We start from the raw sequence: 51,503 nt of genomic DNA, 5'->3' as shown, positions 1-51,503 counted from the left end.
CTCTTTTCTGAGGTAAATTTACAAGAAATTCACTGCCCTAAGCTGATATCTGCCTGGAGTGTGCAATATGTAAACAAAGTGAGAAATTTGATGTATTGATTCATTCACAATTCCTTGTGATGAGGCAGTGAAAAGTCTTTGCAACATTAGCTCTTCTTTTTATTTAGATTATATCTCTTTTTACATTCAAGACCTCTTGTTTGCCTATGCAGGGCTCCCTTCTCCCATATTGTTTTAGGGCATAAAGTTACTGTGTTCTTGATATGGAAGTGAAAATGATTGACAGGTTTATTTAAAAGCTGGGAGACCACCTGCAAAGTTTACTTCCTTAGAATATTGAAAGCATTGTTTTCCAAAATTAAAACATCTGGCTTTGACTTGGATTGTTGGTTGATTGATTGAGTGAGTGAGTGAGTGAGTGATCATTCATTCATTCATTCATTCATTCATTCATTCATTCATTCATTCATTCATTCATTCATTCATTCGTATTATTTTCTATTGGCTGAAACACTTCTGTCCTTATTGATTCTTACATATAACCAAACCTTTTCGGGTCTGCTTCAACCTCTCTTCACACAGCTGCCAAGATTGCTGGCATCTACAATGACTCTGAGCCGCCACGCAAAACCATGCGCCGTGGAGTGCTGATGACTCTTCTCCAGCAGAGCGCCATGACTCTCCCATTGTGGATTGGGAAGCCTGGAGAAAAGTAATTTCTGGGAAGGTGTGGTGGGTTCTGAGCACCTGAAGTTACTCTTTAGCCATGGATTAGACCCTTTTGTCTGGTTTCTTATGCAGGCCGCCTCCCCTTTGTGGTGCCATCCCTGCCTCTAGTGATTATGTGGCCAAACCAGGCGATAAAGTGGCAGCTCGTGTCAAAGCTGTTGATGGGGATGAGCAGTGGATCTTGGCTGAGGCTGTGAGCTACAATCATGCCACCAACAAGTGAGTATATGTGAGACTATGATAGTGGCATTGAGAGTCTTCACATTGTTTTTTACTTTAATAGATAGCGGTTTTATGTTAATAGATAGTGTTTTGCTAATTAAGAACATTGGTTGTTTGTCTTGGAAACAGTCATTCTGAAGTATGTACATATGGTAGGTGAGGGCCAGCTTGGTCTAATAATTAAGGTGCTGGACTAGGAGTTTCACACCTGCCTTGAGCACAGAATCCACCTTAGACCATCATCGTCTCTGCTCAGAAAAAGGCAGTGGCAAACTACTTCCAAAAACATTGCTGAATGAGCTTGCACATATACCGTATTTTTTCGGACTATAAGATGCACCAGAGTGTAAGATGCACCATGATTTTGAAGAGGTAATTTTTTTTAAAAAAATGTGCACTCTGCAGGTCTCCCAAACCCTTTGTAAGTTTCATTTTTTGCAACAAAAAAAGGGAAGGGGTTATGCAGAGCTTTGGGAGGCTTGTAGAGTGCTGGATTTCAGGAGGCCAAAAATGCTGTATTCAATGTATAAGAAGCACCCAGATTTTCACCCTCTTTTTTGGGGGGAAAAGGTATGTCTTATACTCCAAAAAATATGGTAGTTTAGATTGACGTTAGATTGTTGTATAGTGTTTATGTGTCTATTCCAAACCAGTCTGTCCTGAAAGAGAATAAATTTGGCAATACTACAGTATGTGTGGATGTGTGCATACATGTGTATATGGATACTTGATTTCCTTATTGATAGGCCCCAGTTTATGCGAGTTGAAAGAAAAGTTTCCAGTTCCATCTCCTTGAGTCCAGGTTCTCCATAGGGTTGAGTCTTTTGAGTCCATTACTCTTCACCTTGATGATTCACGACTGCTGTGCCAAGTCTGATATGAATCATATTGTGAAATATGTGGATCGTAGGTCTTATCTGGGGTGACATTGCAGATTCTTATAGGGAGGAGGTGAAGGCTTTGGTGGACAGGTGCAATAAAATAACCTGGTTTTGAATGTTAACAAAACACAGGAGATCATTGTTGATTTTAGAAAGAGCCGGCATAGTCATACTCCACTTTGTTTCAAGGCTACAGCTGTGGAGGTGGTTCAGCAGTATCTGGGGACTGAACAATTTGACTTGGTATCTTCATACATTGTCTTTAGTGAAGTATGCAAATGAGTGTCTACATTTCACGCATCGGATGAGGAGAGCACATCTTTCTCCTCCTGTCCCTGTCACTTTTTATAGAGACTGAGAGTGTTTTAACAAACTGCATCACTGTTTGGTTTGGTGGCCACAGTGCCTCAGCTAGAAAGTCCATACAGAGAGTGGTAAGGATAGCTGAGAAGATTATAGGAAGCTCGCTTCCCATTATTCAGGATACTTCTTATAAGCACTATGGGCTTAAAGCATTGTTAGAGACCCCACACACCCACTTCACAGTCTGTTTGTGTGGCTTCCTTCTGGCAGGAGGTTTCGAAGTATCTATAGCAGGGTAAGATTCTGTAACAGCTTTGTTCTTATGCCATCTGTCTTGTAAACTCGCAAGATTCGTGGTTTTTTTTGCCATATATATGTATATTTCTGAACTGGACCGTGATGTTTCTTTGCATCATATATGTGTGTGAATGTGAATGTGGGTATTTGCATAGTGGTTATCTCTTGAGAGTTGAATGGAACAAAATTTCATTTTAATGAATGCTGATTAGTTTACATTTAAAGTGACATTTTTTTAAAAAATTCTATGTGCTTCATGCCTGTTGAGCCTAAACTACTACATGAATTGGTGCAAGGGTCCAAAAGAGATTCTGGTCTGAGAAGTCGGAAATGTGTTGCATTAATTTTGAAGAAATGGCAGAACCATCTTTTTTTAAAAAGACCTTCATAGATTTACTAGTGTGTAGATTTTTACATCATCCCAGATCTTTTCTTCTTAAGTCTTCAACTGCCACCATTTGTCTTTCAACTTCCGCCGCTTTCCCAAGTTGAAATGGAACGATCCTAAGACAGGATGAGACTGGCAGAGGGCAGGAAAGAGAAAATAAGTTGGTTGACAGTTTAAAATCATTGGTTTTCTGGGATCCTTTTCATCAGGGCCTCCAATTTTCCTAATTTAAATGTTACTGACAGGCTCTAGATTTAGGTTCCAAAGGTTTTTTTGTTTCTTGTAATGAGGGGAGTGGCTAGCTAGTCCTGCTTAGTCATAACTTTTGGTCTATCAGTCATATCTCCCCATGCTAATGAAAGCTGCCGATTCTTATGTGCTAAATTCATGATGGTGAACCTATGGCACGTGTGCCACAGGTGGCACTGGAGGCCTCTCTGCTGACACACAAGCCCCAGTTGAGCTCTACCAAGCATGCACCGCTGGCCAACTGGTTTTCAGGTCTCTGCAAAACACTATACAAGCCATCAATATACATCCTCAGGAACAGGAAGTGCCTCACCGAAGCCGATAGAGGTAAATCCTAGAGAGGCTGGAAGTGCGTCACTGAACAATGCAGATGAATGCTAGAGAGGAATAAACCCGCATATAAGGCTGGCATAACTCCGGTAATAGCATAGCATAGGCATACACGGGGGGGAGTGAGTGAGAGGGGGTGCGTCCCCCCACACCCTTCTTGGTCCCAGGAGGCTTCAGGGAGGCTTGCTAGACCCAAAATAGAGTGCAGGGATGGCCGCATATGCATGCATAGGGGGAGGTGCAGGACACACACACACACATATTGTATTATGGGTGTGGGCACGTTATATGCGCTGTTGTGTGCGTGCACGTGCTTTTGGCACGCGAGGACAAAAAAGTTAGCCATCACTGCTAAATCATTTTAATGTTAAAGAAGTCAGTATTAAACCATTCTGCAGGTTATGCCTACTTCGAGGAAGGTCTCTTTCCTTTCATTGCAGTACCAGAAATGGCTGCAGAGCTTCATTGATACGCATGCTAAAATTTACAAAAATAATAGACAAGATTTTGTGCGGGTAATTGTTATTATTGGTTATCTTTCTAGTGTGCACTAACCACATTTTTTTTATGGCAGGTTGCAAAGTTTTACTAGCATGCTTTAACTTCTCATTCTAATCTGAACAACTAAATGAACCAAAGGAAGGCGGGTTTTGACCTTTTAACTATCCCATGGATGTGTTGCACGATAATTGATTACTTTTTCTCTGGGTGCCTTCCATTTGGATTTCTTCAAACTCTCATTCAACATTTTCTCTTCTTCAGATATGAGGTGGATGACATTGATGAAGAAGGAAAAGAGTAAGTGATTATAGGGATTATTAAAGGCAGAGGTGTGCCCCAGGCCCTAGAAACTTTGAAAAAGATTTCCAAAGTACTTCTCAAAATTTCTAATGTGATTAGGGGGAGAATTAAATATATGTCATTAGTACACGCATATTCACTTTATTTAACCTTAATTATATTTATAATTAAATGAAAGGTATGTATATTTTATTTATTTAATTTATATAGGCACCTATCTCAATTAGTAACTGGGCAGCCTACATCATAAAAATATTAAACAATGAAGCATAAATATATATGGTTGTCAAGTAAAACTATGCAATAGATATTAATATAACCAAAAAATGGGGCCCTTAACACACTTGGGGACCAGGCCCTAGCACATAACCAGGTCTCTGTGGCCTTGTGAAAGTCCAGCAGGGTTGGGGGTCATCCTGAACTTTGATGGGTGAAGAGAAAGTTGCATATTTTGGCCTTGAGTGTTCCCCAGTCTGCTTTCTGAAATTCACATGTGTTCCTCAGCCTCTCCCCCCTACATATTTTGGCCCTGAATTATGGGGCTTTTGTGAGAAGTCTCTCATCTTGACTTCTGCTTTTCCACAGGCGTCATACCCTGAGCCGACGTCGCATCATCCCTCTGCCTCAGTGGAAGGCCAATCCTGAAACAGACCCCGAGGCCTTGTTCCAGAAGGACCAGTTGGTCCTGGCCTTGTACCCACAAACCACCTGCTTCTACCGAGCCCTTATTCACGCTCCACCTCAACGGGTAAGGAAGAGACCATAGGAGTTTTCCTCAGTAAATGGTCCAAACTGTAATATTCTCCAGCTGGAGGTAGAATGGCTCATGCAGGTCCACCTGAGGGGATAACTGACCTGTCCTTCTGTCTGACTAGAAGGCAGAATTGAGTGCTGGTCTAAGGAATCTCTTGGTCTGGCCTGTAGCTCTTTCTCCTGAGCTGTTCTCTAGGTAATAATTACAGAGTAACTCTGTTGTACTAATAGAACAGTGGTCCCCAAACCCCCGGTCCGTCACCTGGTGACAGGCCACATCCCATTTAGAACCAGACCGCAGAAGGGGTGGGCAAGTGTGTGCGCATGTGTGCCCATGCAGAAAGCTGCATTTATGAAAGCAGCACACATGCATAAAACCATCCCTTCTCCCACCACCACTACTGCCTCTGCTGGTCCACCAAGCAAGAAAGTTTGGGGAATCTTGTAATAGAGCATCAAACCACAGGTTGCTAGTATTTCATCAATGTGGAAGCTTGCAAGATAATTTAGTTTCCCTGGAGTAATATGTCAAGACTTTGGTGGTTTAGATAGAACCAGGTGTGGATGGAGCAGGAGCTTTAAAAACGCAACAGAAAACAATCAACATTATTTACCAATGTTTAATTGTAATCTAATAGCAGAGAAAGAATGAGAGAAGCAGCCTGACAACTACAGATCATCAGTCAGGACTTCTATCCCATTCTCTAGTTTGCTTGGTTAGAGGAGAGCAGAACAGAACAGAATAACAGAATTGGAAGGGACCTTGGAGGTCTTCTAGTCCAACTCCCTAGTCTGGCAGGAAACTATACCATTTCACACAGATAGTTATGCAGTCTCTTCTTAAAAACTTCCAGTGTTGGAGCATTCACAATTTCTGGAGGCAGGTTGTTCCACTGATAAGTTGTTCTAACTGTCAGGAAATTTCTCCTTAGTTCTAGGTTGCTTCTCTTCTTGATTAGTTTCCATCCATTGCTTCTTGTCCTGCCTTCAGGTGCTTTGGAGAATAGCTTCACCCCCTGTTCTTTGTGGCAACCCCTTGTCTTTCCTCCAAACTACCTCTGAAATTTCTTTACAGAAAATTGCTCTGAATGTATTTGTTCTCTCACCACCTCATTTTGCCAAATCCAAAATCCTTGATGGTTTTTTCAGCACTGGAATTTCACTTGATCAGTATTACATTGCTTTGCCCCTTGGCTTTCGTATTCCTGGTTTAGCAGGAATATCCATCTCTGTCTTAAATTAGAAGTGCAAATAGAAGGGAAATAGATTTGAAAATCAAGCTCTCTAAGAAAAAAAAGAAACTAAATCACAATTAGCTAAGGAGCAACAATGGGAGATGTTGCATTCTGGATTGACAATTATTTTAAATCTGTTGAGACATAATGGCAAAGTAGCTAGGTTGCTAGTGTGTGGAAGGAAAAATATATTAAATCTGAATGCAGAGGCATATAATTGGAGTTGCTGCTTCATTGTTATGCATTACATATTTTATGATAATTAAGAAATTTGTGGTATATGCTGAGAGGGAGGGAGGGAGAGAGAAAGAGAGAACGAGAGAGAAGATCTTTCCCCAAAACAAGCCATACTTGATTTTTACATGTGTGCCCAATATAAGCCCTACTCCCCAAAATAAGCCCTAGTTAAGAAGTTAAGACCCTGCCCACTTGGGTTACACATGGTTGCATGGAATGGGGTGAGATGCATGAGTAAAAATCAAGTGGGGATGGGGAGGTGTTGAGCTGCTTACCTTCAGACAGTTGCAACCAAGCCTCGTACACCCTGACACCTGCCTCACCTTGCCGGCCCACTTCTGTGCCCACTTGTTTCCACTTGCGTGCATTGCCCCCCAGCCTCTGTTTCAACATCAGAGGCCTTCTGGCATGATCTCTGCAACCAAAAAACAAACTCCGGATTGATGCCTCTGAAGGCCTTTGACATCTAAATGGAGGCCAGGGGGCACTGCATGCGTCAATCCGCAGCTCGTTACTCGGCTATAAAGGCCTTGCCTGAAGGCCTCTGACGGTGATGTGCGAGAGCAGCGGCAAGTGGCCACACAAAAAGTGGTCGGGCTCCTGCTGGGCGGGGCTGTCAGTGGTGCCTCTGTGAGGTGAGACAGTGGAAGACGTCCCCCCAAAATAAGACCTGGTGCCTCTTTTGGAGGCAAAAAAAATTATAAGACCGGTCTTATTTTCGGGGAAATACAGGAGAGGGAAGGGGAGGGAGAGAGAGAAAGAGAGAGAGATCGAGATCAAAGAGGTAGATTAAAAGTTCAAAGAAATATTTTTCCATCAACAATTGGCAAATGACTGTTATGAAGCCATGTGTGAGTGCAAGTTCTTTGTAGCCCTGGATACATGAAAGCAGGAACCTCTGAAAATTTCCCCAATCCATTCATAATTGTGGTCTAAGTAAGCTTCTGTTTAGTAAGGATGAGGTAAGGAGAAGCATGAGAAGAAAAAGAAGCTGCTTAATAACCCAGTGGAATGGCCATCCCGTTGTAGGAGATAACTAAATCCATTCTTTTTCTTGGCCTCAGCCCCAAGATGACTACTCGGTCCTCTTTGAAGATACCAGCTATGCAGATGGCTACTCTCCCCCACTCAATGTAGCTCAGCGCTACGTTGTGGCTTGCAAAGAAACAAAGAAGAAGTGACGTCGTCCTGCAGCTGCAACTTGGTGAGGAACTATCCCAGTCAACTTCTGCAGAGGGACAGTGAATGAAGCAGGAAGCAACAGAAACCCAACAAGAGCAGGAGTCTAATTTATTAACCTAAGAAGATTGCATTCCAACACAACACAGGTGGAGAAATAGCTATATGATTACTTCCAAAAGTTAACTACTATGGCAGGAGTGGATAGTTGCTTTGGAAGTGGCCAACTATGATTCTTTGAGTAAAGAACAGACAATTGTTTGCTATTTGTCAGTTTTCATTAATTGGATTTTTAAACTTTTCCCCCTTTGCAGCTGTTTTGTTTTATTTAGGCTGCCTTTTTGTCTTGCCTCAAATTAATGAAGTTTTGCGTACTTTAGATCCCCTCCCTCCCCCCATTAAGAAGATTGCAAAATCTCCTGCCTTGGAGAAAAGATTTGGAATTAAATCCAGCAATTGAAACACAAGAACTTGACCTAAATTTGTGAATTTCTAAAGGAAAGTAGGAGGGGGTTGGGGAAGTTTTTTTTAATTTATTTTGGGGTGAAAGGGACAACTAGGACTCCTGGTCAGCTATGGAAGATAATTTTACTAATTGTTAATTGTTGCAATTTCCTATTTTATTCATTTCACCACTTGAAAAAAAAACCTAAATCATAAGGGTGTTGTTATTCTGATGTGACTAGAATTCCAATAGAATCTTTTTTTCAAGGATTGGAACAAAACCAGGGGTGGTGACTTGAAACTAGCCTCAAAAGAACAGATTGCATAATTTTATTTATTGCATAAATTATAACATTTAAACTACACAAGAATAAAAATACAAAATGCAAAGTAGAAAAGAAATAACCACTAATGAAAAACATGTTATGAAGAAGAAAAATTCACAATGCATTTGATAATAATTGCTGCCTGCAATAGAAATTATGCGATCAATAGTTTTCTGAAGTATACCAAAGCAGTGTATATCTATATAACATTTTAAAGAAGTTATTGGTAAGTATAAAAACCAGATAATGGTGCCTCTCAGTCTCTAGAATTTTTAGTGGGAAGAATTATGGAGCTAGAAATTATATTTCCAGAAATAGGAACATTATAAAATTTGATTTTTCTTCTTTTCTGAAAGTTTTTGTAGAACACTTAACTGATGTAACACCATTTTCCATCTAATGAGACTCAGTTTGCATCCTAAAAATGTTTTCTTACTGCTACTGATAATAGTACCTAACACAGACCAGATATTTTGTGTTATAAAACATTTTGGTCCAATAAAAAATATCCCAGAGATGTTTTTAAAAAGATAACTCAACTTTCTTAGTGTTTTTTCCCCTTTGGAAATGTTTCACTTTTCATCCAAGAAATTTCTTCAATTCTTCAAAACTGAAGAAGCTTCTTGGATGAGAAGCAAAATGTTTTCAGGGGAAAAAAACCCAAGAAAATCCAGTTGTATTTAAAAGCACCTTTGGGTCAGTCACGACTTGGATGATTAAGAATCTCCATAAATATTTTTGCCCAAGAAAAATATTTATAAATTTAGGAGGAAATTGGGAAAAGGACAGCATTGTTTCTTTTTAAAGAGAGGTGTTTATGCAAATATTCAGAAATGAATTCTATTTGGTGTCAGCTAGAAATGGCTACTTTTACGCACCAAATTTTTGAAGTGATTTTTTTTTCTTTAAGAACAGAAACAATAGCTGTTGTGCAAATGTTTTATGTGGCCCTTTGTTGATGAGGAAATTGGGGGGAAATGCATGACACAATGTTGCTCAACAAATCAAGCTTGAACTCAGAACAAACAAAATCTTGCCAAATAAACCTAGGCCTGCTCCCATCTGTCAGTTTTCTTCTGTTTCAGGAGGTTGTGAAAGGATAGGAATGATTTGGAGGGAAGAAGTGACCCAAGGTTGCTGCCCTGAATAAAATTAATCAATAGACCTCCAGGTTGAAAAACTACTGCTGTTACTGTATTGCTGACTTGGGACTTTTCTCTTGATATTACATACCAACAGTTTACTGCCTACAATTTTATATGGTTATATGGCAGTGGTTAGAATGCAGTACTACCGGCTACTGGTAAAATGAGGACCCAGATTGTTGGGGGCAATAGGCTGACTCTGTAAACTGCTTAGAAGGGGCTGTAAAAATACTATGAAGGGGTATATAACTCTTAAGTGCTGCTGCTTTCCTTTGAAAACTATTTTACTTCCTCCCCATTGCTTGATTTCACAATGAATGTTCTCTTATTTCCCATTGTGTATTTAAGCTCTGTGCCTTTCTGCTGGGGTGAACTTTATCCAGTGGCCTCTTAAACTCATTAAAGCCCATGAAATCTTTTATATGGTTTGTTGATTAACTCAATGAATTATATTACAAAGATTTGGGCAGGGACTTTCCCACAGGCTCACGAAACATTTGCTAAGCGTCAGGTTGTCATCCCGCTGTCTAATCATTTTGCCTTGTGTGCAGCAATGGTTATTACGATTGGACAGAGGGGAAGAAGATGTTCTACCTCAGAAGTGTGAGGTATTATATTTAGCAATTTGAAATGTAGGGCAAAGATAAGAAGAAAGATTCATCGCTTGAAAGCATTATCTCTGAGAAGTATTTTTAGTGAAGATTGCAAGCTGTCCTGAGTTGGAAAGAGTCAACAGCATATACATTTAAATAATAATTACTAGTACTGCTAGTATTACTCCCTCTGTTTATATTAACCTGTCAGTGACAGTCAGCTCAGCTTTTTAAAAGTATTTCTTTGCATCGGCTAGCATTTAATTGACATATTGTCAGGTAAGATACTGATATGAAAATGAAACTTCTGATTCCTGGATTGTCTCCTACATGCAAATTGATGCAGAAACTGCCTACTTTTCTTCCTTGCTACATAAGTTTGTTTGCATGATGCCCCTCCCTCCTTTTCTTTTTCTTACAGAGGTCTTTTTTCAGTGTCTTTTTCAATTCCTCACATTAGGCAAAATGAATTGATTACTTTGAGCAGTTGGAGAAGCTCCGTGTCACGATCTCAAGTTTTTCCTTTGAAGCTCTCTTTCATTGGAGGGCAAAGCTCTGTGGGTTACATGTCTTCTTCAGGATACTTAAGCTACAGGAAGTCCTCACTTAATGACTGGCTGCTTAGTGACCATTTGAAATCTCCCCCCCCCCCCCCGTTGTTTCCCCAAAAGGTACTTAATGACAGTTTTGATATTCTAATAGCCACACAGCAACCACATGATCACATTTTGGACACTTGGCCAATGGTTCTATTTACAGCCATTTGCAATATGCTGTGGTCATGTGACCATGATTTTTGGCAGTTTTGTCAATTCTGGTTTCTGGCAAAAAAAAAATCCCGCTGAATGGATAAAATTCATTCGCTTAATGATCACTCTGCTTATTCAACAACTGCCATGTTTGCTTAACAAGGGCCGCAAACGGATTTGCTTAACAACCACCATATTCGTTTAACAATTTCCACATTCACTTAATGACCACCACAAAAATGATAATAAAATCAGGCACAATATAACGGTGGTCCACTTAACAACTGGAACAATGTACGGCCATAATTCCAGATTCAATTACAGTCATAAGCCAAGGACTATTTGTAGTCCTTGTTGCTGTTAAGAGAAAGGATGACAATAGGATGATTCCAGTGGCGTGCAATCAGGGGAGGCAGAGCCTCACCACTGTCATCATGAAAAGAAAAAAAATGTAAAAGGAAAAAGGCTGAGGTAGTTGCTGACAGAGTCATAGTGGATGACTCTGCTTAGTGCTTAACTGTTTAAAAAAGCCTCTAAAAATGTGCCCTCTACAGGAGGAGGCGGGAGAACCACGTGCCTCATTTAGTCTGACTTTATGATCACTCGAGCAGAGTTAAGCAAGGGTTAAAAGCCGAAAAATTCCTTATGTAGATGAGGCACATGGTTTTTTTGCCTCCTCCTGTAGAGGGCGTTTTTTAAGAGGCTTTTTTAAATAGTTAAGCAGAGTCATCCATTGGGGACTCTGGCAGCAGCTAACCCAGCCTGACCTCAGCAGCTCTTGCCTTTTTCCTTTTATATTTTTACATTTTCATGATGCAGACAAGAGCAGAGTTGAAATCCTCTGTGATTGTGAAACAGCTGGAAAAGGTATGTGGGTTGGAGGGAGGGGGAGGAATTCAAAATTAATGTAATTTGTAAGTAATTTGTGTGTGTGTGTGTGTGTGCGTGTGTTTGTTTCTTCACTCAGAGGGAAGGGGGTAGGAGAGGCAGGGAGGACAGCCCACCAGCTTTCTTTCTCTGTGCCGGGGCAGCCCGCCAGCAGAGGCGGGTCTTTTACCCACCTCTGCTGGCAGGCGGGCACTTTCTTTCTTTCTAGAAAATGGCTTGTTTGAGAAGAGAGGGGCAGTCCGCCAGCTTTCTTTCTCTGTGTCGGGGCAGCCCGCCAGCAGAGGCGGGTCTTTTACCTGCCTCTGCTGGAGGGCTGGCACTTTCTTTCTAGAAAGCGGCTTTTTGCCACCCTGCCGCTATGTCCGACATAGAGGCGGGACACCTCTATGTTGGACATAGCGGCAGGGCGGCCAAAAGCTGCTTTCTTTCTTTTTGCCTCACCAGCTATAAACCTCACCGCACGTCACTGGATGATTCTGACCAGTATTGTCAGAATTAGAACTTCTGGTTCTAATGGTTGACTTCTGAATGGCTTCAAGATGTCATCTTTGTAAAATGGCTTGATATGAACCTGCTTCTCTGTAATTTCTTTTAACATGATTTTCTTGCTCTGGTGAGTACAACAGCCACGGCATAGAACTCAGCTGGGCAAGGTGGGTGGGTGGAATGAGCCAGAAAGTTAATTATAAATGGAAAGAATAGCGAAGGGACGGTTAGGCGGGCCAAGCAGTCATCACAACTACCAGTTCTCCTGAACTGGTTTGACCAGGCAGCAGCCCACCACTGGTCATAAGTCACTTTTTTTAGTGCTGTTGTAACTTTTAAACAGTCACTAAATGAACCGTTGTAAGTTGAGGACTTCCTATACTTAGAAAAGTTCTTCAATAATTAATTTCTATCTTTAAATGAACCTGGTACGGGAAAAGAGGCCTTTATTCAAATTTTAGTTTGTTTGACCGAGGCTGAAACGATGTTATGACATATTAATGATGTTTTAAAAGGTGTAATCAGAGCATCTACTTTTCCTGTTTTGAAGAAAAAGCACCTGGGACTCCAAATCCTATCAAAAGCTTTCCACCCCCCTTTTCCATTTGTTCCTAAAAAACAGGCGTGCCAAGAGCAGCTCTGCCGAGGGCTGTACAATTCTACACTTGCTTTTCATTCCTTCCCAAATAAGTACTTTAAGCATACTTTTAAGAATTGAACCACAAAGTGAAATTTGATCCTTGCAAAGAGAAGTTGGAGCCTGTTCCAAAGCTTCTGGCTTAATATAGCTGGCTCCTCTTTCAATTTGCAATTTGGATTTGGACTCCAATCTGGCTCTGGGCCATTTCTGTGGTTGAATTTGCAATGGGAAGATTTCATAGTTTTTCATTTCCTTTGTTGTTACACAACTCCTGGTTATGAGTGTTTGAGCTATATAATTCTGGGTGTTAATTTGCCTTTTTATCATACCGAGATGTTGTAGATGCTCCAGTTGCTCCTTAGGACGTGTGTGGAAAAAGGAGAGCTATAAGCATCTTGCTGAAAGATTGAAAATGAGACAAAGGAGACAAAAGGTTTTGCTCACTTCAGCCCCAAGCCTGGGAGGGAAAATCCCTCACCACATCAACCAAAACGGAGTAGAACTGAAAAGGAGGAAAAGAAAAGCAGCAGGAAAAATCTAGCGGTATCTTGTTGGAAGCCACCACAGACAATTTTCCTGTCTTCACGCTTCACCTTCGCCTAAAGGTTGAGAAGCCATATCAAGATGCCTTTTGCCACTTAAGTCATATACCCGTATTTTTGGAGTATAAGACAAACCTTTTTCCCTCAAAAAAGAGGCTGAAAAGCTGGGTGCGTCTTATATACTGAATACAGCATTATTTGCCTCCCGAAACCTCGCCCCCTTCACAAAAATGGCCATGCATAGCTTTTAGAAGGCTTTCAGTGCTCCTGGGGACTAAAGAGGGCAGAAATGAGCAAAAAACATGGGCCATTTTTTGCTTAATTTTGCCCCCCACTGCCCCCAGGAGAACTAAAGACTATCCATTATATCCATTATATTTGACAAAAACGGGCCTGTTTTTGCAAAAAATGGTCCTGTTTTTGCAAAAAATGGGCCATTTTTTCTCATTTTTGCCCCTTCCCCAGACCCCCAGGAGTACTTTGCAAGCCTCCTAAAGGCTATTCATGTCCCCTTTTTTGTGAAAAAAGGGGGCCCATGTTTGAGAAAAAGAGGCCGTTTTTTGATGGTTTGCAGAGTATTTTAAAGGTTTTAAAACTTTATTTTAAAATTTGCCTCTTCAAAACCTTGTCTTATACTGTGAAAAATACAGTACATTTCAAGATAATGGATAAAGAACATTTCTAATTAAAACAATTCACAAGTGATTTTTTTTTTTTAATAAAAACATTTTGAAACCCTCTGGGAGAATTCATTTTTTGGCCAAAACCCAGAGCACCAGTATAGGTAGTCCTTGTGTAATGGTCCTGTTTGGGACTGGAAAATCTGTCCTTAAGCAATGAGATCATAAGTTAAAAAGCTACCTGACTGCATCATGTGGGGAGGACAGTTCTAGCAGTCTTTGCATGTAGGAAGCCAGCAGGGAAAGTTGACAATTGTAGCTATTTGACTGGGGAAGATGATGCGATGGCCATAAATATAAGGTCCAAGTCCAACTACTACATGTTCAGCACCATCATAACTTCAAGTGGTCACTAACTAGGAGTTGTTAAATAAGGACTACCTACATAGATTTGAGAGTAAGGTTTGTTTAAAAAGAGCTCCTCCTCCTCCTCTTTCCTGCAATTACAGGGTCTGCCTTTGTTTTCTTTTCTGCTCAACAAAGTGTTGATTCATTGGTTCCAAAAGGAATTGATTGACTGGCTTGTTGTCCATTCTTGACATTGTAGGCCGAGAGAGAAAGGGACTTTCTGGCACAAGGAACCTGCCCTACACTACATGAGTTGTTCATATTTATTTCTTTATTGCTGCAATGTCTAATTACAAGGATCTCACCAGACGCAGTGTCTTGAGAATAGTCAGATAAGGCTTACTTCTAGGGGAGAGAGGGCCTGGTGCATTTTCTGTTGTGCAAGGACTCTAAGCTCGGTCCCCACTTCATACCTCCCCCAATTCTAGCTGGAGATTCCACCACAGTGACTGACCCAAAGTCACCCAGATGGTTTCCATGCCGAAAGTGTCACCCATTATAATGGTCAATTAAGACTTTCACTTGACTTGTTTATTAAGGGAGAAAATCTCTATTGGAGTTATCAGCCCCGGGTGGCACACACCACATTTTTTGCTCAACAATCATTTCATTTCATTCACACCTTACCCAAGAGGCCACAAGCGCAGCCAAACTTTCTCCAAGTGTGCTCTTTTATGCTACGTTCTAGAGCACAGGTGTCAAACTCATGGCGTCATGTTGCCATCACGTGACATTGTGATGTTTTTCCCTTTCACGGAGCTGGAGTGGGTGTAGACTGCGCATGACGCATCCATCCCATGGGCCATCATTTGACACCCCTGGTCAAGAGACTACCTTGACAGCTCATATATTGTTAGACATACCAACTAGAAGGCATATGCAATTTACTGACATACATTCAGGGCACATATACAAAATGTTTAGGGTTTGATTTTTTTAATTGTGAGTGGGGGAATGCAAACTCAAGGAGGAGGGGAAACAACAATCATATCTCTGTTCGAAACTGTAGCCTAGTTCCTTTCATTTGCATCTTGTAATTCTCATCGAAATGTTCATTTTGTGCCACTGTGAATTGGTTCTTCCAGTCACCAGCAACTCCTAAATTGAGGGAAAAATAATACTCAACATAACTAAGGAGTCCTTAGTACTTTCTGAACTTGCCTGTTTGCGTGCAGGTATTTTATTAACCAACTAGGTAACATTTTAAATGTAGTTATGTTGCAATATATGTAGCTCACTGTTCACTTATGGAACCTTTTGATAGTTTTTGGGGCTGGGTTGTTTACTTTCAGATATTTTATTACCCAATTAAGTAACATATATTATCTTCTGTTTCAAGATCACTATATTTAAAACTGGATAAAATAAAGTTGGATCCAAAACATGCAGTATGTTCCCTGGAGATAAACATTATCAGAAAACGGGCAGAAGGGAAATAAAAGACCGATGTACAACATACTGTGTATTTAGGAGAATGTAGAAGCTGGCACAAGGCAGGCATAATTGCAATTTCTTGTGCCATATTCCCCCCCCCCCCCCAATCTTGGTTACGGTTGTCAGATCTCAAGATCTGACTTGTCTGTTTCCAACTTGGAGATTCCTATATAAGCAGTGAAATCCCCAGGAAAAGGGTAAAAAGTATGAGAACCGAATCCAGCCACAACCTTCGCTGTGAATAGCGCATGTTAATCTTCCCCAAGCAATTGTCCTGCATTGTCAATTGTTGTTATTCTTTCTGGAAAGTTTGGCCCTTCTACATATGCAAACTGCTTAGGTTGGCGAAGATAGTTGTGCATGTAACACCCACAAAGAGCCTGCAACAACATTTTCCTGCAGCAACATTATATTTCCATGCTACAATTATTGTTGACCTCTATCCCAGCCTCCTTTCCAGTGGTGATATTAGGAATAAGTAGCTTGACCTAAAATTCTATAATCCCTGACCAGCACAACGATTAGCCCTGATAGCTGGAATTGCAAATCTAACACATATGGAGCTTGTCAGGCTGGAGTAGGCAGCACTACTTTTTCATCCTTTTATGAGCATTAAAGATGCAAACTTCATGCAGCCCCAATTTGGTTGATTCATAGATTTACCTTTCCTCATGAAAGGAGAGATGGTGTGATCCATAAAAGAAATGGGAACATTTGTATAATTAGCCATTGGGTTCTGACTCATCTCTTTGAAGGAGGTGTGATATGCAATCTTCTTAATTAGGTTTTCATCAGCTGGTCGTTCTAGGAATTCCATTATCTTTCGAATCTCTTGTTCTAGATCCTACAAGCAGTGCAACAATCAAATAGTGAAACCAGGAATTTTGCACTAGGTGGAGAACATTGAGATACAGATAGTCCTTGACTTACAATCACAATTGAGCCCAAAATACCTTTGCTAAGCAAGATGTAACTAAATACAACTAAACTTTCTTGTTATGATTGTTAAGTGAACGAGTGCAGTTGTTAAGTTAATAACAGTTGTTAAATGAATCTGGCTTAACTTTCTGACTTTGCTTGTCAGAAGGCTGCAAAAGGTGATGACATGACCGTGGACCCTGGCATATGGCAACCGTCATAAATACATGCCAGTTCCCAAGCATTCAAATTTTGATGATGTGACCATGGGGATGCTAAAGCAGTCATAATTTTAAAAAATGGTCATGTCATTTTTTCAACATTGTAACTTTGAATGGTCACTAAATGAACTGTTATAATCCGAGGACCACCCATATAAAGAGATATTAAATGAATTAAAATATGTTTTGCATTTTCATTTTCTGCATCAGATAAGGAGAGCATATTTTTCTCTGACCATCAAAGCATGATTGAGAGCGTTTTAACAAACTGCATCACTGTTTGGTTTGGTGACTGCAGTGTCTCAGATAGAAAGTCCATACAGAGAGTGGTAAGGACTGCTGAGAAGATTATAGGAAGCTTGCTTCCCATTATTCAAGATACTGCTTATAAGCGGTATGCGCTTAGAGCTCAAAGCATTGTTAACAGACCCCACACAAACACTGTTTCTATTGCTCCCTTTTGGCAGGAGGTTTCGAAGTATCTATAGCAGGACTACTAGATTTTGTAAAAGCTTTGTCCTCATGCCATTCGTCTTGTAAAGTCGCAAGATTCATGGTGTTTTGTTTTTTTTTGTCATATACATCTGAACTGGACTGTGATGTGTCTATGTGGGTATATGCATAATTGTTATCTTTTGAGGGCTGACTGCAATGAAATACCATTTTAATAAAAGCTGATTAGTATTCATTTAGAGTGACAATAACTTTTTTATTCTACCCTATCTCCTTTGCACTTAGAAAGGATTTTCTCAAAACTCCATATTATCTTTCAGCCAGAAGGGAGTAATCATAGAAGATACGTTTTCCCTTTCTCATTGTCCAGAAGGCATCATTTGCAATTTAGCCACAAATTTGCCTTGGAGATGTAATCAACTTAAGCCTCTCACAATCTTCCACCTACAAGACTACTTTTCCAAACTACCTGAGCATAATTAGAATTCTTCTCCACATAATTAGAGAAGCATTTAGCTTGAGGACAGCTGCCATGGCTGCTATGACATGTTTTATAGCATTTTGTGATCAGTCCCTACATGTACCTTTGATACTGAAAGTTGAAAATATATGCAAGACTTAGAACAGGAAGAGGTCTACACCTTGTATCTAATTCCCAATGTGGGGAGAAGAAGTGGACTGTGAAGGAGCAGAGAATAACTGTTAATAGAAGAGCAGAAGTCTTGCCTCTTTCATATCTTCATAAAAGAGGTACAGAATCCTGTGTTTTTCCTTAATGTCCCACCAACCTTTGACGTGATCATACCAGGATCCAAAAGACACTGAGGAGAGAAATAGAATGCTTGTGAATGATGGGAATTGTAGTACAACAGAATGGAGAAAACTACAGTTTGCTTACTACTTACTTTGGTTTGGTCATAAGAAGGATGAAACAGGACTAGAAACTCTGGTAGAAAAGTTCACTGTCAAACTTTATACAAAGAATCATAGATTTACATAAACTGATCTGCCCACTAAAAAGGAATGGGTAAGGAGGAGAAAGCCCAGATCTGACCTTCACATTCACAGAGCTTCAAGCTGTGAAACTAGTCACTAGCAGTAGACTTCAAGCAGCTTCCCCCACAAGGGTGTCCTAATAAACGTTAACCCATCCCTATAATTTGCCCTACTAGCTACGGCTAAAAGCATGTCTATCATACTATCTCTTGAACTTATCATACCGAGGAAGGCAAATATCCAAGCTGAACGCCTTGGAAGGGTTTACCCTTACCATTTCCATCCATAAATTTCTCCAGAAATTCTTCCCATGTTCCAGGCTCCGGGTGCACTTTTGCCATTTGGTAGAAGTAATAAAATGAGACAGCCACATCTTTGGCATTTCTGGCTACATAGATGATCTGTTGTGTGTCAAACAAGAATGCTAATTAAGCTGATCTGTATAATAGCAATAGTTCTTAGACTTATATACTGCTTTACCGCCCTCTCTAAGCAATTTACATTTTGGAGATAAAGCGTGAAAGGAAAAGCAGAAGGCCTTTCTCCAATTCAGGTAGTCCTCAACCTATGACTGTGATTGGCATGGAAATCTTAGTTGTGGTGCAAATTGGTTGTTAAGTGAGACACCTGTGTGACTGCTTGGCTCAACAGTCACAATCCTGGCACTTCCACTTGAGGTCATTAAGCAGAGCAGAGTTTTTAAAGGAAAGTGCAGGTGTTCCTCTGGAGGGGAGGAGAATTTTAAGGTCCATCATAGGCTAGAGCAGTGTTTTTCAACCTTGGCAAGTTTAAGATATATGGACTTCAACTTCCAGCATTCTCCAGCCAGCTATGCTATGCTATGCTATGCTGATTATGCAGTCAGCTGTGCTGACTGGGGAATGCTGGTAGTTGAAATCCATACATCATAAAGTTGCTAAGGTAGGGAAACACTGGGATACAGGACACCAACATGCAGAAGCCTGGTGTGAGATCTCAATGGGTTACAGAGCACACCAGTGCAAGGAAACCTGCTGCAGCCTGGGAGGTCAGGGCCCAGGCCCTACCCCGCCAGACCCAGCAGGCATCATCTGTTAAAGGACCCACCAGTGGAGGCAAATTGCTCCACTTCTCTTTGTGGTTTTCTGTAACAGACATTCCTAACTCTGAGAATGTCTGGCAGCAGACTCGGACAATGAGAAGGTTGGTGAGGAACCTGGGCTAGTTCTGGAGTCTGGGGAAGGCTGTAATGGATGCTCTGTGTTGGATGCAAAGATTTCCCAGCCACCAGAGGGGCAGCTGACTTTGGAGGCTGAGATGAGTGAGAAGGAAGAACAGTTGGGGCCTGTTTCATACTGTATGTACAGAGCAGTTAGGAGAGGTGAACAACAGAGGACAAGGAGTCGACTCGGGAAACAAAGCACACGTGTATGCTGAATGGCCCCTCCCTGGCTGGGGAATAAGTAGAAGGAAAGAGGATTAGTTGTCGTAGGAGACAACAGTTCGTATTTCTGGAGATTTTGCTCATTGTGTTTCGTGCATCAAGGACTGCTTGCCAGAACTTAATTTGCAGCCTTTCGGCTGGGAGGTCAGGGCCTTGCAATTATCACAAAGAACTGAAAAGGTCTGTTGCTGCTGTTAACTCATAGCAGGACTTTTGCCTGGACTTTTCGGTGGTTGAATGCAATTAATTCACAAGAGGTAAATAAAGAGGGTTTTTTTGTGTGTGACAAGGAGTCTGTTTCTTGCACCCAGCCTCTACAAGAGACAGCCTTCCCACCACGGCTGTCTTGCATCATATGGAAGCATGTGCTATTCTTGCAATATTTTTGGGAAGGCTTCCGAATGGATTGCCAAAATGGTACCTGCTCTTACAGTGCTTTGGAAGCCTCCTTTTGAAAAGAGTAACTCACTAGGAAGACTTCCGCTTTGGAAGGCTTCCAAACCATTGTGAAAATGGCACATACTTCCAAAATGGCACAATGCGACATGGTTAGGAAGGCTGTGCCCAGTGGGCATGCCTGCAACAACTGCAGAAACACTACAAAAGTAAGTGGCAAGAGGCAATTTGAATATGTTGTGGGCACTGTAACAGGTAAGGATTCCCAAGCCTGGTGTGGGCAAGGAGCAGACTAAGGCTTCTAGGACCGTCTCAGCTTTGCATGCACTGGTGGAATAGGATGGGGCTGAGATGGACAGAGAGATAAGCAAGTTGGGGCATTTGCAGCATTTCTACAGTTGAAAGGTAAATGGACTACAAGGCCCAAATTTCCATCACATGACCACAGAGTTGCAGCAACAGTGGTAACTTCAGGCGAAGAAATCTCTTTGTTCAGCACCTTGGTAATTTTGAACAGTCATTAAATGTATGGCTGCAAAAGACTACTTGTATGTCCTTGCATTCATTTTATTGCTTCTTCATGTATTAACAGTCACATCTTTTTTCTCTCTCACCTTGCAATTCTTTTCCAGGAAAGATTTGGGGAGCAGGTGGACAGGAAGGTGTGTCTTAATTCGACATGGACGGGGTGCTTCCCTGAGCAGTTCAGGGCCTGGAAAGGGAAAAAGAATAATTGAAATGACATCTCCATCCTATCCCTATCATTAGCCTATCCAAATCAGCTCTTCTGTGGGTATAAGGGAAGAGGAAATGCTGCCAGTCTGTATTATATATAGAAAGAAGGATGACCCAATGTATCACAAGTTTTCTAGTCATCAACTAGCAGTAGGAAAAGCTACCAAAGATGTCTGCAGCAAATTGCCCAGACTATATGGTTTGCATCTTCCCTCATCTCCACAACTGTGATTTTGATCAGGACTAGGATCACGCAAGAAGTTCCTATTAAACTGATTTATTACTCATGCATCTATGTACAGGAATCTACTCAACTAACAGCACTGTATTGGTACTAGATAAAGATCAACAAAATTCAAGAAGGGTTGGACTTAGTCCCCTTGGGGGGTACGTAGAGCCTCCAGGCTGATTACTCTTTTGACTCCACCCTCAGGTTCTGACACTCCTACATCCACACCATAAAGGCTAGACTTCCACTTCCTCCCTGACCAAATTACTGTCTAGACTCTAGAGGGAACGATTCCTATGATTTTACCTGCAGGGAGACCAGGGAAAGCAAATTCCAAGAAAGGGACTCGCACGTAGATGGGTTCAAGTGCACATTTTTCAAGAATGCCTTCTTTATAGATCATGTCTATAATTTCACTGACCCAGGTAGTTCCTGAAAAGGCATAAGAAATTTGGATGTGCTGAACCAAGATGATATTTCAAGAAGAAATGTACTGTCTAAAATAAAACAGGATTTTTCATGTAGTCCACTCGTAACACCTCATTCTTAAACTATAGGAAGTTGTCAGAAAACTAAATTGGAATGAAATTTTCTACTCCAGGTGCCAATCAGGAGTGATGAGATATCCCTTCCCCATAAAATGACCAATAAACCCCCCTGATCTACATGTCTGTGGTAGAGTTTGGTGATTATCAAAATTGCTTCCAGTGTTATGAGTGGTGAAGCAAAACAGAATGTTTGCTTCCACAGGCAAATATTGTTTTTTTCTACAATATCTACAGCGAAGACAAAGGAGTTGAAGTAAAGGCAATAGAGGACAGAGTTGCCAATGGGATTTCCTAAAAAATAACCTGACTTTTACTTAATAAAGCCAATCTCTACCTAAAAATTTCAGATAATGAGCAAAAACCCCACTACATAGTTTTAAACTATATTATTTCATCTGAGATATTGTTCCAATATCTCAGGGGTTGCCACAAAAAAGAGGGAGCCAAACTATTCTCCAAGGCACCTGAGGGTAGAACAAGAAGCAAAGGGTGGAAACTAATCAAGGAGAGAAACAACTTAGAACTGAGGAAAAATTTCCTGACAGAACAATTAATCAGTGGAACAGCTTGCCTCCAGAAGTTGTGAATGCCCCAACACTGGAAGTCTTTAAGAAGATGTTGGATAGCCATTTGCCTGAAATGGTATAGGGTTTCCTGCTTAGGCAGAAGACCTCCAAGGTCCCTTCCAACTCTGCTATTGTATTGTATTGTATCTGTTTAATCGGAATTTCAGAGTTTAAATGGACCCAGATTCTACACAAAAATCTTAATTAACAAATCCCACAATAAATGAGGTTTAAACTAAATTATTTTTGCCTATATAATGCATACAATATAAAATAATGTGTAGAAAAGCTTAGATTTTAAAATAAAAAAACCTAGAAACCTAACCAAGGATAGGAAAAAACCTAAATCTGGATTTAAAAACCCCTTACTGCCAACCATGATAGAGCAGGATAAAAATCAGTAACAGGGATAGCAAACTTCATGCTGATTCAGTTAGAATAGAATAATATAGAATAGAATAGAATAGAATAGAATTCTTTATTGGCCAAGTATTTTTGGACACACAATGAATTTTTCTTTGGTGCATATGCTCTCAGTGTACATAAAAGAAAAAAAATACATTAATCAAGAATCATAAGATACAACACTTAGTGTTAGCTGTAGGTTACAAAATAAGCAATCAAATCATACTAGTAAACAAATAAAACAATATAAATGTAAAGATTCAAGCAACATGGTTATAGTCATAGGTGGGAAGAGATAGATACTAGGAAGGATGAGAAGAATGATAGTAATACAGTCTTAGTAAATAATTTGACAGTGTTATGGGAATTATTGTAGTTGTTTAGCAGAGTGATGGCATTTGGGGGAAAAAACTGTCCTTGTGTCAATTTGTTCTGGTGTGGAGTGCCCCATAGCATCGTTTTGAGGGTAGAAGGTTTTGAGGGTGTCCAGGATGTGAGGGGTCTGTAAATACTTTCACAACCCTCTTTTTGACTCCTGCAGTATAGAGGTCCTCAATGGAAGGCAGGTTGGTAACAATTGTTTTTTCTGCAGTTCTAATTATCTGTTTAAGTTGTGTGCAGTCCTTAATGCTTTCAAACAAACAACCTCAGACACCACCAAGGACTCCGGAGTTCAGTTCTGAGCTACATATATTTATTGATTCACTTTTCTTACAGTCAAAGATAGCAGACAGCCCTTCAGTTCAACAGAGGAAAAGAACTGATTATCATCTTTAAAACCAGTGCTTCCCATTCCCCAGATTTGGGAGACAAAAAAAAATATTTAGCTTGTAGTCAGATACATAATAGATCATAAAAAGACACTAATTTTATTCATACACTCTATTTATATTAAATTGCAGGCCAGCTACACTGAATACAGTTAATTCTAACTAACAGTAACCAAGACCAAGGTAATTTATAGTGTAAGAATTTAAAGAAAAACATTTACAAGAAAACTGGACTCTATAACCTATGCATATTTGCAGATGAGGTTTTCAGTGTGAAATTCTGCTGTTCTACTTCTGAACTTTCAGAATTACAAATAAAAGAATTAGAAGGGACCTTGAAGGTCTTCTAGTATGAGAGAATGCGGTTCTTTTGTCAGTCTCTCATTTTATCTCAACATCCTTCTGTCATTTTTATTTCCTAAATAAAACCAGGAAAGACAGAAAGTTGGAACAACACCCATTTATTATACAACAATGTAGATACGGATCTTTCCAAGGAACACTGATATATTTCTTGTAAAATCTAATGCTTAGCAAACTGTTACTAATATACATATTCTTGCAAAAAAGAATATTAGCAGAAAAATATTTGTGTATATGGATGATAGTAGACTAAGGGCAATAAAACCTTGAATGCAAATTAGATGTAATATAAGTAGCTATGTCTCTTTTCAGGCATATATAGTCAGTCTCTGAAAGAAAAGTTTACTTTTCAGCTGCCTGGAATTTATTGTTGTCCGTGTTGATAGAACAAAGGGAATGTAGAGATTTAGAAATTATCCACACATGAATACCCAGAATTTCTATTGTCTGTTTAAGAAAATGCAGCCAGAGGCATCACTCACCAGACTTGGGGTATGTAGAGATCAGTAAATCATCAGGATGTGCTTGGAATCTTTCCACTTCATTGTAGACTTCTGCAAAATACTTTATCATGGGGATCCCCTTAACAGAGACCAATGGATGGCGCACCTCTTCTTGTTCTGGCTTCATTTTGGCTGTGAAAGGATTAAAGGGGAGGACAGCATTCGGAGGAAACACAACTCTTTCATCCAGAGTCAAGAGATTTGCCACACAACCCAGCAGCTATCTGGATTCAGAGCCTAGTGAGTGGCAGCTGATAGTAGCTCCCTCAAACATTTGATAAAATCTCATATATAAAGATAGTCATGTCACCCTGGACACAGAATTGAATTATCCCCTGAAGGAGGTGGATAGTCAGGAAGACCTAGGAAGGAACATAGACATAGACGGAACAGAAATATACAGCACTTCTCTAATCCTGTTGTCCAAATTTGTTACATTTCCAAATGTTCTACTCTACTAGTCTGGCTTTTATTTACCCTTGATGGAATCAGGACAGATATGGGGAAAAAATGCTCAAAAGATAATCAACTTTACTTCTTAAGCACTTGTTCCTCCTTCAAAGAAAACAGCATTAATCACTCAATTCCTGTGGGTACTTCAGATATTTGGGAAGTCTTAAGACAACCCCTTCTACAAGTCCTAATACAAAATCTCTGCTTTATATGACTTAAATCCCTCTTTCCTTTTTCGGAATGCAGCAAAGCCAGTTGTATCCCAGCTGTCCAGAAATATTTATCTTGGCTTGAATGTACCTGGCAGGCCTGCTGGCTGTTTTTGACTTCGGGCATTAGAATAAGTGGAAGAGCTGTGGACTTTGGCTTGAAGTGGGAGGAACCTTAAGTATTTAAGAGGAATGGAATTCAGCTCTTCTGAACAAACATTTTTTAAACTTATCATTGTCTTTGCATTTCAACAAAAGAACTCTTCTTCCCAAATCTCATCCCTATAAACAAGTTGTGAAGCTTCGCCATTCAGTCCCAATCAGCAAAAGACCATTAAACATTACCAGTGACGTGCGGTCAGCTTTAGCCCTGGTGAGGCACTTCTTAGACTTGTGGACTTCAACTCCCAGAATTCCACAGCCAGGCATGCTCAATTCTGATTTAAAGCAACAGCATTTTCCCCCCTTGCAAAATAAGGTTTCCCATTCTTTTTCTTCTCCCTCCCCCTCCTTCCTCCCTCTCTCCCTCCCTCCCCCCTCTCAAACAGACACAAGCACACAGAGAACTTCGATCCCTCTCTCATTCACTCACTCTCAAACACAAACACAGAAGTTGGATTGGATATACTTTCCAAAGGCTTGAAAGCAGCTCCTCCGCCATACCCCCCCTTCCCCTGCTGCCTTCTGATCAAACTTTTTGAATTCCTCCCCCCTCCCCACACACACCTTTTCCAGCTGTTTCAGAGACGATTTCAACTCTGCTTCTCTCTGCCCTGCCCTGCCCTCCCTTCTTGAAAAGCCAGAACTCTGAGTCAGACTGAGCTAGTTGCTCCCAGAGAACTCTAAAAAGCCTCTAAAAATGCCCTCTACAGGAGGCGAGAGAATACGTGCCTCATTTGCATAAGGAATTCTTTGCTTGTTAACCCTTGCTTAACTCTTAAAAGGTGAAAAATTCCTTATGCAAAAGAGGCCCCTAGTTCTCTGGCCGCCTCCTAGTTAATACTGAGAGCAGACACCAAGCCACTGTGACTTGAAATCTGGTAGCAACTACCCTGGCTTTAATTATTTTAAGAAAATTATTTAAAATCCTTTCCTTTCCCTGAGGACACTGGTGAGGCCCTGCCTCCCTTGCCTCTAGTGACTGCACGTCCCTGAACATTACCAGCATTGTATATATTTTAAGCTTAATCAAATATACCTTTCTTTATTTTTTAATATAGTAACTTTACACATTCGCTAAAAATAATACAAAAAATGTTCTTTCTTTATCTTATTTCTTCTTTATAAATATATCTTCAAAGCCTGGTTATTCATCCTAGTCTGTGTGTGTGTGTGTGTGTGTGTGTGTATGTATGTATGTATGTATGTATGTATGTATGTATGTATGTATGTATGTATGTATTCAGGGATATTAGAAACAACGACATACAGTATATCTTAATCTTATATAAATCCATTTTGTGTTTCTTCTGTTTACTTTTGGGAATCTTTAATCCCTTGAAAGGGTGTCCCATAAATTGATTTCTTATCATTTTCTCTCTTTTTTCCCTCTGAAACTGCTTCCTAAATTCAACACAACTCTTTTGTAAATCCAAGATAAAAAAGTTTACCAAGTCATTCTTCTGGTTTATCATTTATATGTGTTTAATTTAAGACATTATTAACCACTGAATTCTTCCATAGTCAAATAATATTGTACTTTCTGTATCTCTTCTCAGTTTTTTATAATCTTTAATTCTTAAGCCAAGGTGGCGCAGTGGTTAAATGCAGCACTGCAGGCTACTGCTAGATCAGCAGGTCAGCGGTTCAAATCTCACCGGCTCAGGGTTGACTCAGCCTTCCATCCTTCCGAGGTGGGTAAAATGAGGACCCAGATTGTTGGGGGCAATATGCTGACTCTCTGTAAACCGCTTAGAGAGGCCTGAAAGGCCTATGAAGCGGTATATAAGTCTACTGCTATTGCTATTGCTATTTTTGATTCACTGTACTCAAACCTCAAAGTCCTTTTCTGTCATATTTTTTCTAATCAACAATTTTTTTCCAAAGAAAGATATTCCTCTTCCATTTGCTAAGATCATATTCCTGGGCAGGCAGATATTTTGGTTTCAGATAGGGAAAAAACAGAAATATAAAGCAGGAAGGCATGTTCAAGGTTATATGTTTCTTAAACATGATCAGATTTCATGAAGATGAAAATAGATTATAATTAAAAGCTTAAGTCGTAAGTCACATAATATTTATTTACTAAAATTCTATAAGACCAAAAGAAAATGAGTCACGTGACAGTTTCAGATGAGACTTTTATTCTGCAGTTGTTTACCTGGAACACAATTCCCATATAAAATCTGAATAATTTTGCAAGTGATCTATCAAGAAACTAAAGATGAAGTACGGTAGTGACATTTCAAGGAAGGAAGGAAGGAAGGAAGGAAGGAAGGAAGGAAGGAAGGAAGGAAGGAAGGAAGGAAGGAAGGAACAAGCTACATCCCTTTCACAAATGTAAAAACTAGAAATAAAAGAATTTAAACATCTGAATTTTTGCATCACAAGGAAAGAGGTCAATGATTAAAGAGGAGCAATATCATAAATAAAAATGCAGTTTGGAGTTCATTTTTGTTCTTGGCATGGCTTTGATATTAATTAGGTCTTTCCATCACTTGATGGGGACAGAGTGGCATCTTGTCTTGAGCTTCATCTGTATACCATCTCAGCATCTTCAACCAATTCTCACAGGTAACAAAAGCAGATCCTCACTAAAATAGAAAAGAGATTAAATAAAAATAATCTCTGTTTGGACCATGATATGCCCCAAGAAGTATATGCAGTATGCTGACATGCTCAGAACACATAGAAAGTATCTATAGAACATGTTGGGTTATTTTAATGTGAGTGAAAGAATACATACCCAAGTAGGAAAAGAACATTCATATTTCTGTTCGAAACTTCAGCGTACTTCCTTTCATTTGCATCTTGTAATTCTCATCGAAACGCTCATTTTGTGCAACTGTGAATTGGTTCTTCCAGTCACCAGCAACTCCTAATTTGAAGGGAAAATAATAGCCAATATTAGTTTCCTTGATGTTCTCTGAGCCTGGTGGTTGCTGGCAGACATTTCATTACCCAAATAGATAATGTTCTAAATGTCATTATTTTGCAAGAGAAGTCAATGATTTGTAGCTCAGGGTTGAACTATGGAGTCTTTTGTGTTCTCTGAGCCTGGTTGCTTACAGACATTATATTACGCAGTTAGGTATCATATATTTTCTATTGCAACAGAACTACACTCAAAACTGGGTAAGGTAAAGTTGAATCCCAGTATGGGATCCATACATAGCAAAGCATTTGTTGGACCTCAAAAACATTAAATAACTCAGATTTCACTGAACGTATTGCCCAAATCTCTTGAAATGTTGGTAGCTTCCCATGAGCTTTAGGATGTTTTGTAGGTTTGCATGAGATTATTGGTGAATTCTTGAGAGATAGTTGCAGATCGCTATCTATATTTAAAGTATGTACAAAACCTGGGGTGGGTGGGTTATGATTATATGATGACACATATCAACAGGAAAAGTTATAATTTTGAAATACCAGTGTATTTAATCATTGCCTAAAACTTGTAACATATGATAGCTGGCTGGGGAATTCTGGGAGTTGAAGTCAGGACAACTTCAAGTTGTCAAGGTTGAGAAACACTGTGTTAAATGAATCTGGCTTCCGCACATTGACTTTGCTTGTCAGAAAGTCACAGTAGGTGATCATGCACACAGCAACCATCATAAATGTGTCAATTGCCAAGGGTCTGAATATTGATCACATGATCATGAGGATGCTTCAATGGTCATAAGTGTAAAAAACTGTCGTCTTATTTTTCAGTGCTATTGTTGTAACTTTGAATGATCATTAAATGAACTATTGTAACTTGAGCACTACCTATATGCTCCCTACTTTCCAGGGATGTCGTGGGGACTATTGTAGGAGTAACATAAGCTCTTTTTGTTGAGAGGCTTCAAGACAGAAAGCGCCTAAAATTACTTTTCAAGGAACATGATGTGCTTGTGTCCCGTCCCCCCCCCCCCCGAATTTACTTTCTCTAGAGAGAAACATTTAGGGGGGAAAAGGGCAGAGATAAATGGAAGACTAGTTTGAGTTTGAGTTTCATTTTATTTATATGCCGCCCTATTCCCTGCGGGACTCAGGGCGGCGCATAAACCCAAGAAGGGAAAGGGGAACACAAAAACACAAATACAAGTCAGAAGGCCTGGAGAGAGGTGAGGGTCCGAATCTCTGCGGGGAGTTCGTTCCAAGGGGCCGGAGCTGCCACAGAGAAGGCCCTCCACCGGGTAGTAGCCAGATGACATTGGTTGGTGGACGGAACCCGGAGGAGGCCTGCCCTGTGTGATCTAATGGGTTTTTGGGAGGTAATTGGCAGCAGGCGGTCTCTCAAGTACCCAGGTCCAATACCATGAAGGGCTTTATAAGTGACGACTAGCACCTTGAAGCGTATCCGGAGACCAATCAGTAACCAGTGCAGCTCGCGGAGGATAGGTGTAACGTGGGTGTACCGAGGTGCACCCACGATCGCTCGCGCGGCTGCATTCTGGACGAGCTGAAGTCTCCGAATGCTCTTCAAGGGCTGCCCCATGGAGAGCGCATTGCAGAAGACTAATGTATAACATACTGCACATTTGGAAAAATAGGGAAGCAAGCACGAGACATCTATCAGCCTTACAAGGTAGATCAGATAGAAATATAACTCGATCACCTAATTCAACTTTCTTGTAAAGCTTCATTATAAGAGTCTTGCAAGTCTGAAAGTACAATTCTTCTTTTATCTCATTTACAGCCTGAGAAACTAGTGAGGCTCCCTTCTAAGTCTCCTTCTCCTCCCACTTTCCAACTGCAGGCTATGCTGTCTCTAATTTGACCAATTCCTAGGCATTATCTCTTTGCCCCTGTTCTGCCCTAGGCTTCCCCAAAAAGCACGAGGCAGAGTCCTGGTCCCGACAAAACCCCTTTTATTAAACGAATGTGAATTCCTCTCATTCACATTCAGCAAGGCCTGGCAAACAGTCTTTCAAAGGAGTAATTATGGCTACAGACCTTATCAATCTTGGAAAGCTGCCATGTAATATTTTCCAAATGAGGTGCTGTGCAAGGAAAGACTGGGCGTAGAGTCTCTGAGATTCACAGACAGATTTTCACACTCCTGAAACAAATCTAACGACTGAACGAACAATTTTTTTCCTGCAAAAGCCCACTCCCATTTCGCTCCTCTTTTATTTCCTATGGGAGGGGCCAATCACCTTCCACCTGTGACTTTCCTCCCAAGTTTACCCTGATTTCTGAGTTGTTCTTTTCTTCTGGCAGCTCTGCGCATGCGCACACTGGGAACAGGCTCAAGCTCTTCCTTTGCCTCACTGTTGTCTAGGTCCATAGGCACCTGATCATTGCCAGACACCCTCGGCCCTGTCTCTGCCGGCAATGCAGAGCCCTCGTCAAAGCCTTCCCCAGCCTCCAGGAGTGGCCCATACTCCCCCCCCCCCCAACCTCCTCACTGTTCAACTCTGCTGCTAGGTCCTCTGGCCGCTGTCGGGCTACAACAGCCCCATTGCCCAAGATCTAACCCACATACCATTACACAATCTCAGTTTCTCAAATCATATTTTCTTCATGTGGATTAGGCTTGTCAGACTACAAGATCTAGCCTGCCTGTTTCCTACTTGAGGTTTCTAATAAAAGCAGTGAAATCCCCAGGACAAAGATCAAAAATAATAAGAGACATTTAATTCCTCACAGAATATAAAACAACCTAGTTGGAAGGGTCCTTGGACCAACCTCTTGCTTGAGCAGGAGATCCTATATCATTTCGGACAAATGGCTGTCGAGTCTCTTTTTAAAAGCCTCCAGTGATGGAGCATCCACAAGTTCTGAAGGCAAGTCGTTCCATTGGTTGTTTGCTCTTACCATTAGGAAATTTATCTTTAGTTCTAAGTTGCTTGTCTCCTTGGTTAGTTTCCATCAATTGTTTCTTGTCTTGCATTCTGGTGCTTTGGAGAATAATTTGACCCCCTTGTCTTTATAGGAGCCCCTCAAATACTGGCACACTGGTGTCATGTCTTCCCTAGTCCTTCTTTTCCCTAAACTAGACATGACCAATTCCAGCAACTGTTCTGCAACTGTTCTAACCTCCAGCCCCCTAATCATCTCTCTGCAAACTTCCTAGAGTCTTAACAGGGTTTTTTAGATGTTCAGGTCAAGGGCCCAGGTATAACCTTCTCTGATAATGACACATGTTAGTCTTTCCCAAGTCATTGCATTGCGTTATCAATCATGGTCATTCTTTCTAGAAAGTCTTGGAATGGAAATCCATACATGTATAAGTACTGAGCTTGGTAGCACATGTACCATCACAAAGAACAGTCTATTTGCTTACAACAATATTATTACATTCCCATGGTACAATTATTGTACCATGGGAATGTAATATCTATCTGAGACAGAAAACGTCTATCTCATATTCTCTCAAGTTGTTCAAGATCATATTAGGAGCAGAAAGCTTGACTTGAAATTCCATAATTCCTGACCAGCAGAGCTAGTACAGGTAGTCCTCAACTTACAACTACAATGTATGTTACGAGCCAAAAATTTATTTTGCTACGTGAGACATTTGTTAAGTGAGCCTTATCCCATTTTATAACCTTCCTTGCCAGAGGAACTGCAGGTGTTAAGTTAATCCCACAATTGTTCAACGGCTTCCCCATTGACTTTGCTTGCCAGATGGTAGGCAAAGGTAATCACATGACCCTGGGACATGGCAACCATCATAAATATGAGTCAATTGACAATCATCTGAATTTTGGTCCCATGACCAAGGGGGTGCTGCAAAGGTTGTAAGTGTGAAAAATGGTCATTAGTGATTCTGTTGTTCAGTGCTACTGTAACTTCGAACAGCAACTAAATGAGCTATTGTAAACTAAATAACACTAAATGAGTTATTGTAAAAGACTACCTGTAATCTTGATGGCTGGGAAACCTAACACATTTGGAGCATGTCAATTTCGATAAGGTAGCACTATTATTTTACCCTTTTATGCATGTTATAAATATAACTCATATTCCATCCAGCCGCAGTTTGGCTAATTTGATAGGCTCACCTTTCCTCATGAAAGGAGAGATGGTGTGATCCATAATAGAAGTGGGAATGCTTTTGTAATTAGCCATTTGATTCTGACTCATCTCTTTGAAGGAGGTGTGGTGTGAAATCTTCTTGACTAAGTTTTCATCAACTGGCCTCTCTAGGAATTCCATTACCTTTCGAATCTCCCGTTCTGGATCCTGTATGCAAAGCAATAATCAAGTAGTGAAAGTCAGGAATTTCAGATTAGGAAGAGTTTTGATGCATGGGTATATTATGTTATATTAATTAAATTAAATTAAAATACACCATCCTTTGCAATTTGACAGCTATTACCTATCTGCTGTCTAGTTATAATCTAGTAGAGAGTGTTTCTTATTTCCTTATAATGCTTTGCAGTTAGACACATGTGCATGCAATTTTTAATCATGACTTTCCATTATGAGCCAATATTGTTGACTCAGCCTTCCAGCCTTCTGAGGTGGGTCTCCTGAGGAGACGATTAGCATGGAGGAAGTGAGACGAGAGATGGGAGTAATCATCTTGTATTCAGCTTTGGGATGGCTCTGATTTAGATAAAGTAGATCTATTGAAATTAGTGAAGTAAGCCATGGCTCTTAGTTTCTGTGGATCTATTCTTAGTCATGTCTAAATGTAAATCAACTTTCAGGCATATCTTTCTATAGATGTACTTACGAAAAGGACCTGAGCAATGTCTCGCTGGACAGCTACAAAATAAAATAAGTATGTGGAAATAAAAGAAAACAAGCTTGAATGGATGACAATAATTTTGCATTCTTTGTCCCCTATTTGTAGGTTTTCAGGAGCATCTAATTAAAATCAGAATGCTAGAGTAAGGGATCTATTTGAGGAACTGGGAATTTTTGGCCCTGGAGATACTATAGAAGTCCCATCTCAGTCTGCCCTATGGGCCATTCCTAAGACTTGTAGAACAGGAGATAGGTATGCCCCATACCTAAATCTTAATGTGGGAAAAAGAAGTGAAAATTAGAGTAGTAGATAATAAGAAGGTTAATAAAAGAAGCAGAAAGAATCTTGCCTCTTTCATGTCTTCATAAAAGAGGTAGAGAATCCTGTATTTCTTTGTGAGGTCCCACCAACCTTTGACGTGATCATACCAGGATCCAAAAGACACTGAGGAGAGAAATAGAATGCTTGTGAACGATGGGAATTTTAGTGTAACAACATGGAGAAACCTACAGTTTCCATATTACTTATTTTGGTTCAGACACCAGAAGTATGAAACGGGACTAGAAGCTTTAGTAGAAATTGATAGTCAAATTAAAGAACCATATACCATATTTTGAAGTATAAGACGCACCTTTTTCCCCTCAAAAAAGAGGCTGAAAATCTGGGTGCATCTTATACACTGAAGACAGCATTTTTTGCTGCCCGAAACCCCACCCCTTCATCAAAATTTCCGTGCATAGCTTGTAGGAGGCTTTTAGAGCACTCCTGGGGCTGGGGAGGCCAGAAATGAGCAAAAAATGCCCAATTTTGCCCTCCCAGCTCCCAGGAGCACTCTATAAGTTTCCTAATGGTCTTCTGTTTGACAAAAATTGGGCCCGTTTTCACGAAAAATTGTCCATTTTTTGCTCGTTTTTGGCCCCCTGACCTCCCAGGAATACTCGACAAGCCTCCTAAGGGTTATTTATGTCCTTTAAAAAAAAAAAAAGTGGGCCCGTTTTGGTGAAAAACGGGCCATTTTCAGGAAGTTTGCAGAGTGCAAAAACATATCTGCTCATTCACAGAAAGGGTAACAACAAGAAGGTCCTGATCTGACCTTCTGATTCACAGAATTTCTGTGAAACATCTCACTACTTTCAAGAACTTCTACAAGGCTTCCCCCAAAATGTCACCTATTTGCTTTGTTAGCTACAGGTAACAGGATCAGTATTATATTTTGAAGTTACCATATAAAGGAGGGTTAATATCAAGCTCAGTGCTTGGAAGGGTTTATTATCCACTTACTATTTCCATCCATAAAATTCTCCAGATATTCCTCCCATGTTCCAGGATCTGGGTGCACTTTTGCCATTTGGTAGAAGTAATAGTATGAGACAGCCACATCTTTGGCATTTCTAGCCACATAGATAACCTGTTCGGTGACAAACAAGAATGTTAATTAAGCTGATAATGCATTTCAATACTGAGGACATGGTGTGTAATTATTTGCAGAGGATCCTTACCCAATATGTTCTTGCATTCAATTGACTAGTTTTTCATGTATTAACGGTCCATATTTTTTTCTTACCTTGCAGTTCTTTTCCAAGAAGGTTTTGGGGAGCATTTGGACAGGAAGGTGGGTTTTAATTATACATGGACGGGGTGCTTCCTTGAGCAGTTCAATGCCTGGAAGAGGATAAAGAATAATTGAAGAGGCTTCTTCCATACTCCCACCCGTGCATTATGGAGACCTGATTGGGCCATGAGGGGGGTGTTCCCCTTAGTGAATTATGCCCACCAGGCTTCCAGGCGTTTCACCAGCCGAGGGCCCAGGGCAGGGGCAGGAGGGTGGCAGTGGTTATTAGGGAAAGTTTTGGACCTCAGGAGGTCACTGTGCCTCAGATAGGTGGATGTGAGTCCCTTTTTGTGAATTGGGGCCTTGGAGTTCAGGTGGGCCTTTTTGTTATGTACCTGTCTACCTGCTACGTTTCATCGGCCCTGCCGGAGCTGCTGGATGTGTTAGCTGGATTGGCGGTCGATTTCCCCAAGTTTATGATCCTGGGGGATTTCAATCTGCCTTCCATTGGCGAGACATCCGAGTCAGCTCAGGAGTTCATGGCTTCCATGACAGCTATGGACCTAACTCAGTTAATTCAAGACTCCACCCATAATGGGGGACACACGCTCGACCTGATTTTTGTCTCTGGGCAGTGGATAAATCATCTAGACTTAGGGGATATTTCTATCCAACCCTTGTCATGGTTGGATCATTTCCTCATCAGGCTTGACTTCCATACTGCTACCCCTCACTGCAGGGAGGCGGAACCGACTAGATGGTTCCACCCCAGGCGCTTGATGGATCCTGAAAGGTTCATGATGGACCTTGGGACTTTTCCTGAATCCCTTACCCACAACTCGACCGAAGCTCTAGTGGAAGCCTGGGATAGGACGGCCACTGGGGCTTTGGATCGTGTTGTGCCTTTGCGGCCTCTGACCCGGTGTCAATCCCGGGTAGCTCCCTGGTTTACCGAGGAGCTCCGGGAGATGAAATGCCGGAAAAGACGCCTAGAGAGTGGTTGGAGGGCCAGACAGTCTGAATCTGATCGAACACTAGTAAGAATTCATATTAAATCCTACTTAGTGGCGATAAAAGTGGCAAAACGGCAACATTTTTCCACTCTTATCATGTCTGCAGATAACTGCCCAGCCACCCTGTTTAGGGTGACCCGCTCCTTACTTAACCAAGGAACTGGGAAAGACCCCTTGCACGGTAGGGTCTGAAGAATTTGTTCAGTATCTGCAGGATAAAATTGCTCAGATCCGGACAGGCTTGGACTCTGACTGGGTAGATTCGGGCGAGTCGACGGGGATGAATCTTGTGGAGACCATCTGGGATGAGTTTGACCCTGTGACCCCCGAGGACATGGACAGGATTATGGGGAGACTCAGTGCTGCCACTTGTGTGCTGGACCCGTGTCCCTCTTGGTTAGTCTCGGCTTCCCGGGAGGTGACACGAGGCTGGCTCCAGGCGATTACCAACGCTTTGTTGAGAGAGGGGTTCTTTCCCACCACCTTGAAGGAGGCGGTGGTGAGGCACCTCCTTAAGAAGCCTTTCCTGGACCCAGCTTCTTTAGCCAACTATCGTCTGGTCTCCAACCTTCACTTTGTAGCAAAGGTTGTCGAGGGTGCGGTAGCACGTCAGCTTCCCCAGTACCTGGATGAAGCTGTCTACCTGGATCCGTTTCAGTTGGGTTTCAGACCCAGGGACAGCACGGAGACAGCATTGGTCACATTGGTCGATGATCTCTGGCGGGCCGGGACAGGGGCTGCTCCTCTGTCCTGGTCCTATTAGACCTCTCAGCGGCTTTCGATACCATCGACCATGGTATCCTACTGCAACGACTCAGGGGGTTGGGAGTGGGGGGGGGCACCGTTTTACAGTGGTTCTCCTCCTACCTCTCAGATTGGTCACAGTTTGTGTTGACTGGAGGGCAGGGATCGACCCCAAGGCACGTCACTTGTGGGGTGCCCCAGGGGTCGGTTCTCTCACTCCTCCTGTTCAACATATATATGAAACCACTGATACTGAACTTTTCATCTCTACCCCAAACCACCCAAACGATGCCCTCGACATGATGTCCCGATGCCTGGAGGCTGTGCGGATCTGGAGGGGAGGAACAGGCTCAAGCTCAATCCCTTCAAGACTGAATGGCTGTGGTTTCCGTCATTCTGATTTGTGCATCTTGTTCCATCTTTGATGATAGGGGAAGAAATTTTAGCCCCCTCAGAGAGGGCCCCCAATCTGGGCGTCCTCCTGGATACGTGGCTTAGTTTAGAGGAACACCTGACGGTCATGATCAGGGGGGGCTTTTACCAGGTTTGCCTGGTACATCAGTTGCCCCCCTTCCTGGATCGGGATGCTTTGTGCACAGTCACTCATCCCCTCATCCTTTCTCGCCTGGACTACTGTAATGCTCTCTACATGGGGCTGCCTTGAAGAGCACCCGGAGGCTTCAACTGGTCCAGAACGCGGCTTTGCGGGTTATCATGGGGGCACCTAGGTGCTCCCATGTTACACCCCTTTTAGGTGGCCTGCACTGGTTGCCGGTTGTCTTCCGGGTGCGATTCAAGATACTAATTATGACCTTTAAAGCTCTCCATGGCTTAGGCCCAGGATACCTGCGAGACCACCTACTGCCACCGGTAGCCTCCCACCGTCCAGTGCGATCCCACAGAGTTGGCCTCCTCAGGGTGCTGTCGGCCAGACAGTGTCAGCTAGCGACCCCCAGGGGGAGAGCCTTCTCTGTGGGAGCACCTTCCCTCTGGAATGAGCTGCCCTGAGAGCTTCGTATAATCCCCGACCTCCGGTCGTTCTAATGCGCCATAAAAAGTTGGCTTTTCCAGCAAGCCAGCCTGGCCTGAACAAAACAAAATAAATTATTGATTAATGTTAATTTTAATTGAATTTCTTTTTTAAATGTTGTTGTTAATCTAAATTGGGGTTTTTTTTTTTTGGATATTCTAATTAATTTTTTAAAACTTTTGTAATATGTGGTTTTTTTTTTAATGTTGTACGCCGCCCTGAGTCCTTGGGAGAAGGGCAGCATATAAATCCAATAAACCTAAACCTAAACCTAAACCTTCTCCCTCCATTAGTCTATCCACACCACATGCATTCTGGATGAATTTGCTTGCAGATATCTCAACTAGCACTAGGAAAAGTATGAAGATGTCTGCAGGTAGATCTACTATATTATTTGCATCCTCTCCCCTCTTCACAGTTGCCATTTCTATTCCATTGTCAAGTGTGAAAGACTAGGACCACACATGAGCTTCCAACTGAACTGATTTATTACTCATGCCTATGCACAGGTATCTACTCAACTAACAGCATTAGATTGGCGGTAGATGAAGGTCAACAGAATTTAAGAAGGGTTAGATTTAGTCCATTTGTGGCTATGCAGAGATTTTAGGCTGATACCTCTATTGAGTCTGCCCCCAGGTTCTGCCACTCCTTCTCCCACATTCATCTCATAGACTAGTCTTTCTCCTCAATCCCTCTGCTCCCAAATTGCTGTCTAGAGGGGAAGACACCTCTGCTGTTTTACCTGTAGGGACATCAGGTGCAGCAAATTCCAGGAAAGGGACTCGCATATAGATGGGTTGAATTCTGCATTTTTCCACACTGCCTTCTTTGTAGATCATGTCTACAATCTCACTGACCCAAGTAGTACCTAAAAGAGCACAAAAAGGTTGGACATGCTGAACCAAAATCATATTACAAGAAGAAAAACAGGTTATTGCCTCAAACAAAACATGATGCCTGTTATAGCTACTACAAGTACACAATGGCTGTAGAAAGTCTACATGCCCCTTTTAAAATGCCAGGTTTTTTGAGATGTAAAAAAAGTCAGACCAAGTTAAATCACTTCAGAATTTTTCCACCTTTACATGTAAGCTGTACAATTCAATTGAAAAACAAACTGAAATCTTTCAGGGAGAAAAAAAATTAAAAAACAAAAAAACCTAGAATAATGTGACAGCATAAGTGTTCAAACCCTCCTATGAGTAGGGAAGTGGCTGTGTTTAGAACTAATCAATCATATTCAAACTATGTCAGATAGTAGTCAGTACACATGTGCTATCAATTAAAGCACCTCTGATCAAGCCCATATGAACTTCAAATGTTGCAGTGGTTTCCCCTCACCCCTAATATTTACTCAGATACCTCTTACAGCAAAAGCCACGATCTGCAAAGAGATTATAAAGCATTAAAGGCAGTGGTGGGATTCACTTACTTTCCCTATTTTTTTTCAATTGAATTATATAGCTAATGCAGGGAGTCTTTAATTTACAACCATTCATTTAGTGACCTTTCAAAGGTACAACAAGCACTGAAAAAAATGACTTATGACTCTGTTTCACAATTAAAACCATTGCAGCATCTCCATGGTTGTGTTATCAAAATTCAGTTTGCTTGGCAACTGGCATGTATTTATGATACGGTAGTTGCAGTGTCCTGGGGGGTGGGGTGTCATAAGATCACCTTTTCCTACTTTCGGACCAGCACAGTCAATGGGACAGCCAGATTCATTTGACAACCATATTACTAACTTAACAACTGCAGTGATTCATTGGACAACGGAGGCAAGAAATATCATAAAATGGAGCGAACTCACTTAGCAATAGCAATAGCAGTTAGACTTATATACCGCTTCATAGGGCTTTCAGCCCTCTCTAAGCGGTTTACAGAGTCAGCATATTGTCCCCAACAACAATCCGGGTCCTCATTTTACCCACCTCGGAAGGATGGAAGGCTGAGTCAACCCTGAGCCGGTGAGATTTGAACAGCCGAACTGCTGAACTGCAGTCAGCTGAAGTAGCCTGCAGTGCTGCATTTAACCACTGTGCCACCTCGGCTCTTGACACCGTCTTAACACTCTCACTTAACAACTGTCTTGCTTAACAATGGAAATTTTGGGCTCCATTATGCTCATTAGTTGAGGACTACCTGTATGTTATGTTAAAGGTAGAAACACTTATGAATTGATTTATACTGGTTTAGCTTTTTATATCTTAAAACATGGCATTTTAACAAGGGTGTGCAGGCTTTCTATATATACTTTATTTTCTGAAGGTGTTTTCCCACTCAACACTTCATTCTTGAACTGCCGTAAATTATATTGGAGTGGAATTGTCTGCTCTAAGTGCCAATCAGGATTGGCAGGATATCCCTATCCATCTAAGATGGCACCTAAAATGCTTTTCTGATTCTGCCCTTTGGTGATCCACCAGACTTCACTGTTACAAGTGGAGAAGCAAAACAATTTTTTTACTATCATAGGTTAACTTGGCTCCCTTCCTATAAATCTACTACAGATGCAAAACAAAAGCAGTGGAGGGCGATACAGATTGGGCACCAGGCAGAGAAAACTTCATGCTGATTCAGTTTTCTTCCAAGTCAAGGATGGCAGATAGCAGTTCAGATAAACAGAAATAAAAGAGTTTATTATTGGCAGGCCTAAGCATAAAGATAATCCAGTGAAATCCAATCATGTCCAAACCTGTAATTGCTTACAGAATCTTGCCAAACTAAAATAATAACCTTCTAACCTACTACATCTATCCTGAAAATTTATAGTGTGTGGCTATCCATGAGTATGAGCTGTGGTGGTGCAGTGGTTAGAATGCAGTACTGCAGGCTACTGCTGCTGCCTGCTGGCTGCCTGCAATTTAGCAGTTGAAATCTCACCATGCTCACGGTTGACTCAGCCTTCCATCCTTCCGAGGTGGGTAAAATGAGGACCCAGATGTTGGGGCAATATGCTGACTCTGTAAGCTCTGAGAGAGGGCTGTAAACAGGGGTAGTAGTCTACTGTTTTGGACCGGGTGAACTGGTAGCTCCAACGATCAGCTGGGAGTGGTTCGCTCCAATGATCAAGTGGGCTCGCCCACCCGACCCTACGCTTTACTGACCTATTGTCATCACCTGTGTCGCTTACTTGCTATCGGCTGCCATAGAAACGGGGGGGGGGACATGGTATTTGGGATGGGAATAAATGGTACTGGAGGTGATATGGTAAAGGGAGTTTTCTTCTCACCATCTTTTGCACATGCTGATGCCGGGTGTTTGGACCTGGTCAGGACCAACCATCATGCATACCAACATAATGATGCTGTCTGGAGAGGCAACCCACATGACACCTTAGAGAGTTGCAGATTGGGCACTGGGGTGGGGGTCATTGGGGGGAGGGTGTTGAGAAATTGTTTGATATGTACTTGTTTGCGCCTTTCTGGCTCAGATCTTGCTTTACTTTCACTTCTATCTTTTCATAACCAGTAAAAGTATTTTGATTTTATGAACAGATTTAGATTTTTAGATTTTATTGGAAATTTATATGCCGCCCTTTTCCCTGAGGGGACTCAGGGCGGCTTACAACAGTGAAGGGAAGGGAGTGCAAGACAAGACTTAAAAAGAAAAGAATCGTGATTAAAAGAAAATTGATCATAAAAACACAACATTCACTCAACATTCGGGCGGGGTGAGAGTAATCCTATCCCCAGGCCTGACGGGATAGCCAGTTCTTAAGGGCTGTGCGGAAGGCCTGGACTGTGGTGAGGGTACGGATCTCCACGGGGAGGTTGTTCCATAATGTCGGAGCAGCAACTGAGAAGGCTCTCCTCCGCGTAGTCGCCAGTCGGCACTGACTGGCGGATGGAATTCGGAGGAGGCCTACTCTGTGCGATCTGATGGGACGCAGGGAGGTAATTGGCAGGAGGCGGTCTCTCAAATAGTCAGATCCACTACCATGGAGCGCTTTATAGGTGGTAAGTAAGACCTTGAAGTGCACCCGACGATCAACAGGTAGCCAGCGCAGCTCACGGAGGATTGGTGTTATATGGGCGAACCGTGGTGCGCCCATGATCACTCGCGCGGCCGCGTTCTGGACTAGCTGAAGTCGCCGGATGCTCTTCAAGGGCAGCCCCATGTAGAGCACATTGCAGTATTCCAGCCTAGAGATCACAAGGGCTCGAGTGACTGTTGTGAGAGCCTCCCGGTTCAGGTAGGGCCGCAACTGGCGCACCAGGCGAACCTGGGCAAATGCCCCCCTGGTCACAGCCGACAAGTGGTGGTCAAAACTCAGCTGTGGATCCAGGAGGACTCCCAAGTTGCGGACCCTATCTGAGGGGAATAAATTTTGCCCCCCCAGCCTGATAGGTGGAACGTTAGCCAAATTTTTGGGAGGAAAACACAACAGCCACTCGGTCTTGTCTGGGTTGAGTACCAGTTTGTTAGCTCTCATCCAGTCTTTAACAGCCTCAAGGCCCCGGTTCATCACGTCCACCGCTTCATTGAGTTGGCACGGGGCGGACAGATACAACTGAGTATCGTCCGCATACTGGTGGTATTTTATCCCGTGCCTTCGAATGATCTCGCCCAGCGGTTTCATGTATATGTTAAATAGCAGGGGGGACAGAACCGAACCCTGCGGCACCCCATAGGTTAGGGGCCTCGGGGACGATCTCTCCCTCCCCACCAACACCGACTGCGACCTGTCCGAGAGGTAGGAGGAGAACCACTGTAAAACAGTGCCGCCCACCCCCACCTCCCGCAGTCGTCGCAGAAGGATACCATGGTCGATGGTATCGAAAGCCGCTGAGAGGTCGAGGAGAACCAGGATGGACGCATAGCCTCCATCTCTGGCTCTCCAGAGATCATCGGTCAATGCGACCAAAGCGGTTTCAGTGCTGTAACCGGGCCTGAAGCCAGACTGGAAGGGGTCAAGGTAGTTAGCTTCCTCCAAGGTACACTGAAGCTGTAAGGCCACCACCTTCTCAACAACCTTCCCCAGAAAGGGGAGGTTGGAGACTGGACGATAGTTGTTAAGAACTGCTGGATCCAAGGACGGTTTCTTCAGGAGGGGCCTCACCACCGCCGCCTTAAGCGCGGTGGGGAGGTGTCCCTCCCGAAGAGAGGCGGTAACAACCGCCTGGATCCAGCCTCGTGTCACCTCTCTGCTGTTGGCAGTCAGCCAAGAGGGACACGGGTCCAGTATGCAGGTGGAGGAACTCACAGCTCGCATAGCCTTGTCCACATCCCCGGAGGCAACATCCTGAAACTCAACCCAGAGATGGTCTACCAAGTTATTCCCCTGTGTCCCGGCTGGATCTGCAGGGGTGGAGTCCAGTTCCGATCGAAACAATGGATTTAGAAGTTTTCTTTCTTGATTATTGAGGGAGGCACGCCTGACACCTATATTTTCTCAGCTGATTCACTCAGCACAGTGGATTGCCGTGCCTCAGCTATGTTACTCCCCAGGAATAACATGGAAGGTAAGTTTTCTTAAAAGTTCCTAGGCACCCTAATTCTTCAGAGGAGCCATGATGCCAAACTGGCAGGCCCTTTGGATTCCCAAACACTTAGCCCAGGGGCAGTTCTGGTGGCCTGGCATAAAGAAAGATGTGGACAGTTACGTGAAAAGCTGCACCATCTGTGCCACAATGAAGAGGCGACTGGGAACCCCCCCTCCCACCGGACTGCTGCAACCAGTAGCAGAGTCAACGAGGCTGTGGGAGAAGATCACAATGGAGTTTATAGTAGAGTTGCCGAAAAGTGGGGGAAACATGGTGATTTGGACTGTAATAGACCTGTCCTCCAAACAGGCACATTTCATACCCTGCAGCAGACTACCCTCAGCTCACAAGCTGATCAAACTGTTCCTGAAGCACATCTACCACTTGCGTTGAGAACCTTGAAGAATTATCTCAGACAGAGGGGTCCAGTTTATGGCTAAGTTCTGGAGGGAGTTCCTGTGGTCCATTGGGTCATCCCAGGGCCTTAGCTCAGTTTTTCACCTGAGCACCAATTTTGGGGCAGAGAGACTGAATGCCATGGTAGAGCAGTACCTGAGGTGCTACATGAACTGTCAGCAATCCAATTGGGCAGACCTTCTGTCTTTTGCTGAGGTTGTATATAATAATGCTGTTCACAGTAGCACAGGATTCACGCTGTTCAAAGTTGTGAGCAGCATGGACTTTGTCCCAATGCCTGAGTATCCAAGGGATCCACTTTCCTCAGTCAGCTTGACTGACTGGATGTCAATGCTGAAAGCAACCTGGGAGAATTTCAAAAAAGCACTGGCTAAAGCGGCACAAACCTATAAGAAACAGGCAGATAAACATCGAGCTCCACAACGACCATTCTTGGTGGGAGAGAAGGTTTACCTCTCCACAAAATATTTGAGGTTAAGACTCCTTAGCAAGAAACTGGGACCAAAGTTTGTGGGACCATTCCCCATAGTAAAGATCATCAACCCAGTCACAGTGCAATTGAAACTGTCTCGATTGCTGGGGATGATACACCCGGCATTTCATAGTAGCCTCTTTAAACCCATGGTCAGATCCACTCTGAGACTACTACCCTGGGAACCCCTAGGTCCTATGGTCATAGGGGGCCAAACCCATTATGAGGTGCAACGAATCCTTGATTCGAGGTGGCACAGGAGACAACTCCAGAACTTAATCAAGTGGAAGGGCTACCCCTTGTCAGAGGCATCTTGGGTAAAGAGTAGAAATATCCAGGGTGTTTTCCTTATTGAAAGATTCCATGAAAAAAATCCAAACAAGCCTGGGGGTAGGGCATAGCCTAAAACCCTATATTTGTACTCAAATTGTTTTTGCTTGCTTTTGGAAAGTGAGGGGAGCTGAGTGTCAACTCCTCACGTTGTCATGGGAGACAGGGAGGGGAAATATATTTCACGCATGCTGTTGGCTGAAGTTGGATCTCAGATTACTGCAGCCAGCTTGGGAGGAGTGCATTTTACAGGGGAATGTGATCTATGACACAGACTGAGGGGAGGGAAGTAAAGTTCGGAAGTAAATCAAACAAAGTACAGGCTTGACTGCGAACAGATCTTGCCTAATGGAGCTCCTAATAAATCACTGGTTTTGTATTAAAAACTTGACTCGATAATTATGATTCAATTAGGGCATCTTTAGGAAATCTGACAGTAGTCACATAGTCTATCACATTCAATAGACAGATATGCTTTTAGACTGCATAGTGCCCTTTCAACATTGTGTTCTGTAAAATCAATATGTATTGGATCATTGTAATCATTGTAATTGTTCGCAATATGACTGGGAAATATTGGGTATGTGTTGTTGCTGTTTACAAAGACTGAGCCAAAGAAGGTGTTAAAGAGATTGGCTTTAATGGTTTCATCATTATAATCTTTATCATTTGGCCCTTTTAGGGGTGAGATGGATCTCAAGTCTTTAAGTTTGTTGTTCATAAAATTATAGGAGGCACGGGTAGATTTTGTACACAGAAGGTTTTCCTCTTGTTTGATGTGATAATTGGTGCATTCAGTCTTTATATGTTGGCATAAGTTTTTGTAGCAGCTTTTAAACTTATGTAGTTAGTTTTATTTTTTCACCAAAGAATATTTTTTCTGGATTGTAGCTTTCTTATGGTTATTGATAATTTGTTTTTTTCTGGTTTTGGAGGTTATTAGTGGTATGTAAAGTTTAATGATTCTTTTAATTTTGTGCAAGAAAATGTTGTAAGGGTCATCAGCAGTATTATAGCCGGTGAATAGAATTTGTCAATCAGGAGATGAGAGTTCATTGTCTATGAGATCATAATTGGCTTTTTAAAAAGTTATAACTGGAAATCCCATCATTATAATGATTTTTGTGAGGATGTATGTCGAGACAAAAACCAATCATGCTGTGGTTGCTGTTGGAAAAGAGTTCATTTATTTGTAGTCCATAAATTGAGTTTGAACTGTTGCAGAAGATAAGATCAAGGCAGTTGTCGAGTCTAGTGTTGTTAGTTACTAGTTGATCAAGTCACAGATTAGTTACAGCATTGTACAGGGTTGCATGTATGGGTTCAGTTGTAAAAGAGATAATATTCAGATTGCATCATCTTAAATAATGAGAAAATTTATTTCCTCATTCCATTTCCAGTTTAAATAAACTAGACTATTGTGTTAAGAATTGGCTGTTCTGCCTTGCATCTGTCCCCGATGCAACTAGAATAACCTTAGCTGCTTGTTCTCCCAAATTTTGGCCTGAGCAGAAGAAATGTCCAAAACCTAAGATTTTGTTTAAGATGAAGAAGAGGTGACACTGATCAGAGTGGGGAAATGTTCTTCTAATGCATTTCCTGAGTTGTAAAGAAAGTGACCCATATAAATGATAACTATGGCAGGATGGTATTTGCAAAATGGAAAACATTGTTTTCAGTGAGGAATTGAGGTCAGGGAAGAGAACAGGAGGCTGGTTCATCTGTCTAGCACAGGAGTCCCCAACTTTTATGGGTTGGTGTCCCCGCAAGGAGGGGGGAAGAGGGGGACTGGCCTATGCAAGTGGTGGTCATCCCACTGCTCATGCAAATTGATCTGCATGCACACACTGCCCCCCCCCCTGTCCGGTCGGGCTTCATGCATGCGTGTGCATATACACCAGCCAAAAGCTCACACAGCTCACTTCTGAACTGGCCACAGCAAGATAGTCGGTCATGGCCTGGTGCTGGGCACTCCTGGTCTAGGATTATCTGCTTTTCTGAGCAGTCATGAGCAAAGCAGCTCTGCTCCTACTCGAAGTGGGATTTTTATGTCCCATGTACAGGAAAGAAACTTAGAAGGGAAGGTGGACAAGCAGGCAGTGGAAATGCATACTAAACACTCTGTTCTCCCTCATATGCACCACTTGAAAGGGCAGCCTCTAGAAGCTAACAACAGCATATCAAATTAAACATTCCACCCGGTTTTCTTATCAAATGAGAGTTCTGCTAATAAATATTTGGAATTTATCCAGAATTGTCCTGCTGTGAATTCTTGCCTGCAAATTCGTGCCGATTATGTCTCTTTTTCACATGTATGCTTAGGCCACATATTATCCAAAATATGTATTTTAACTAACAGATGAAATTGCCTCCATTATAAATCACAAAATAGTTCTATTTTATATTAAATAGTTCTATTTTATATTAAATTGCATATCAGCTATGCTGAATGCACTTAGATCTGATTAACAGTTAAAAGGCCAAGCCGATTTCAAGAATTAAAAGAAAAAACATTAACCTGAAAATCAGACTCTAGTCTATGCATATTTGCAGATGAGGCTTTCAATGTGAAATCTAATTGTTCCATTTCTGAACTTTCACCAAGAATGTGCTTCTTTGGCCAGTCTCTTTTTTTATCTCAATATTCTTCGTGTCACTTGTCTTTGCAAAGTAAAACTAGGAAAGACAGAAAGTTGGAATAGCATCCATTTACAGTGCAGTTCCAAATCTTTTCAAGCAACATTGATATTCCTTCTTGTAAAATCTAATCCTTAGCAAACCTTAATAGTATACTATAATTTAGAAACAAAATAGAATATGTTTTTGCAAAAAAGAAAATTAGTAGGAAGAAAAATGTCTTTGTGATGTAAAACTAAGGACTATAAATCATTGGGATGCAGATCCGATGTAATTCAGGCATATATAGTCACCCTCTCAAAGAAAAAGTTTGCTTTGGAAACTTCCAGGCAAAAAGCTGCCTGGAATTTATTGTCTACTTTGATAGAACAAAGAAAAAGTAGAGAATTGGAAATTATCCACACATGAATGACCAGCACTTCTATACTCTGTTTAAGAAAATGAAGTCAAACACATCACTCACCAGACTTAGGGTATGTAGAGATCAGTAAATCATCAGGATGTGCTTGGAATTTTTCCACTTCATCGTAGATTTCTGCAAAATACTTTATCATGGGGATCCCCTTAACAGAGATCAACGGAAGGCGGACTTTGTCTTGTTCTGGCTTCATTTTGGCTGAAGAGGAGAATGGCATTCTGAGGAAATGCAACTCTTTTCATCCAGAGTTAAGAGATTTGCAACCCAATCCAACAGCTATCCTGTATTCAGAGCCTCGTGAGAATGGCAGCTGATAGAAGCACTCCCAAATGTTTCAGAACATCTGACATATAGAGATAGCCCTGTCACCCTGGACACAGGATTGACAAGTCAACTGGAGTAGGCAGATAGTAAGGAAGGCATAGAGAAGGAATAGAGAAGGAATAGGGGGAAAAAAGAAAGCATTCCTCTAACCTTGTTATCCAAATATGCTATATTTTCAAATGTTTGCCTAAGAAGCTGCTAGTGTGGCGTCTATTTACTGTTGATGGAGTCATGGGAAGTGTGAAAAAAAAAGTTCAAGGGATCATCAAACCAGTTTTACTCTTGTCCCTCCATTTAAAGAAAACAGCAGTTTGTACCCGCAGATATTAGGGAAGAGGGGGGCTATTAAGACAGCCCCTTCACAAAGAACCCACAAGTTATGGTTGAAAACTTTTGTTTTACATGACCCACATTCTTCCTTTCTTTTGCAGTGTGCAGCCAAGCAGGAAGAGTCTCAGCCGCCTGGAATATTTACCTTGGCTTGGATGGAGCTGGCTGGTCTCCTGATGTGCTTTGTCTCGGGAACTGGAGCAGAGGCGGATAAGTAGAACAGCAGAACAGCTTCAGCCACTACCGAGAGGAACTGCGAGTATTTAAGAGGAGCTGAATTCAACCTTTCTGATCCGGCCAAATAGGGAGGACCTTGCCTTTTGGTACGCATGTTTTGTAATGCTTGGCACAATCTTTGATATTAGATTGGCTGGGAATCAATTTTTTTTTTTAAAGTTGCTCGCATGGCTTTCAAACTTGCCTGAACTTTTCCTCTCAAAGACATGTCATTAACACCAGCTTTGTGAGGTTTTAAGTTAAACACTACCCTTACCTGATCAGTCTTCCCTTTACCTAGGAGGAAAACACTCCTCCCACCCCTAGTCCTGCTTTCAAATGATGTTTTCTGGACCTTGATTAACAAAGCAATTCATTTAAGAAACTCTGCACCAGTGGTGGGTTGCAGGCGGTACTGTTCCGGCATGGTGCTCTGGAGGGCCCACCTGCCCTCCCGAGCTCCTTACTGGTGTTTAAAGGCTTCTGCGCAGGCGCATGGCACATACAGTGCCTGCGCAACGCTCCGCAGAGCAGCTGTAGCATCGGGGAGGCACTAAGACGCATGCACGCGTCCATGAGGACACCGCCAGCCCGTTCCAACCGTACCAGTTGGAACAGGATTTGAAACCCACCATTGCTTTGGACAAAACCCAAATTTCATATTATGGCTTAATAGATTTGGACATGCAACTTGCACAGAAAAAGCACATGATAAGAAGCTCAGATGCTTATTACTTATTGGAGAGCATTTATTTATTAGCATATTGGAGGGGAGAATTCTAGCATTAAAATTAAACAGTTTTCTTTGATGAATTTTGACTGGAATTCAGATTTGGTTCTTGGTCCTGTATATAGTTCACTTCCATTGATTTTTTTTTTCTGAATTTCAAAGAAAGGACTTTGGAGAAGTGAAGGCGTGTACTTGGATTTACTATTGGGTGTAGCTAGGCACTCAAAGACACTTAGAAAAACATTAACTTTTTTTGTCTTTCTTTGTTAGATGTCTTGAATAGACTTGTTCAACCTGTATATTAATGAACAATCAAGAGTTCGATGAAAACCACAAATCTCTATGAATCTTGTTAGTAAAAAAAAAAAAAAGTTCTGATATTTAAAATATTGAAAACGTCATCACAGTAAGGGCTCTTTTTATTGCAAGATTTATATTGTAAAACTAGGTAGGATTAAAGATTAGATTAGATTAGATTACTTTATTTGTATGCCGCCCTTTTCCCTGAGGGGACTCAGGGCGGCTCACAATTCAGGGGGAGGGAAGGACAAAACAAGTTACATATATGAAGACAATACATCGTTAAAAAGCGCAACAGTCATACTATTCGGGTGGGGTTGAAGTCTTTAGCCCCAGGCCTGTCGGGACAGCCAGGTTTTAAGGGCTACGCGGAAGGTCTGGAGGGTGGTGAGGGTACGAATCTCCATGGGGAGTTCGTTCCAGAGGGTCGGAGCAGCCACCGAGAAGGCTCTCCTCCGGGTAGTTGCCAGTCGACATTGACCGGCTGATGGAATTCGGAGGAGGCCTAATCTATGGGATCTTATTGGCCTAGTGGAGGTAATTGGCAGTAGGCGGTCTCTCAAGTACCCAGATCCAATACCATGAAGGGCTTTGTAGGTGACAACTAGCACCTTGAAGCGCACCTGGAGATCAACAGGCAGCCAGTGCAGCTCGCGGAGGATAGGTGTTACGTGGGTGAAACGAGGTGCACCCACGATCGCTCGCGCGGCTGCATTCTGGACCAGCTGAAGTCGCCGAATACTCTTCAAGGGCAGCCTCATGTAGAGCACATTGCAGTATTCCAGCCTAGAGGTCACAAGGGCACGAGTGACTGTTGTGAGAGCCTCCCGGTTCAGGTAGGGACGCAACTGGTGCACCAGGCGAACCTGGGCAAATGCCCCCCTGGTCACAGCTGACAAGTGATGTTCAAAAGTCAGCTGTGGGTCCAGGAGGACTCCCAAGTTGCGGACCCTATCTGAGGGGTGTAGTATTTGACCCCCCAGCCTGAGAGATGGAACACTTGGCCAATTAGTGAGAGGGAAGCACAGCAGCCACTCGGTCTTATCTGGAGTACAAGCTTGTTAACCCCCATCTAGTCTCTAACAGCCTCAAGGCCCTGGCTCATCATGTCCATCGTTTCATTGAGTTGGCACGGGGCGGACAGATACAACTGTGTATCATCCGCATACTGGTGGTATTTTATCCCGTGCTGTCGAATGATCTCGCCCAGCGGTTTCATGTAGATATTGAAAAATAGGGGGGACAGGACCAAACCCTGCGGCACCCCATATGTTAGGGGCCTAGGGGTCGATCTCTGCCCTCCGACTAACACCGACTGCGACCTGTCCGAGAGGTAAGAGGAGAACCACCGTAAGACAGTGCCTCCCACCCATTAATTTGTATTCATTAATTACAAATATGCCTTAGAAATATTGGAGTTTGGTCACGACCATTACAACAAAGTGAATATTGCAATGAAGTGAGACACACGATATTTTTTGTTTCACAGTGAATTATTTCATATTCCCAGTACATATAGGGTATATTTACACCAGGTCTGAATTTTGATCACGTGGCTGTGAGGATGCTGTAACAGTTGTAAGTGTGGAAAATGATCATGTCACTTTTTTCAGTGCCGTTGTAACTTTGAATGGTCATTAGATGCAGTGTTGTAACTCAAGGACTACCTGTATTTTATTACTAAAAAATACTAATCATCACCGAAGCCTTCAGTGAGTGACAAAGCACAATAAAGTGAAGCACAATAAAACAAGTACTATATATCTAACCTATAAAAGAGGAATGTGGAATTGGATCATATAAACTTAGTATGTTTAAACTTTAACCTAACAACCAAATATAAAAGGTGAGGAGAGTCACTCACAAAATTTTGGGAGGGTACATGATCCATAGAATCTCTTTACATGTAGTCCTTGATTTACAACCCCAATTGAGCCCAAAATGTCTCTTGTTAAGTGAGCTTTACCCCATTTTACGACCTTACTTGCCACAGTTGTTAAGTGAATCACTGCAGTTGTTAAGTTAGTTATTCATTGAAACTGGCTTCCTCATTAACTTTGCCTTGCAAAAGATAATCACAAGACTCCTCAATGCTGCAACCACCATAAATACATGTCAGCTGCCAAGTCTCCAAATTTCGGCCACAGGACTATGGAATGCTACAACACTTGTAAATGTGAAAATCTGTCCTAAGTCACTTTTTTTCAGTTCCACTGTAACTTCAAAAGATTACTAAATGAATTGCTGTAAGTTGAGGAATACCTGTATCTTATTTTGATAGGAATAAAGTGCAGTGACAAAAAGCAGTCATCTGGAAAAAGGGTGGGGGGAGCAGGGAAAGAATGACAAATAAGATAAAATCCATTATATTGGCTATCAGGATGCAGTAATCATCAGTTTCAACATATTTGGGTCTCTTCAGACAGACAGAACACAGTTGTATGTGCAAAAACAAATCAAGCTTGAAGTTTTTAGTAGGATTTTATTTTGCCTATGGAGATTCTCAGTCATCCAGGTCATAGTTGTCCCAAAAGTGTTTTTTCTTTTTTTTATTAATAAAGCTTTCTTTTTAATTTTTGTACATC

General features: G+C 41.9%; 3 protein-coding genes across 6 annotated transcripts in view; 1 reads left to right on the top strand and 2 right to left on the bottom strand.

The window, feature by feature from the left end:
- SGF29 (SAGA complex associated factor 29) overlaps window positions 1–7,865 on the top strand; it is a 13,586-nt gene extending 5,721 nt beyond the window's left edge. Inside the window, exons 6-10 of the mRNA XM_032238140.1 lie at window positions 583–712; window positions 802–948; window positions 4,162–4,197; window positions 4,786–4,948; window positions 7,490–7,865. Of these exons, the coding sequence (XP_032094031.1) occupies window positions 583–712; window positions 802–948; window positions 4,162–4,197; window positions 4,786–4,948; window positions 7,490–7,606 (593 nt within the window). The 3' untranslated portion in view covers window positions 7,607–7,865. The remainder of the gene's footprint in view (window positions 1–582; window positions 713–801; window positions 949–4,161; window positions 4,198–4,785; window positions 4,949–7,489) is intronic.
- Window positions 7,866–15,359: 7,494 nt separating this feature from the next.
- LOC116520472 (sulfotransferase 1A1-like) lies at window positions 15,360–47,887 on the bottom strand. Of its 4 annotated transcripts, none has more exons than XM_032234694.1 (8): window positions 47,818–47,887; window positions 24,385–24,537; window positions 21,557–21,682; window positions 20,901–20,998; window positions 18,742–18,868; window positions 18,198–18,292; window positions 16,543–16,723; window positions 15,360–15,543 (listed from the first exon to the last, which is right to left on the bottom strand). In XM_032234694.1, exons 2-8 carry the CDS (start codon window positions 24,530–24,532, stop codon window positions 15,431–15,433), a joined length of 888 nt encoding a protein of 295 aa, XP_032090585.1. In that variant the 5' UTR covers window positions 24,533–24,537; window positions 47,818–47,887; the 3' UTR covers window positions 15,360–15,430. The 4 variants fall into 4 exon arrangements, with proteins under 4 accessions (XP_032090585.1, XP_032090583.1, XP_032090584.1 ...); XM_032234692.1 differs by lacking the exon at window positions 47,818–47,887 and adding an exon at window positions 25,794–25,830; XM_032234693.1 differs by lacking the exon at window positions 47,818–47,887 and adding an exon at window positions 24,883–25,152.
- LOC116520471 (sulfotransferase 1A1-like) lies at window positions 27,350–47,900 on the bottom strand. The gene is made up of 9 exons (XM_032234690.1): window positions 47,818–47,900; window positions 47,064–47,216; window positions 37,998–38,123; window positions 34,478–34,575; window positions 34,195–34,321; window positions 33,263–33,357; window positions 32,222–32,402; window positions 27,973–28,104; window positions 27,350–27,820 (listed from the first exon to the last, which is right to left on the bottom strand). The coding sequence occupies exons 2-8, from the start codon at window positions 47,209–47,211 to the stop codon at window positions 27,992–27,994; spliced, it is 888 nt and encodes a 295-aa protein (XP_032090581.1). The 5' UTR covers window positions 47,212–47,216; window positions 47,818–47,900; the 3' UTR covers window positions 27,350–27,820; window positions 27,973–27,991.
- Window positions 47,901–51,503: the final 3,603 nt, after the last annotated feature.

Source organism: Thamnophis elegans, chromosome Z (genome assembly GCF_009769535.1).
Source record: "Thamnophis elegans isolate rThaEle1 chromosome Z, rThaEle1.pri, whole genome shotgun sequence".
NCBI lineage: Eukaryota > Metazoa > Chordata > Lepidosauria > Squamata > Colubridae > Thamnophis > Thamnophis elegans.
The sequence above is the reverse complement of the archived record's forward strand: the minus strand, read 5'-3'. Positions and strand labels throughout refer to the sequence as shown.

Bases quoted from the DNA above. Each gene is read 5' to 3' on its own strand.
- LOC116520472 (XM_032234694.1), bottom strand. From the start codon at position 24,532: ATGAAGCCAGAACAAGAAGAGGTGCGCCATCCATTGGTCTCTGTTAAG. The intron at 18,293-18,741 runs GTAAGGGTAAAC...TTCTCTCCTCAG, and splicing joins GAAATTTATGGATGGAAATG to TGTCTTTTGGATCCTGGTAT. The intron at 16,724-18,197 runs GCAAGACTTCTG...CACTGCTTGTAG, and splicing joins TTTATGAAGATATGAAAGAG to GATCTAGAACAAGAGATTCG.
- LOC116520471 (XM_032234690.1), bottom strand. From the start codon at position 47,211: ATGAAGCCAGAACAAGACAAAGTCCGCCTTCCGTTGATCTCTGTTAAG. The intron at 32,403-33,262 runs GCAAGATTCTTT...CTTTGCATACAG, and splicing joins TTTATGAAGACATGAAAGAG to GATCCAGAACGGGAGATTCG. The intron at 28,105-32,221 runs GTGAGCCTATCA...CCTTCAAATTAG, and splicing joins CTCTCCTTTCATGAGGAAAG to GAGTTGCTGGTGACTGGAAG.